This window comes from Phyllostomus discolor, chromosome 7 (assembly GCF_004126475.2).
Source record: "Phyllostomus discolor isolate MPI-MPIP mPhyDis1 chromosome 7, mPhyDis1.pri.v3, whole genome shotgun sequence".
Taxonomy (NCBI): domain Eukaryota; kingdom Metazoa; phylum Chordata; class Mammalia; order Chiroptera; family Phyllostomidae; genus Phyllostomus; species Phyllostomus discolor.
Window position 1 is genome coordinate 27,318,781 of NC_040909.2, and position 72,089 is coordinate 27,390,869.

The 72,089-nt window shown below is 42.6% G+C and overlaps 2 long non-coding RNA genes across 2 annotated transcripts; both read right to left on the reverse strand.

Moving 5' to 3' along the window:
* Positions 1 to 35,904: 35,904 nt before the first annotated feature.
* On the reverse strand, positions 35,905 to 37,995 carry LOC118501589. The gene is made up of 2 exons (XR_004904212.1): positions 37,618 to 37,995; positions 35,905 to 36,191 (listed from the first exon to the last, which is right to left on the reverse strand). It is a non-coding gene; the product is annotated as an uncharacterized LOC118501589 (long non-coding RNA).
* A 13,147-nt stretch (positions 37,996 to 51,142) lies between these two features.
* LOC118501851 lies at positions 51,143 to 58,480 on the reverse strand. Its single transcript, XR_004904514.1, has 3 exons — positions 58,283 to 58,480; positions 54,007 to 54,113; positions 51,143 to 51,861 (listed from the first exon to the last, which is right to left on the reverse strand). It is a non-coding gene; the product is annotated as an uncharacterized LOC118501851 (long non-coding RNA).
* Between the last annotated feature and the right edge of the window lie 13,609 nt (positions 58,481 to 72,089).

The following is a 72,089-nucleotide window of genomic DNA, read 5'->3' on the forward strand; positions in this document are numbered from 1 at the left end:
GGAGGCATGTAAGAGGCAACTGATAAATGTATCTCCCGAACATTGATGCTTCTCTCCCTACTTTCCCTTCTCTCTAAAAAAAGTAAATAAATAAAATCTTTAAAAAATGGAACAGAAACTATTCCCCAAATAAAGGCAAAGCTAAGATCATTTTGCTTGCCTTTAATGAACAATACTGGGTACTTTCCACTCACATCCAAGGGCAATCAAGGTGAGTCAAGTAATTTCCACTCACTGGAAATATTTGAGGATTTTCTCTCCCTCAACAGCCTCCCACCCACCCTCCCACCTGCCCTCCCACCACCACAAACATACATTTTTAAGGTAATGCTTATAAATATGTTTTGGATTTGCAGATGATATGCCAAAGCTGTGTGCATGTTTTTCTGAGTCTGGTCCTCCAAGCAAACATTCAGTGTCCAGGGCATTTTAGCCAGTGGCTCCTGAAGGCAGAGCATCTGAGGCCACAGCTTTTGAATGCCTCCTAAAATGCCTGAGGTTTGAAGAAAATGGTATTGTCTGTCAAACAGAATAAATATGATTCAATAAATGTTTAAGTGCATGCCGAATGTTACATGACATCTGCCTGCTCATTGCACTGCATTCATGTACTTCCCAGAGGAATGAGGGGTGGAAGTACTCTATGATATCTTTGGGGTGCTGGGGAGTCTATCAAAGTTACTGTGCCAAGCACTGCTGAACATCTTACAATGGATCTCGTACTATTTACTGTCCCTAAGCTAGGACCAATAGGACCTCATCTACAAATGAATTCATCTGTATGTGAAACCTTGTCACAATGGCAAGGTCTAGAGAAGGAAACATGCACTTGGTTTTTGAGTTAGAGCTTGCTGTGTGATCTGTGACTAAGATCCCCAATTCCCTGGGACAGGACCAGTCTCAAGGACACTGCATCCCATTTTTCTCAAAAGCACATTTGTCCTCGACAGATCCCATGTCCTTGCTTCAGTTCAGAAAACATGGCTAAGCACAGAGAACACAGGTCTAAGGGTTTGACAGGGGGAAGAAAGAGGGAACTGAAGGAGGTCTCAGGGTCAAGGTTCCCCTGACGGCCTCCCCAGGCTGCCTCTCATGCCACTCTCCCACCTCTGGGTATTCCAGCTAAAGCAGCAGAGATTAAGGACCCATCAAGAGGTGCTTCTGGAAGTCAGCAGGAAGGAGGCGAGGAAGTGAGGAAGGAGACTGGGGAAAGGATGCTGAGGTTACAAACTCCCTTGTACAATTAGTGGAGGTGGGAGGTTACCTACTGGGAAATTCCTCAGAGGTGGGTTTTGAACCCCCATTTGTGGGGCTCCAATTTTCTTTACAAAGTTATCGGTCCCTGTCGAGTACTAATTTCCTTCCTTCACATTGGAGCTCCAGTATCCGAATTTGTTACAAAGCATTTTCAATATGTATTTAATATCATGCAGATGCAGGCAATCGAAGAATGTGGGGATTTGTAACAAATCTAAAACAGCTTAAAATCAAAGGTTGGCATAAATAAAGAGCGTTGTGGTTGTCATGTTTTCAGTGTTTCTTTTTATAGGCTGTCATTCCAGACCATTCCAGAGGAAAGAGAAGTCATCCTATTTTTAAAGACCTCCAAAGTAGATTCCGTCTTCCTTCACAGACTCTTCTGGTATCTACGAGTTCTCAATCTTGGCAAGTGCTCCTTGGGATCTGGCTAAATTCTGCCTGCAGAAGCTCAGGCCACCCAGATGCAGGAGCAGCCACAGGAGCCCGAGGAACCATCCACCATCTTTGATAGGATCTTCCTCCGGCCTTCAGATTGGTCAGTGAGCTTTTGGAGCCCTGACAATCCTAAGTTCCAAAGCCTCCTTCGGGGCTTGGAAAAATCTGTTGCTCTAGAAGCTTAGGGTTGATCGAATTTCCCCCTCACCGAAGAGGTCTCTTCATTCACTAGAGAGAAGGAAAGCTGTCTCCAAGTAGCACCGCAAGCTGACCTTAATTTCGAGGGTGAGTGGGTGAGTGGGTGACTGGTGCCCATGCCCACACAGGCCTGCCTGTCCACACTGTGGACTGCTCTCCAAGAACTCTGCTCTCCAAGTCAAAGGACTTACCCTCCTATGCCCACCACCAAGAGTGTCCTCTGGCCTTCAAAAACTAGAGGCCAGAAATGTCAAGGAAGCATGGCCTCACCTAAGAGGAAAAGGAAGCTCAAAAGCTAGGTCAGAGGGTGAGGTGCTCTGGGGACATAGGATACATCTGCTGTTAACATTTCGGAGGAATGAAGGGAGGAAAGGAAATTAGTCCCTGGCGGCCTTCTGAAGGCAGTTTACCCTCTGAGATTTCCCCCACATGCCTCTGATTGCTCAGACAGAAGCTAAAAACAGTCTTGAGGATCTCTTCCAGTTTATGTCTTGATGCCAATACAAGGGCCACACAAGAAAAAAAATGGAGACAGTAAATGGAAGTGTTGCTATGCCACTCAACTCCATGGGATACTCTCCGCTCAAGAAGGCAGGACACTGAAAAATGAAGATTTGTGGGTAAGAGCTGTATGCAAGTAGACTGCCTGTATTGGGAGAGTGTCCCTATACCTATGCACAGTTTAGGAGCTCATGGACTCCCCAAGGCTTGAGTGCAGGATGTCCTTCAGAATGAAGGTGATACCGCCTTGGCTGGTGTGGCTCAGCTGGTTGGAGCATAGTTCCATAGACTACAGCCACAGGTTCGGTTCCCCGTCAGGGCACATATCCAGTTGCTGGTTTGATCCCCAGTAGGGGTGCGTACGGGAGAGCAACCAATCATCTCTTTCTCTCCCCGCCTTGCCTCCTTCCTCTCTTTCTAAAAGCAATGAAAATAAAAGAATGAAAGTGATGATGACATGCACAGTTGTGGGTGAAAAGAGCATTGGTGTTGACGTGAGAAGCCTGGTTTCTCGCCCAGGCTCCAGGGAGCCACTGGACAATCAGGGTAGGGAGGGCGAGCTCTCAGGGTTTCTGGGCTACATTAGTCATTTCTGCTGAGGCCTCCTAATCTGTCAAAAATTTCACAAACCTCCACTTCTTCCATGAGAAAATCCCGTAAATTACCCACAAACACAGAGATACACTTGTTCTCAGGGTCATTTGTAATATCAGAGACCCGCTGGAGGGAAGCAGTCACATCCGCCAACCCACGGGCACTCCCCATTGAGAGGAACAGCAGCCAAACTGCCAACGTTATTCAGTGCTGGTGGGCTTAATTTTTGTGTTGCTGTCTGTGAGGTGGCTTGCTAAGCACCTATTGTCAAATTTGCACAGGATTAGCGTGCACATGACACAACTCTCTCCTAAGTGTGTTTTTAAATATTTATTGATTTAAAAAACTACATTATGATAAATGCCACTAGCAACTCACGGAAATTTTTATGTGAATTTGAGTCTTATTTATTGCAACAGCATCTTGCACAATTACAAACAAAAATTATAAGACTGTGCTTGCATGGAGAGATCTGTGAATTATGCAGGTACAGGTGATGCCAGGTGCAGACAGGCCAGCTGGCCCCTGCAACATGACTGAGATAGGCAAGCGGGAGCCAAGTGAACGAGGTGGTCTAAACAACCCACAGCTTGAAATCTCGACACAATCGATGCTCTCTGGTGAAGTCCGTGATGCCTGACCCAGAAAGACACCTGGGCTTTCAACCACATTTCAAAAACTAATTTTAAATAAGGGCAGTTTGGATTTATTTTTATTTAGTCCCTTGATTCTAATTACACAGCATAAATTGCATTGTCACTTTTAGGGTATTTATGAGCATTATTACCTGTGGTCTCAGAACACTTGTCATGTTTGGAAACTAAGGCTGCAGAATCCAAGGATCTTTCTGAGACCTAAAAACTAAATAAATGTTAGAACTGGAACCACAATCTAAGTAGTTGTTGTTGTTGTTGTTGTTGTTTTAATTTAAAGACTGTCAAGGTTCCAAAAAGTTAAAATAAAATACAAACTTTATCAGTGTGCTTACCTGGAAGAGTTATTAATTCATGTCAAACGGAGGAATGACCTGTGTGACCATTGAACTCCCAGCCCCAGAATAATTCTTTAATTTCTCAGCCTAAAATCTTCCAGATGGGTGCTCTTCACTGGACCCTGTTCGTCTGCCCCCCTCTGGTGGCCGTTACAACAAATAACAGGCCATAGAGCAACTAGGACAGTAGTTGCTTTCCCTTTCATCAATCATTCATTCACTCAGGCAAACACCACCTACCAGTTGGCAGGCTCTGCACTAGGTGCTGGGCATCCAGATATAAACAAGATAGAGCACTGCCCTCATCAGTGTGGACAAACAAGTGAATAGATGATTACAAAATAGTAGTTTGCAGAAAATGGAGAAGTTTGCAGAAAATGTTGGGCAGTGCAAAGGGCACCTGGGCTGGCCTTGCAGGGGGAAGGGCAGATAATTAGGAAAAGGAAGATAGTGCCTGAGCTGAGTTCCAAAAGCCACCTAGGAATAGGAGCTGGGGGAGGCATTAGAAGTTCAAGGAGCTGCCAGGGTCTAGTTCAAGCTGGAGCAATTCTCAGCCAGGTCGCAATGGAGAATGAGAGGTGGGTCAGAGATGTGGGCGAGGGTCAGATTATGAAATCCTTTTATATCACAGTAGCATTTGAGCTTATATGCCCTAGGTCTCTAAACTTTTTAGATCATGTTTGCCATTGATAAAATATTTGAGTATACGTCCCAACATATGAGTATTTATTCATTCGCACATTTTAATACCCAAGCAGTGCAGGGTACAGAGTAAGAGCATAGAGTCTGGAGCCAAACTGACTAGATCTTGGCCTTGCTTATTAGTGTGTGACCTTGAGCAAATAACCTCGATGTGCTTCAGCATCCTCATGGGTAAATTGAAGATAATAGCAGACTCACCTTGCAGGGCTGTGGGGAGGATTAAATGTATTAATTCAAGAGGAGAATTTAGCATAGTGCCTGGCACATACAGGGTGGGAAAAATGTAGGTTTATAGTTTTGAGCACACACACACAGTTTATTCTTTATTATTATGTATTAATTATTGTATTTCTTTGTATTACAACTGTAAACCTACTTTTGCCCACCCCTGTAGTACATCTTATATTAGGTAGTATTATTATATACAGTTACAATTTGGTGCTTTTATAAAAATGGAGTTAAGATTTACACCAAGGAGGGGCTCTATCTACTTCCAGAAAGTCTGTTTTTAACATAAACTACTTTGAAATGTCAAAAATTATTCTAGTTTTCAAAATCTCCAATCTGAAGACATACCACTCTGGACCCCTGCACACACCTGCCTACCTAAGACCAAAGTAGCTCTGTTGTCCTTGCTCCTACTTATGTCAAAACTCATGGATGCAGGTGATCCCTCCATTTAACTCAGAGCAATGATGGGGGAAGGGGCAGGACCTCAGAGTCTGCATGTCCAGCAAGCTCCCAGGTGATGCTGATGCTGCTGGTCTGAGTACCACCCTGTGGAATTTTTCAAAAGGAAATTTAAACATCAAATAAATTTGCATTTAAAATTTTTATTCTAATTAGTAGGATACAGCATATTTTGCTCTTACTAAAAAAGGATGTTTCAGCAAAGGTAAAATATGCTTGATTTTTCTGACAATCTGGGTTAGCCATTTGAGATCTAGTTCTAAATTCACATAGTTCCAGTACTACTGGTCTTGAAATATTTAAAAGGAGCTTCAGCAACATGCATATATGTATACCAAACAGAAGAGGTGCTTTATGGGCTATGCCTAGTAAGTAGTGAGATCATTTCCAGCCTCATCCACTAGCTATGCAAAGGTATTTGTTGAAATTCTAAAGTCAGTTCGTTGTTCTTGGAAAATAATTGCAAGATTTTACCTTTTTACATTGTACAAATCAGGTTTATTTAGAAGAGTTATATCTAAGGTTAGAATATCCTGATTCCATGTTTTTAAAGTAAGCCAATATGTGAGCTTTTATGTGTGGTCCACTATATATTTTTAGACTCAAAATCACATAACTCTGGAGAAATTTCCACTATCCATTTCAGTATAAACTCATGCTCTCCAAAGCATGAGTTTATTTTGAAAAGCTATTACTCTCTGACTTGTTACAACGTAACCTTTGCCTCCAAAAGACAAGTGTATTTATTTTTTTCAAATATCTTTTAGGTACATTTTACTTATACCATTTTCACCATGGAAAAGGTCAGCAGATTTAGAACATCATATATTTATAAAAGAAACATTCATACCATGTTCCAGTGCGGTATCTCTTTTCAGTATGTTGCCACAAGGAAACCCTTCTTACCTCATCTAGTACTGACTGTAAGACAGGCTATATTCCTCATCCCACTTATTCAGCCATCTGAAAAGAAGAAAAGACTCTGATTTGTAGGATCTGCCAACTTCCATGGTTAAATATGCTCACCATGGTCAATGTCAAACTACCACCATGCTGTCCACGAGCTGGGAAGAGAGGTGCAACACAGACCATTATGTACCACGTCCATCATCCAGACACTAGAGATTCAAATGACCACGAGAACACAGAATAGCAAAACACACTAAAATGATTAGGAAGTGATGAGTATATTTAAGTATGTATTACTTTTGTTTTTAAAATAATTCATTTAATTATAAGTTTGTGCATTTTGATTTTTAACAGTGGCTGGGGTCACCAACCAGCTCGCAGAACTCCTGAAAATTAATAGTATGCTCTTATGACCCACGATAAGCCCGTTCCACACATCACTTTGACCTCATTATGTTACAAGAGCAGAGTTCTCTCTGTGTGTCTGTGTGTGCGTGTGTGTAAGAATGCATTCTAAACTATAAGTGGTACTTACTTCTGAAGGAAACATTTCACATGACATATTTATGATATTTTTATATCATGAGGTTTGAAATTAAATATTTTAAAAAAGAGTAATTTTGTCAAGTTTGGATAAAAATATTAACATGTTTGGAATTTATATTATGTTTATAGATAGGTTTGAGAAAATAAGCATCTTTGCAATGCTGACTTATATAACTGAGCTTTTCTCTCCATTTGTTCAAGTCTTCCCTTTGTCTCTTAATATGTTTTGAAGTTTTTCTCCTGCTGGTCCTTTTTAAGTGTGCTACTTAAGTCTGGTCGCCATGGTTAATATTAATAGAATGCATTTGTTTCCCTGATATTTCCAAATTGATTATTGATATTATATATAAAAACCACTCATATTGTATATAAAAGCTGTTGCTTTTTATGTATTTAATATATAAGCAGAGTTTTTAATTGAAAAATAGCATTGGAAAAAAACTTCTGGCCAAGATTGGAGGCATAGATAGATATGTTTTGCTTCCTCACACAACCAAAACAAGGGCACTGCAAATTTAAAAAACAAAAAACAACCAGAACTGCCAGGAATAGAAGCGTATAGAAGCCTGACAACCAAGGAGTTAGAAGAGGAACATGTATCCAGACTTGTAGAAGGAGGCAGAGACAGGCATCTGGGGCAGAGAGGATGTGGCAAGGCGCAGCTGGTGGACCAGGCAGTCCCGCATTTGCATGCTATAAACCAGGAGGAACAACTAGGAGCAGACAGACTGAGCAACCCAGGGTTCCAGCGTGGGGAAACTAAAGCCTCAAAGCCTCTGACTGTAAAAACCTTTCAAGTTGCGGCAGCAGGAGAAATTCCCAACCTCACAGGAGAGTTTGTTGAGACACCCATGGAGTCCTAGAATTACACAAAACCACCCACCTGGGAATCAGCACCAGAAAGGCCCAGTTTGCTTGTGGGTTGCAGAGGGAAGTGACTGGAAACCAGCAGAGAGCTGAGCAAGCAGCATTGTTTCCCTCTCTGGCCCCTCCCCCACATACAGCACCACAATCCAGGAATGTGGATTACCCTGCCTTGGTGAATACCTAAGTCTCCTCTCCTTACTATGTAACAGCTGTGCCAAAACAAAGAAATATGGCCCAAATGACAGAACAGATCAAAACGCCAGAAAAAGAACTAAGTACCAAGGAGACAGCCAACCTATCAGATGCAGAGTTCAAAACACTGGTATCAGGATGCTCACAGAAATGACTGAGCATGCACACAAAATAGAGGAAGAAGTGAAGGCTATACAAAGTGAAATAAAGAAAAATATACAGGAACCAACAGTGAAGGGAAGGAAACAGGGACTCAAATCAACAACTTGGAACAAAAGGAAGAAATAAGCATTCAACCGGAAGAGATGAGAAACAAGAATTTTAAAAAATGAGAAAAAGGTTAGGAACCTCCAGGATGACTTTAAACATTCCAACATCTGAATCATAGGGGGTGCCAGAAGGAGATAGGAAGAGCAAGAAATTGAAAACTTATTGAAAAAATAATGAAGGACAAACTTCCCCAGTCTGGTGAAGGAATTAAATAGACTTCTAGGAAGTCCAGGAAGCTCAGAAATCCCAAAGAAGTTGGACCCAAAGAAGCACACACCAAGACACATCGTAATTATATTACTCAAGATTAAAGATAAGGAGAGAATCTTAAAAGCAGCAAGAGAAAAGGAGACAGTTAACCTACAAGTAGTTCCCCAAAGACTGTCACTGAATTTCTCAAAAGAACCTTGCCGGTGACAAGGGGCTGAAAAAAAGTGTTCCAAGTCATAAAGGCAAGGACCTACATCCAAGATTACTCTATCCAGCAAGCTAATCATTTAGAATGGAAAAGGGCATGAAAAATACCTTCCCAAATAAGGTCAATTTAAAGGAGTTCATCATCACCAAACCCTTATTACATGAAATGCTAAAGGGTCTTATCTAAGAAAAAGAAGATCAAAACTATGAACAGTAAATGACAACAAACTCACAACTAGCAAACAACTGAGCCTAAAAACAAAAACAAAAAACAAACTAAGCAAACAACTAGAACAGGAATACAGCACAGAAATGGGGATCACATGGAGGGAGGGTTATCAGTGGGGAGGGGGAGGGGAAGAATGGGGGGGCAGTACAGGGAATAAAAAGCATAACTGGTAGTTACAAAATAGACAGGAGAAGGTAAAGAATAATACAGGAAGTGGAGAGACCAAAGAACTTAAAATATATATGACCCATGGATGGGAACTAAGTGGGGGCAGGGAGTACTGGGGGGAGGGAGTGTAGGGTGGAGAGTGATAAAGGGGGGAAAAGAAAGGGGACAATTATAATAGCACAATCAATAAAGTATACTTTAAAAATAAAAAAAGGAAAATTAGAAAAATGTATTTGACTTTTAAACAGTGTGTAGGAGGGCTCCAGAATCAATGAGCAAATCTCAAGCAGGCTCCAAATCAGATGGTTCCATTTGGAATCCACTCGCTGCTTACCACCTACTACATTTTTCTAGAACTTTATTTCCTTGTCTGTAAAATATGTACAACAATAAATGTGCCTCATAAGGTTCTTGTGAGAATTAAATGAATAATGTAAGTAAAAGCACTTAGCAGAGGGCCTTGCAGGCTGGAAGCACTTGGCCTATGCAAATTATTTTTATTCTTGAGCCTCTTGGATTTGCCATGTGGATTATCACGCCTATAAATAGAAATACTTTTACATTCCTTCTTAACAACATTGACATCCTTCTTCTCTGTCTCTTTTAAACTAAATGATTGGGCTTTTACATTTTTCCTACTGAATTGAATTTGTTACAATTTTGAAAATGTTAAATAATTATTTATTGGCCTCCCAAGTCTTATTTTGACTTTGCTAAGTATGCTTTAACCTTTCACTATTAAGTATAATGATGGCCATCAGTGTAAGACAATCTTGACCTTATTTGTTTAAAGTTTTCTTCTGTTTTGTCATTTACTAAGTTGTTTTTAAGATTTATTTATTTATTTTAGAGAGACAGGAAGGGAGGGAGAGAGAAACACCAATGTGTGAGAGACACATCTGTCAGTTGCCTCTCACACGCCCCCAACCAGGGACCTGGCCCACAACCCGGCATGTGCCCTGACAGGGAACCAAACCAGTGACCTTTCGGTTCAGACAGCAGGCCAGCGCTCAATCCACTGAGCCACACCAGCCAGGGCTACTAAATTGTTTTTAAAAGAGGTAAGTAGAGTGTAGTTTTCTGTTTTGGCTATTAGTGAGATTAATTGCTACAAAATATTTATGTGATTTTTATTATTTTAGTTACTCAAGTATATCTGATCATATATTCATTGTAAAAATGTTAAATCATACAGAACCATACAGAAAAGACAGTAACAGCTCCATCCCTTTGGCCCCTACGTGTGTCTCCGTTGGCCCATTCTCCTCTCCTGACTCATCTTCTGCAGAAAAATCTCTATAGTAATTTACATGTATAGTAGTAGATACAGAAATAGTTTTCCTTTTTTAATATTAATAGGGTCATTCTATAATACGATTTAGCCTACAAAGTTTTTTTTGTTTTGCTCGATTTGTTTAATGTGTAAAAGATTTTCCTGCACCTGAATATATGGAGTAACAAATCTTTTCTAAACAGCTGCCTCGTAGTCTTTAACATGGGAGGAACACTGATTTAGTCATTCCCTCACTGATGAACACTTAGGTTATTTCTCTCTCTCTTTTTTATGTATTTACAACAACAACAATAAAACCCCAACTGCAGCAAACAATTCTCATGGACACCCCGTACTTATATGAGAATCTTTCTTTAGACACAGATAATTGTAAGGGGTATTAGAAGTTATAGAGACCTTCGTAATTTAATATATTCCACCAAGTTACCCTTCCAAGAAACTGTATCAGTTTATCCCCTCCCCCAACATGTCTGAGATTTTCTGTTACTGAACTTCTGCCTGCATTCTTAGACAAAAGTTACTCGTGGTACATTATTCTTTTGATGTACTACTGAATTTGATTTGTTAGCATTTAGTTAGGATTCTTGGAACTATATTCCTGAGGTTGTAGTAGATTTCTGTAACAGGCCTTTGATATAATGCTAGTTTCGTAACATTAAGTGAAACATGCTCCATCTTTTCAATCCTCGAAGAGTCAAAATCACATGGCAATTATGTGCTCCTTGGAGTTCCAATGGAATTGGCTTGTAAAGTCCAAACACATTTTGGGAGTCCTTTGACAAGTTTTAAATTTATATGATGATGAGTATATTTATGTTTTCTTCAACTTTAATAAATTTTTATCATTTACCCAGGTTTCACAACTCTAAACATGGAATTTAACGTAATAATCTGCATAATAAAACCTGTAAATCTCTTCTTTACCTATAACTATACAGTATTCCTTTCTTCATTCCATATTTATTTATTTTTCCTATTTTTTTCTTGATTAGCTTTGCCAAAGTTTTCTCTCTTGTCTTGTGTTTTAATAAACATCTTTTTGATTTCTCAGCAAAATTACTAATTTTATTTTTTCTAACCACAATTTTATTTTTCTAAACCACTGTCCTGTTTTAATCTTTATTACCCTTCTTCCTTCCACTTTTTCTTAGTCATGTTCTCTTCACTCTCTTTTTAACTTTCAGTTTGAACAGTTTTATTTATTTCTTTTTCTTATTAATTACAAAAGTTTCTAAAGCTTTAGTCATTCTGTGTACATGGCCTTGGCCTTTTCATTTACGTAATGTTCTTATTATTGCTATTTTCTAAATAATCTGTAATTGCCATTTTGATTTCTTTTTGATCTAAAGTTATGTAGGAGGGTAGTAATTTTTTAAGTTTGGGAATTAATGTGTAATTTTCTCTGCATTGTGGTTTAAGATTATGGTTGTGTGGTTCCTTCCTTGGAATATTTAAAACTTTTTCTGTGGCCTAATAGCAGAACACTGTCACCCAAAGTAAAACAGAGGACAGATTCTCTGCAAAGAAAGAAGTATGACATTTATTTTTGATACAACCTGATTCGAGTAACTCAACTGAATTGCCGATTGGAATTTTTTAACCTACAGCAAATAAAGTTGTGGGGGTTTTTGTTTTTATTGCAAGATCCAGGGCTTTTGTTTGAGATTTTATAAGAAGGAGAAGGAGGACGATGAGAAGCAGGAGGAGGAGAGGAAGAAAGGAAGTGGGTAAGTTAGTTTTTCAGATTCCAGAAACTAGGGTTTAAATATCAAAAGCCAGTTTGGGATTGGACGTAGTGCTATACTATAGAGGTTTATAATATGACCCTAGACTTGAGAAGACACAGAAACTTATACATAATCAATTTTCTATACTTAAGAGATAAGTACTGTATGACTAGGAAAGGAGAGGATTGGAGAGAATACAAAGGAAAATTCAATACAGGGCAGTGTTCTCTGCGAGTTGGGGCTCTGGTCGCGGTGGTGGTGGGTGCCCTCCTAATGATTTGAAACCTGGAAGAGAGGAAGGTGGGGCCTTAGGTTTGAAGATCTGAAGAAAGTCCTGCTTTCCTCTGGAGCCCTAGGAGGAAGGAACTCCCCAAGTGTTCAATGCCAACATGGTGTGACCACCATGGAGTAGAATGGTGGCGGGTTGGCCTAGACAAAGAGAAGACCCGTGGGTCTCAGATAACAGCTGGGAGCACTGGCAGGAGAGTTCAGCAGGGCAAGGGGTGCAGGGACTTACATTAGAGGGCCAAAGGCTGAATGCTCCAAAGTCACAGACAGACCTCAGGAGACCTGCTAGGACTGAGGTAAGGCCCAGGACTCCAAGGGGACCCTGGGCACAGGGTGGTTCATGAAGATGGAGAATCTGGGATTTAAGGAGCAACTTCTCTGGCAAGTCAGACTGGTTCCAAGCAGAAGTAGTGCCTATTCAGAGTTGGAGGTGAAGAAATTCCTAAAGTGAGTGCTTGACTGAGGTGGGGACATTTATAAACAATGGAGATACATAAACAGTTTGGGTTCTCGTACTCTCAAAGTTCCTTGAATCTTTTATTAAGAAGAGAAGGGGTACACAGCACAGGAGAAGGTGGAGGCTGATTGCCTGTATTGGTTTTGTGGAGGATAAATACAATCACAAATTCATTGCCACTCCTCCCATGAGAGATAGAGTCCCTGCCCCTTGAAAATAGGCAGGCTCTGTGTCCTGTTTTAACCAATAGAAATGGTCAAGATGCCACTACTGTGCAACTTGAGGGCTAAACCTTAAGATCACCAGTCTGTGAGGGACCTGTGTCTCCGGAGAAAAGCATCTGGGTGAGCGCCAAGACAATAGAGATGTGCATGAAGCCCAGCTTAGAGCTGAGCCCAGCCCGAACATACTCTGCGAGAGGAATGATCCCAGCTGACATGACCTGGAGCAAGAAGACCACACAGCTGACCCCTGCCTGAATTCCTAAGCCACAGAATCACCAGCAAATTCAACGGTTGCTGTTTTAACTACGTTTCAGAATAGTTCATTATGCAGTAATAGGTAACTACAACAGAGTACCCCAGTGTTTAGTGATAGAGGACTTTCTGGAAACTGTAATCTCTGTGGTGACTCATAAACCCTTTTAGTCCGGATTAGAAATGAAATATCAGCAGTCTGAGTGAGAAGAAGTGGAGGGAATTCAGAGACCATGACTCAGTAAATCTGCCTCTTTAAAGGAAAGGAACTGTCTATTTGGTTTCCCAGGGCTCTCTGTCATGAAGGAGACACTGGCTTTATTATTAGAGGCGGCTCACATGATGAAGCTAATGTTTCTATATTCCTCCTCCTCAACCCACACCTCCCTCTCTCCACCTCCACCATCACCACCACCAAAAAACTCCTTGCTTCAGGCTTATTCTGCAAGTATATAAAATCATCCAAATAAAAGAACATTTTCAAGAAAATGGATTTAATTGAAAAACCATGGTTTAGAATTTTTCCATGGCTTTCTTGATCTTGATGGACAAGCTAATGCAGCACACCCCAAGGGCACCTGTCTACTCAGCTCTATAGAGAATTCCTGGAAATTTTTCCCCTGAACCCAGTGCTCAGTAAAAGGAAATCCAGGATTAGATGGTGGATGTGGGCTCTAGGATGGGAGAAACTGATTTCTACTCCCAGTTGCCTAATAATGACTGTGACTTTGAATAGGACTTAGATTGCTCATATTTAAAATGAAGAGTAATGCATTCGACAATATTTATTGGGTTCCTGCTATGTGCCATGCACTGTTCTAGACATTTGAGATACATTGATGTACAAAGTAGACAAAAAGGACAAATCCCCATTCTCTTGCATCTTACATTCAATTGGAGAGACTGATAATAAACAATCAGTATGTTAATTATACGATATGACAGAAGGTGTTAAATTCCACTGGAAAAAGAGAACATGATGAGAAGGACCAGGATTACAAGAGCAGGGGGGCACTTTGCAGTACTAAATAGTACCATACGCATTAAGGTAGACCTCATCGAACAGGTGACCTTTGCACAAAGACTTGAGGGAGGAAGCCAAATGGATATTTGAAGGAAGAGTGTTCCAGGCAGAAGAAACAATGAAAGCAAAGGTCCCAAGGTGGGAGTATGCCTGGTGAGTTTGAGGAACAGCAAGATTATTGTGGCTGCTAAGGAGTGAAAGAGAAAGTGACTAGTAGGAAATCAAGTACCTAGGAGTTGGGGGGTTAGGTGTTTGATCAGGTAGAGCCTCTAGCCATTGTAAGTTTTGGCTTTACCTCTGGTTGATGTGGGACCATTGAGGAGTTCTGAAAAAAGAATGATATATTGTGATGTTCCTTTTACCAGGACCCCTCTCAATGGGCCTCTAAATTGAGAATAGACATGTAGGGAGCTAGGAAAGAATCCAGGGGAGAGATAAGAATCCACACCCTATTTCATTTGCCTATTGTGGGGCTCTGTTGAATGGAGCACAAGACTATGCGAAGAAGAGATGGAACATAAATGAGTTTTCTTGTTCTCTTGGATGTGCCTACTTGGCACTGAACTATATCTTGAGGCTGGTCAGGTCCAAGCTAACCTTCCCTGGGAGTTATGACAAATATGATGGAGATAGTGAGAGAGAAGGGAGACTGTCCTCCCAAGTTTTGTTGGCAACTGTTCATCTTAGAGGAGTGGCTGGCAGGTCTGGAGAAATCTGATCCTGGCTGGATGTGTATTTTGGGGAACTGAGTGCTTGTGCACTCTGAGCAGGAAATGCAGCCAACCAGTCAATAATGGCTGGGTTTTAGACCGAAAATAACTCTCAACCAAGAATGCTGGCATCCAGATCCCTTCCCAAAAGGTGGTGGGAGGAGCTTGCCGCCAAAATGCAGCAGAACATGTGGGCTGGGAGGAGAGTTAAGTTTTGCTGGGCTTTTGATGTTCTATTGTCATTTCCTTTTACATGTGATTCATGGAAAAATCCAGTGCCTGCCACATTCATGGAACTGTGCACTAAATGTTATATAGAAAACTATCTAGAAAGATTTGGCCACTGGGCTGAATTCACCCAAGACATCCATCAGATGCCTGGAGTGAGCTGATTCCCTTGTGACTCATCCCATTTCTCTAAACACATGATCATCCCCAAACACATTTACTTTATTGAGGGTTCTTCTTAGTTGTGGTTTGGTCAATCAAAGTTTGCTGCAGTTCATACAGACTTTTAGGAACCCTAAGAAAAAGGTGATCTGTAGTAGTCCCCAATTGTCCTTTTTCTACATATGTAACCTCCTTTTTTCTTTCTGCTCACCTCACCACCTAAGACTTTGCTGTTTATTTAACCAACACCTTTTGGGTACCTCCTTTGTACCAAGCACTGAGCTCAGCTCTAGAGGTTCGGAGCTGAATACTTCAAGGTCCTTGCCCTTCAACTGTATTTGTTTTAGAATATAGAGGAACCTGCACAGAATCCTAATGCACTGAATGTGGACTGCAACAAAGGACCCCCCAAAAGGACTATATTAGCCTCTGCACTGGGTCTTGGAGATGAGATAGAAAAGTAGTATATTCATAGCAGAGGATATTATACATAATAATTACAACTGGTTCTCCAAAATAAATATGTTTCTATACATATAAATGTATTATACATTTCACTGGTAGAAAGGATGTATAGCATAAAACCTATAAATAATAAAATTATGTACTTATTATTATAAATTCACTTTAGTCAATTAATTCTCTTAAAATACTTTTATTAACTTTTGCTGAACTGTTATATTTATAGCCAACTTATTGTCACAGCTGACATTGGTTGATACTTTTGTTTACATTCATGAGTAAGATAAAAAGTGAGGTAATAATGCATATCTCAGCTTCACTCATTGGCCTATGACATGAGCAACTTCTTTGCTGAATTGGATAATAGTGTCAAAAACTAGAAGGCTATTTCTTCAGTTTTGGGTATTAGTCATACTATAACAGCTACAGACATAACAACTTTTTAAAGTTTAATTTGTGTTATTAAGATCCCTCCATCATTATCTTATGTCTAGGCAATCAACAAAACAACAAATAAAGCCTTGATCTGTAGCATTTGCTGATTTCTGTGGTGTAAATACTCCCACCAGGGCCAATTTCAAGCCACCAATGTGATGAATAGAGGCACAGAAGCCAGCTGTCATACAGTGTTTCCAAAAATCTGATATAATAATAGATGCAAATAACCTAAAGAGCATAAGTAACAGAAAATAGTAAAAATATATAGTGAAATGTATAGAAAGTGATAAGTGTTGAGTATTTCTTTGTTTTTAATATATTTAAGTATAAGTTAGTTTAATTTTTAATAATGGCTATGTTTAACAACTGTCTTACAAAATTTCTAGAAATTGAACATTGGTTCTCATAAACCTATCGAGCCATCTCCAGCATGCTACCAGTCCTAGTACACACAGTCGAAATTGAATAACTAACAGTTAACAACCCTTTGTTAAGGAACAAAAATAGAAATGGGTTAGCCAAGGAGGGTAAAAGAATGACTGGCAGGAGTCTGTGGAGAAGGGGTTTCCAGAAGCATCAGGAAGTGTGCTCCTCCTTTGTCTGAGTGCTTTCAGGGTCACTTTCTTTGGGAAGGGTCCACTCTGCTCTGCTCCATGCAGGAGAAAAGACCCCCAGAATGGCCCATATGTGTCGGTCTTCTTCCCGAGCAAGCTGAGCATGATGGGCCTCCCCACAGGACACATAATGCTCCAGCTTTGTGTCCAGACAAGGGTGCTCACCCCTGTCTGACCTCACACACTGTGTCAGTGACATGGATAGACTGCCTCTGGTGGCTCAGGCATCCCATTCCCAGCAAGACCTGGAAATATTTGCAACTGTGCCACAATGTGCTCTCCTAGTGTGTCAATCAAGAACTTCATCCTTCTGAAATTCATGTGACAGAACCCACGGAGAGTAAGCTGCTAATGTGGAAATAGCAAAATCCTTATGTTCCCTGACAGCAGCTTCTAAAACACACCTCACACCTCTGGGAGCTGGTGCATAGCAATTCCTTCAAGACACCTCCATCCAGCAGCAGTGGGCTTGCTCTCAGGATAGCAAAGGACCAGTGTTCTAAGGTGACAGCACCTTTCACCTGGAACCCTCAGCAAGCCTGCCATTACTTATAGGCTGGAGAGTAGGGACAGGTAAAGAGAAAGAGGACTCAGAGGAAGGCATGTCCACATGTTCAGTGGAGCAATGGTCAAGCTGTCAACCAACTCCCACTTCCCTGGAGGCGTGTTCAGGGAGGCCTGCTTGATCTTCTTTCCCAGCAGCCATAACACATCACAAGAGGACCAGCCACGCTGCACATTTATTAATATGTCCTACCACTGTCTCTGGATATGGCCTTTCCATTTTCTAAGAACCATGCCACATGGTTTCCATAGAACAGTGGAATTCAACCCACGCACCAGGAAAAAGTACAGTATAGTTGTTAGGGCTCAGAAATGAAAATGACTGGGTTTGAGTTTGGACCATGCCTCTCACTTGCTCAGTGACCTTGGGCAACCTACTTAAACCTTCTCTGATTTTGGCTTTCTCATTTAGAACATGGAGATGATAACAGCTACTTTGGGAGGATTAAAATCAATGATGACTATAAGTGCAAAGTGAGAATAAATAATGTATGTTATTGTTTATGGCTTGTTGCTCTCAGCCCTCTGACATGTCTCCCTCGGGCAGACTCTCTCCAGTGCAGCGCTCTGGGCTGGAGCCCTCTTTCATCATCAATGAGACCTTGGAAACAGCAGCAGCTCTTCCTTCTGGTCTTCCCGGGGTGGCCGGGACTTTTCTTTTTTTTCAGATAACATTGACCTTCCTCACTGGATGGATGAGGCTGCATGGAGGAAGTCAGTGCAGAGGGACAGGGCAAAGTGAAACAGAGAAGGAGAGTCTCTGGTCGAGCATGTGTGAGTAAGCAGGCAACCACCATGGACAATGGGAGCTTAATCCTAGGGAGAAATCCAGGAAATACTGTAGACCACATGTCTCAGAGTTATCCCCTGGAGGGGTGGAGGAGCAAGGTATTTATACACATCAAATCCTGTTGGTCCTGGCTGAGCACCACTCCGGAGAAAGGGTAGCATTAACCTCCTGACACTTCTGGCCTGTAGTGCGGACAGACACGCGGTCCTCCTGCAGATTCAAAGAAAGCTCACAGAGTTAAGATTCTGGCCCTTGGAACTCAACCTGAGGCACAAAAAAGGCCTTAAGGATATGGTAGTGGCACTTCTGTAGATTTTTATCCTTGTCTGAGCCATCGTCCTTGAGGAAGCTACGTTGAGCTTGAGCAGCACATGATATAGGGACCAATATCACAAGAGCCACCAAATTAAAAACTAGAAAGCACTCATCTCTCATGAACAGGAGCATTGCTGCCATGAAGGAAAATTCATTATCTGAATGGCCCAGGGAGCTCCATATGGGATTAGAATCATTAATATTAATAAATCTGGTACCAAAAAGCAAATGCCAGTAAGTCCAGGGTGACAGCCTCTTACTCTCTGAAGGCAAATTTAGAGCTTGGTATTAAGTCTGGGTGATTAAGGGGACTAATTATAGGTAGGTAGCCTTCTTTATCGTTTCCTGCATCCAAGGGCACTCTCTACTCACACAACTTTTGGACTTATGTTTGGGACCCTTTTTAAAATCATTGCAGTGCCTTTTCATCTGCCCATGGCCAGGTCAAGCTCACCACTCCCTGCTCATCAACCTGCTGAGGGCCCTCCATCTGGGCATTTGCTTAGAACACCTGTCATCTCTGGCAGGTAATGTCAACATGACACAGTGCAGCCAGCAAGAATCCAACTGAGACACACATTTCTTCACACCAGCACTCCTTGAAACGAGGGTAGGTGACCTGAAAATGCCAAAGTCCCAGTCTCCTTGCAGCAGCATGGATGGACCTAGGAGATTATTCTGCTAAGTGAAATAAGCCAGTCGGTGAAAGGCAAATACAATATGACTCATTTATATGTGGAATCTAATGAACAAAATAAACTGATGAACAAAATGGAAACAGAGGCATGGATACATGGAACAGACTGACAGCTGTCAGAGGGGAGGGGGCAGGGGGAGGGGGGATGAAAGAAGGTACAGGGAGGAGACGACTGTACTTGAATAACAATAAAAAATAAATAAAATTGATTAGACAAAAAAATAATAACCCCCCCAAAGTGATTATGGACAAAAAAAAAAGAAGGTGAAGGGATTAGATAAGGAATGTATATGTATAACTCATACACAGAGACAGCAGTGTGGTAATGGCAGGGTTTTGGGGGGAGGGCAGTGGAGATATTTGTAATCATGTAAACAATAAAAATACAGTAAATAAATAAAATAATGGCTCATGAAAAATAAAAATAAAATAAAACATCTGCTCTGTCACGTATTTTATTATTGTCTCACAACTTTTCTTAACTCTCCTTACTATTATTCAAAGATCCCTGCATATGTTCTGTCTCTACAAAGCCATCATTAATTCTCTGAAAGCAGAGAGCACTAATTCTGTGGTTTGGGGTACCCTAATGGCTAGTCCCCCTTTTTCTTATCAACAGAGGTCTAATTTTGCTCAGGTGGCGCCATGTCCAATTTTGGACAGTGAGACGTACAGTTAAGTCTGTTGTGAGAGTTTCTGGGAATACTTTTGACCTCAGTAAAAAGAGGGAGACATAGTGTTGTTCCCCTTTTCAATTTTTGTTTTGTTTTCTTTTGTTCTGTTTTACCTTCAATAGAGATATGATGGCTGGAGCTGAAACCATGGGGAAGATCGAAAGGATCGCGCAGATGCTGCTCCTGACATTGTCCAACTGGTGAGCCAACCCAGTGACTGCCTACAACCCAACTTCCTGTTATGGGAGGAAAATGAGCCCCTATTTGCTGAAGTCACTGTAGACAGGTTTTCTACTTCCTGCAGCTTCACAGCCGCGCTTGCCAGAAGAAAGAGTTGAAGCAGTAGGAGCACAGCGTTCACTTCTGCTACCAAAGTCCCACACAGGTGCCTCCACTTGGCAAAACTTGTGTCTCGTGTAAAACTTAAACTATAAATGGATATCTGGGGAAAAAGGAAATGTCTTTAGCTTTCTACTATTTAGCTTGCGCACTACAAGGGGGTTAGAATGGAGTTGAGTGAGCCCCTCTGAAATACCTGGCATACATCCATGATAAGTAGGAAAACGGGGACCCCCAGGAAGCACCTCTAAGCAATGCCTGTTGTATTAAAGTAACACACCAGTTACTGTAACAAAAGCAACCCCCCCAATCTCAATGGCTTAGCCCAATAGAAGTTTATCACTTAATCCTTCGAGATACCCAGTGGGTCTCAGTAATCGTGGAAGGGGTATGAGAGTTCCCTGTACTATACAGTCATTCTGGGACCCAGGCTGACTTCTTCAAGATTCAGCTGGGAGACAGGGGAAGGAAGAAAGGGAGGAAAGTCCATCTACTTCTTCTTAAGAGTCTTGACCCAGAAGAGACACATCACTTCAACTCACATTCCACTAATGAAAACACCATGCCCCTTTCTGCCTTGAAAAATAGAAAGGACATAGGGTCCCTGACTTTGTAGCAACTTCTGCACAGCAACTCTGCTCTGTGGACAAAAGCACAAACCTTTGGTAGACAGCTAGCTCCCTGCCACCAGCTAAATTTGATGGAATTGCTATGGATAGTTTCATTCCTAATATGGTGCACTGGGGCTCAGTAAGTCCTTAATAGATCAATGGATGAGGGAATGAACGCTTGCATTTCAAACCAATTATTAAATTTAAACTGACATTAAAATCTCTTTTTTAATTGTTGTTCAAGTACATTTGTCTCCATTTTCACCCCACCATGCCCCACCCCTGCCTGACCCATCCCTGCCTCCCACCCTCGAACCCACCCCCTTTGGCTTTGTCCACGTGAGCTTCATATGTTCCTTGATGCCCCTCCCATTATCCCCTATTGTCCAAAAGAATTTTTTTCCCTAAAAATCCTTTAAATTTGTGCTGTTTAGGTCTTCTGAAGTAAGGGAAATATTTATTAGTGACTTTGAATATATTTTTTAAATTCGGTTTATGCCATTGGAGTTCTTAACCCAGGCACTTTAAAAATGAATTCAAGAAGTTTATAAACTTAGGGAAAAAGCTCTATCTTTATTTTCACTAAACTGTAACTGAAATTTCACATTTCCTTCAATTCTGGCTGTAGGTAACCCACTATAGGAATGCCAGATGCACCTGTGACTGTCACTAAGCAAAATCACAGACATTTTTATATTACATGACAGTCACTGTAACTATTTAAAAATATTAATTATGCTTACCATTGCTTTAAAGCTACTGTAGTCAGTGGATCTGATGTTGCATCTTGATATTTCATATGTTAGTCAAGCACATATTATATTTTAAATGTTTTGATAATTGTACTGTAATATAATACTATATGGTATATTTTATACATTTAGAATTTTTTCTGCAAAGGGGTCCAGAGACTTTACTCGACTGCCAAAAGGATACACAAATCAGGTGATATTAAGACCCCTGCTCTAGAGTGTGCAAAACTGTTAGTGCCAACAGCTACCCACAATCATTTTAAGTAATATTTCCTTTTCTTTTTTGCTCTGCCCCCAGCCTAGCCCCTTTCTGCCAGTTTTTTGGGGGTCTTCAGTTGTCCTGGGCTCCTCTCAGAGGTTGGCAGTGGGACTGTGGCTGTACACTCAGAACTCATTCGGCCCTGGATGAGTCAGTGCCCTGGGGAAGGGGCAGCAGAGACACTCGCTTCTGTCTGATCCTCCATCCCACACCACATCACTCCTAGGCCTGAGCGGTGTGGATACTCGTCCAGATGACCTGAGGGCACCAGCGCAGCCTCTCAGTCTCAGCCTCATTCTTCCTTCCCAGCAAGCCCAGGGTTTTTTCGCCTGATCAGACAAGCTTTTGCAATGAGGCGCACAAGAGTTGCTTTCCTCCCTGAAAAAAATTCACAGCCTCTCCTTGCACAGTTCCAGGAGATGTTAATAAGTGCTAATAATTGGGGCCTGATTTGCATACCTTATGGATTATTAGCGTTTGGTAGCTAATGGGGATGAAAGCTTGTGCCTACAACCCCACCCCACCCACCCCTTCACTGCCCTGGATTACCCCAATCTGCTTTTCCATGCTTGGTGAGAACAAGGGAATACCATGCTCCAGCCAGGACACCCCTGGAAATGGAATTGACACCCTCCCCCAACTCCTGCAGGACACAAAGGAAACCCTTCCACTGTGTGTGCCTGGGAGGATGGTTGCAGGACCTTAGGGTGCTGAGCAATCTTATCTGTGGTAGGAGATTTATGCTGGCCCCCTGCCCCCAAACCATGCAATCACAGGCATGCTGGCATTAGAACTCTGAAAAGGTTTTTTGTTTTGTTTCGGATTGTTTTCCCTTTAAATCAGATCCTTTACAATACATGCTCTTTGTGTTTATAAATTGTCCTAAACTCTGGGATGGCCCCATTGGCATCACTGTGCAGGCGCCCACCCCCTTGCTAGCCCAAGTGCTGTTAATTAGCCCTGCACAGATCTGCAAGCCTGATTGGCAGCAGTTTTTGCAAAAGGCTCCCAGCCCTCTCGGCAACAAAGGAAAACCTTCTGAGCCTCTGGCATTATAGCTGTCACCCGAATTCTTTGCTTTTTCACTCTGCTGAGGATTTCATGAATGCACCTTATTTATTTTGAAATGTTAGCACCAATGTTTTGGTAAAAATATGTAAATCTTGCATTTGAGAAATAACCGCCATGTTTGAGATTTGTCACAACTCTGAGGGATAGCAGGGGGGCAGGAAAATTCATTTTTAGATTAAGAACAGGGCTAACAGTTTGGAAAACTGCCTGGCAGTATCACTAAAGCTTTAACAGAGACACACCCTGGGATCCAGCAATTCCACTCCCAGATAATTCCCACGGAAATGTGGCACATGTTTCTCCCAAAATGTACTAAGATATGCCTAGCTACACTATCATAATAGCCTCAAACTGGAAGCTGCCCAATGGCCATCAACAAATAAATAGAATGACTTTTTAAATTGTGGCAGCTCGCACAATGGAACACCATGCAGCAACGGGAATACAAACTGCCCTTCCACACAGCACCTGTGGCTGGATCTCAGACATGTAACGTTGAACGAAGGAAGCTGGACACAAAAGAGAATACAGTATATCATTCCATTTATATCAAGAGAAAAAGCAGTAAAAACAAATCTATGGTATTCATCCAAAGAGTAGTTCACTTTGGGAAGAGGGGGCTGTGGTGACCAGCAGGGTTTCCTGGGTGCTGGTAATGTTCTAGTCCTTGATCTGTCTGTGGGTTAGTTATAAGACTGCGTTCAGTGTATGAAAATGTATTGAGTTGTGAACTTGTAAGTGTACATATTGTACTTCAGTAAATAGAAAAAGGAGGGCTAGAAAAAGGTTTGAGGTTGACCTGATCAGTTAGTAACTGGAGTAGACAGGGTTGATTTGGCCTCCCTGGCCAGCCAAACCTGGCCTGGGATGTGGTACCCTTAACACCTAGGGCTGCTGTGAGGACAGGGTCCCTTGGCCACACACTGTGGATCTGAATGCCTGGGAGTCATCCTACCTCCTAGCAGCATCTCAGGGAAAAGCTCACATAAAAACCAGGTGGACGATCTGAAGAACTGGAACCAGGGGGAGAGAGTCAGGGATTGGAGCCAAAGGGAAATGACTACACGCAAATTTACCAAGCTCATCCCCAGGCACTCGAGGCTGGTGCCAAGGGCCTGCGAGTGCCTCAGAGTCCTATGAAAACATGTGAGGGCTTAAAGAGATCTGTAATGACTCCAAACTGCAAAACAGAAAATTAGAGTATAATCAAAATCAATGAATGTTTAATTAAATGTCTGCAACGCGCAACATATGTCAAGTAACTCAGTGTTTCTCAAATATCAGGGAGCACACAAGACATCTGGGGATTTTGTGTGAACACAGATGCTGATCCTGTAGGGCCGGGGTGGGGCCTGGGATTCTGCATTTGAAACGAGTTCCCAGGTGAGGGCCACGCTTCTAGTCCACGGACCACACTTTGGACAGAAAAGAGATAGTTAACTGCAGCTCAACTCAACTCTTACATAGTTGTAAATGTAATAGATGCCAAAAACATAAAATGGATATTATTTTTACAAAACTCAAAATAATCTTTTATTGTGGTAAAATGCACATAACATAAAATTTACCATTTTAACCATTTTTAAGTGTACACTTTGGTGGCATTAAGTATATTTATATTATTGTGCAATCCTCATCACTACCCATCTCCAGAACATTTTCATCTTTCCCAACTGAAACTTCAGATCCTTTAAACAACAACTCTCCATTCCCTCCTCTTCCCAGCCTCTAATAAGCACTATTCTTTCTGTCTCCTTGAATTTGACTATTTTAAGTGCCTCAGATGAGTGGAATCATACAGTATTTGTCCTTTGGGGAGTCTGGCTTGTTTCACTTAGCATAATGTCTTCAAGGTTCATTCATGTTGGAGCACGTATCAGGATTTCACGTTTCCTTTAGACTGAATAATATCCCAATGTATGGAGATACCATATCTTGTTTATCTGTTCATCCATCAATGTACATCTGGCTTGTTCCCACTTTTTGGCTATGGTGAATAATGCTGCTGGATTTACCAATCCTCATTCAAATAATAAATGTGGATTTACAAATATCATTCAAGTCCCTGCCTTCAATTCTTCTGGTTATATACCCAGAAGCGGAATGGCTGGGTCATAAGGTATTTCTGTGTTTAATTGTATTGAGGTACCAACATAATAATTATATTAAAACTTGCAGCAGGCTGTCATTCTGATGACCCAGTATTTACGCCCTTGTGTAATTCCTGCCCACGTTAAGGGTGGGTCAGGCCTGTCACTGTTTTGCTTCGACAAACAAAATGTAGAGAAAACAATGTGACGCCAATTCTGAGACTAGACTTTAATTGTTCCCTCTTGGAATGCTTACCCTTGGAACAGTTCTTCTTGGTATTCAGCCACCATGCTATGTGGCAGTTCAAGTAGCCACTGTAGAGGCCCACGTGGAGAAGATCAAGGCCCCCAGCTGTCAGCCTCAACCGAATGTCCAGTCAAGCTCCATCTGACTCCAGACGCCCAGGTATTCCAGACATATCCACCTCAGCTGAGCTCCTGGTCAAGCTTTCATATGACTGCCGTCACCCACTGAACCAGCTAACCCTACTTGGAGCAGAAGAAACATTCCATGAAAGATAATATATCATTGTTTTAAGCCCCAAGATTTGAGATCATTTGTTACACAGTATTAACAGACCGAAACAAAACCCTTTCAAATGTTTTAGAGCAAGAACAAAATACATTAGATTTAATGTGGGACTTGGGTAGAATTTAAGATATTTGATACAGAATGAAATTGGCCCAGAGTCTTCAAAGACCTGAAATGTCCCAGGTCCTAACAAAACAAAAGATGCAAAATAGCTGGTGGGAGATGAGCTCACGAACAACCGCAGTCCCCAGAACCAAGAGCTGTGGTAGGACTTTTGTGGCTGTTGCAGTTGTCGTTGTGTTGTTAAGTTAAAGGCCTAGTTGGCCCAGAGCAGCATTCCAGCTAGCTGCCATTATCCATATACCAAAGACAGCAGCTGGGGATTTTTTCCACATATGTGGCTTGGCATATGGCTGCTGGGGGATTTGAACTCTTAATTAGAAGCTTCCTTTTGCCCAGAAATTATTGTGCAGCTGAGTGATAAGAATAAATCCAGCCAAGTCTGATCTCGGATTCCCATAAGCACTGAAAATAAGCAGCCCGAACATGAAGCCCTGAAAGCAGCGGCTGAGATGTGATGCTCACTCACCCAGTCCCTGAGTCCCTCAGCTCTCTCTTGCTGCCAGACACTGAGGCAATCAGCTCCATGTTCCTGCCTCACCCCACTCTGTTCAGCTGGGGTCTTCTGGCCCACACCTTAGGCAAGAAGAATGGTGGGCAGTGGTTCACTCATTGTTCAGTAATATACGTATATTGAGCATGTACTATGTGCCAGTCAGATGCTATGCTAAGCACTGGGCATAGGTGGGTAAATAGAATAGATGTGGTGCCTCCTGTCATGGAAGTTGCAACTCAGTGGAGGACATAAACAGGTAAACACACAAATACAATACCAATACCATACCTGTTCCTGCCTTGAGAGCCCTCGGCATGATTCTCTCTTGAAGTTGCTCTTTGTTCTAACATTTATGTCTTTGAAGTGTCAGCTTAAACATAATCTTTGCAAAGGCTTTCCCTGTTGCCCAGTTGCTCTAGTATACCCCTCTGACTTGGTTCTCTGAGTAGCACTTACTATTGTCAGACATTTTCTTATATATTTATTAGTGTGTTTACTATCTCTTTCTTGTCATAGAAAGTAAACTCCAGGCAGGCAGGATCTTGTCCATTCTGTTCACTGCTGTGTCTGGAGCCCCTGAAGCAGTGTTCAGCATGTAGTAGGTGCCTAAGAAATTTAATGAATAATGGCATAAAATTTGCACCTCACCATTTCACCACCCAAAATGTATATATTTTTTATTAAGTGCAACTTAACTAGTGATTTTACTTACTCTTCCCCATTAAAAAACTGCACTTGATAATTTGCACATTTTCTTAAAAGGACAAGTATATAGTAACAGCCAATTACTTGTATATCTTCTGTTCCTCATGAAAAAAAAAGTGGGGTCATCAGAGAGGGTTGACTATTCCAGCCAGGAATAGTTGGAGGGTGTGTTTCTTAACCTGGGTGACTATGTCATATCCAGTGGGCACTGGACACAGGCCCACATTATGATTGCTGCCATCTCCAGGAGGCCATGGTTGACCTGAGGAACTGCAGCCAACATGATAGAACTCATTATCAAATATCTCAAAGTCATTGTCCATCCAGCCACCCACTGAGCTCCTACCTGCTTGAGGTCTCTGACCTCAGAGTGTTTAGATACTGTGGAGGAAGAGACTGAGACCCAAACCAAAAAAATATTATATATATTGTGATTCACACAGTGGCAGGACACCTAACATAACCTGGGCAGGTCAGGGTGGGGGGCTGCCAGGAAGAGACATTCCCCATATTGAATATTAGTGGATAGGGAAATGGAATGGGGATGGCTGGGCAGAAGACATGGCAAGGGTGTGGGCCCAGAGAGGAGAAACAGCTTGAATACTCAGAGAACAATGAGCAGCTCAGGTTGCCGGGGCAGGGAAGGAGAAGACGAGGTGAAGGATGGAGTTACCCTGGCAGCAATAGCCTATCCTGTTCGATACAATACTGGACCCCAGTTCTGATGATTAGAGCCTATCTTGTTCCTTCTTCCTGTATTAGCATCCTACCTGGGACCCAGCAACCTGTCACGTGAGAGCCAGCACCATGATTTATGAGGAATGGCATAGGCACTTTTGTAATTGTTGTCCATCTCTTGAGGAAGAAGTTTTTGCCTACACTGGAATTAGAAGGTAAGCACTTTTCTCTTGTATTTTTTTTTTACCTCTAGTAATAGTTAGATCTTAAAAAGTCACCCTATGTCCATCAAATTTGAAAAACTGCAGCAAAGAATCCAGGAAATTTCCATTGTTCAGACAACTGACAACAAGGACAGGTTACTCCTTGAATCAGGCAACAGTTCCACCCACATTGCAGTCAGAGAGAAGGGTGGAGAGCAAACCAGAGAGGTTTAACATTTAATGAAACCTGTTTCTTTTTCTGATTTATTAGAAACCCTGAAGATCCAAGTTTGGTTTTCCCCTTTCACATGAAAGTGTATTTCTGTGATTTCACCTGCTTTGTTAACCAAAAAAAAAAAGTGGTTACGAAAATAAGATTCATGATACTGTAAAACCTGAAAGAGCAAATTTGGGAGAAGCCCTACAGGAGTAGATTTGCAGCTACCCTTCCCAGCTGCTCACCAAGGGGCACACCAAATCCCTTTTAAAATGAACCGCTCAGCAAAACTGTTTTGCCCACATTTAAAGCCATACCGTGAGTTCCTTTTTGTCTTAAAATCTGTCTGTCACACTGGATTTACACACACTCACATCGTGGGCACTTAGAGCCTCAGAGGCAGGCAGGGCACTGCAGAAAGCCAAGTGGGAGCTAAGTGCCATGGAGCACACTGCAGAGAGAGGAGCAGGGAGACCTCGGGTGAATGAATGGGGCACCTCCACGCAGCTGCCTGAGGCTGATAGCACAGTGGCTTTGGGGCCTGGGGCCCTGGGGGCAGGGGGCTGAGGACAGCAGGAGAGGCAGCATTAAAGCCAGAATCAAGGCGACCAGAAAGAGCACGAAGCCCCTTCGGCCCCACAGCAACTCGACCCTCACACATGATGACAAGTTCTGGGACAAAAGGGAAGTGTAACAGATTAATCTTCTCATAGGGTTGCCAGATTTAGCAAATAAAAATACAGGCCTCTCAGTTACATCTGAATTTGACATTAAAAGCAAGTGATTTGTAGTATAAGTATGTCCCAAGTATTACATGGGATATACATACACTAGAAACTGATTTTGTAGTTTATCTGGAATTTTGATTCAACTGGGATGTCCTCTAAGTTACCTGGCAAGGCTTCTTTGTAGGTCTCAAGCTCTGCAGTTTGTCCGCCCGTCCCACCTCAGCCCTGCCCCCGGTGTTTCTTTCCCCTTTTCTCCTCTCTGGCTTTCCTTCCTCATTCTGCAATTTAAGAAAGGTTCTGACGACATGTCCCAAATAAGCGAAGCTCATTCAACACCAGTATGTTCTCTTGCCTCAGTTTGGATGCTTACTTTTTTAAGGTTGTCCAAAGTTTAAAGAATTTATTCCCTGCTAAAAGTACCCCCAAGCAATTTGCAACTGATGGGAGGAGATGTAGGGGCAACCCGCTTTAATAACTCAAGTGGACCATTTGGAAGTGGACAGTGTGAACTGTTCGCACCAGGCCATCTGCTACGTCAGCATCTCCCTGCAGAAATCCATTTCCTGGGCTCTGGATCCCATTGTTGCAGTCTAAGCCTATTGCTGCTCCGGAGTTTTTGTTTGGGGAACAGGGAGAAATGGCAAACACTGGGAAGAAGGAGGCAGAAGAGGGGAGGGAGGCTGGAAGGCTAGGTCAAAAAAGGTGAAGGAATTAAGAAGTACAAATTGGCAGTTACAAAATAGTCACGGGGATGTAAAGTACAGCATGGGGAATGTAGTCAGTAATATTATAATAACTATGTACGGTGCCAGGTGGGTACTTGAAATAACAGAAGGAACACTTTGTAAGTATATTATTGTCTAACTACTATGCTGTACACCTGAAATTAATATAAAATAATATTAAATGTAAACTATAATTGAAAGATAAAATTTAAATTTAAAAAAAAGGAGGCAGAGACAAAGCACCCAGCTATTGCAGGGTACTGTCTGGGATCTCTGCTGCTCAGTGTGTGTGAGCGTCAGCTCTGGCACGTGGGGTGATAATTAAGTGGTAGGTGGGATCGGGGTAAAACCTATCAACATGGAGGCCGATGATGGATACTAGCGACCTAAACAAATAAGAAAAGTTAGGGTTTGGCTGTGCAGAAGAAATACTAATTACAGTCATTTCAGGGAGCTTTCTACCACGGATGCCTAATTACCATATGGTGCCATAATACTTATGTGTATCATTATATATGCCTTAAATTAACTTTGTTATAAAGGGTAATTGGATTAGAACTGGAGACTCAACAAGGACTGAGCCTTCACAGTATATTACTCATGCAGAATAGATATCTGCTGCTCATAAAAATGTGCTGTGACGATGGCCTGAGTGTGGCAAGAAGCCCCCTCCGCAATGGCTCCCGATGACCCTCCACTTCCGATATTCATGCCTCCTCCCCCCTGGTATACACTGGACCTAGTGACTCAATTCTAATAGAATACAATGGACATCATGGGATGTCACTTCCAAGGTCAGGTTAAAAATGCTTGTGACCTCTATACTTCTTGCCATCTCATGCTCTTGCTCCCTTGCCTGTTTGCTCTGGGAAGAGCAAGCTGCCTTGTTGTGAGTCACCCTATGAGGAGGCCCATGTGTGGCCAACAGCCAGGGAGAAGCTGAGACTTGCCACCAGCCACACAAGGCCCATTGGGCCTTGGGATGCAGGCAGCCCTGGTGGACACCTTACCACAACCATGTTAAAAGCTCTGAGTCCAAGGCAAACTGGCCCACAGACATGGCAAGAATACACCACTATTATTATTAACTTGCTAATAATAAATGTTGGTTTATTTATGCTGCTAAAATTTGTGGTAATTTGTTCTGCAACAGACAAGAAATTCACACTCATTCAGGACCAGACTTCTGCAGTTTGTCGTTGAGAGAGGTGCTGAAGGTCTAACCATTGTGTTCTGCAGTGTGGACAGAGCAACAAAGGAGGAGGCCACAGTGTGCGTGGCAGGGTGGCAGGTGGACGGAGCCTGGACCAAAGGAAAGTCACGGAAACTTGTGGTTTACTGCATCAGATTTCCAAGTTCTCAGTAGCTCTAGCAATGTTCTTGGCCCGTCACCGAACATTCCTGAAATCCTGCTCACATACCTGTGATTGCGGTTTGCAAACTGAATATCCAACCACCCGCTGGGCTCACAGAATTGTTGTCTTGCTTCTCCCTCTGACTTTTGTTCTTCGGTCTGCCCATGCTGGTCAGGTCACAGGCCGCTTCTTTCTGAGACTCTGTGGACGTGTGCTCTTTGGGAAGGTATGCCAGTTATTCAAGCTCTTGTCTCTTGACTCTAAACCTACTCTTCTATACTCAGCTTTGTGACTCTGGAGCTGGGTATGTCCCGAAACGAAATTCCAGCTTTGTCAGGGGCTCCCTGCCAGACACTGCCAACAGGGGGCACTAGAGAGTGGCTGTAAGGTTGGAGGAAGCAGGGACCCTGGGCCGCAGCTGAATCCAGTTTGCAGTTTCTTCAACACAGCGGCTTCGTGGGGCCCCTCAGTGACACCAACACCAGCCCAGTAGCACCCACTCCTCAGAGGCTTGGGTCCCAGCCCCAGAACCCTCTATTGTGTTTCGAAGTTTTAATAATTTCAATCTCTCTTTTTCTTTAGTTCCTCCAGCCCTAAAAGTAGTGGCTGCTTTCTGTATCTGCTGCCTCCATGCATGCCTTATAGTTCTCATTTGCCTTTTCAGTTACCTAATGACCAATCATGTCTATTAAATCCTCTCTGTTACAAAACAAACTGGTGTGATCTCTGTCTTCTGAGTGCACCCTGGCTGACACGGGGGTCACCCCTGTACTCCTGCCTCTGGCCAGGCTCAACGCCAGCTTCCCATCTTATTCCATGGAGAGCTGCCCACTGTGCACATGCAAAGCCAGTGCTACAAGGGAACCCTCCTGAGATTGTGGGTCCCATGTTCCTGCCTGGGCTCACCCGAGTCCCAGCCCTGCCCTGAGCAGAGAGCCAGGCAGTGGGGGACCAAAGGTACCAGCCAACCTCAGAGCCAGACACAGTGACGATGGGGGAGGAAGACGAAGGTCAGTGCAAAGAAGCCAGAGCCCAATCAGGGACCACTGGTGCTGATCCAAGCTCAGCGGGAGTCACACAGGTGACAGCCAGGCACAGGTGGTGGTGAGGGGCAGCACCAGGCCACCGTCTGGGCATGGTGGGCGGTCACAGTTCACCTGCTGCTTGCTGGCTTCATTGTACTTGCCTATGACACACCTCCATGATTGTCTCTGCCTTGTCTTTCAAACAGTCCCATGTCACAAGCCTCCAACTGACAGGTGGCCCTGAAGCCAAGAAAAGGATGATTTTTTAATATGTTTGTGTGAGTTAGGGGGCTCTTTATAACACAATTGCTTAGGATGGGAGGTCAGAATATAAATTTAAGTTTATACATAAAACTCAGCACATCAGGCAGAGTCTAAGCAGGAAAACAGAAACCCTTTAGGCATATAAGCAGGCGGCAATGTATGGCAGTGAGTTGATTACATGGGTGATGCAAAACTGGATCATCTAAATGGGCTACAGTGAGGCCATCCAGATATTAGCAGGAGCCACTGGCCATCAAGGCAGAAAGGACAGTGGAAGGAAATGGCGGCACAGGTTGGGTTCTCCAGAAGCACAACCTTAAGGATGGTTTGGGTGCAAGATGTCTGTTAGGGTCAACCCAGGGAGGGAAAGGAGAAGCAGGACGGCAGAGGGAGAAGCCACACTGTGATGCAGGCCGAACGCCACCTCAGTCATGTCTGGAGTGTTGCCCACTGGAGTGTCCTGCATTAAAGCCAGATGGCAGGGCACTTGCTACCCCATCCCCCACAGTCACAGGACTTTGGCTGCCTGGTGGAAGGACCATGACCTCCAGCAAGGCTGACCCTACAGGAGCTGCAGCTGGAGGCTGGCTGCTGGCTGCACGTCCTGCCACAGGGCAGCAAGTTCCCCCTTACAGGGGACCTGAGCACAGTGGTGTTACCAGAACCTGGAAGCCAAGGCTCCCTGGTGGAGGCCAGAACCACACTGGGCCTAGGCACGGGAGTTAGAGCTGGAGGAGACACAGTAGTTGCTAATGGAGGTCCCACCCAAGGCAGAGAGTAAAGAAAAATACCTGACCTTTCCTTTTCCTCTTGCTTATAATGTTTGATTAGTGCTCCTACTGGCCAAACCTGATCAGAAACAGCTGACAGGGAGCTTGCGACATGCAGCCTGCAGGTATCAGCACCCTTGAGCAGAGCCGGGGAAGAGGAAGCACCCTGCAAGCCCATAGGCCCAGGAAACCCTCTCAGCAACTTTTCCTCTTGTTTTCTCTCCCACGCCACAGGCTTAGAACCAGGGCCTACTGGTGGGCAGCCCCCAGCCTGTCATGCTTCTCTCCCAACCGGCCACCTTGTCTCCCTGTAAATGACTCTGTGCTGGCCCACCAGCAACCCCTTCAGGAAAGGGGAACTCAGCCCACCACCCGCTGGGAGAGCAGGCAGATAGCCCTCAGCCATGACCCTCTTGGGTGGTGGTGATGGCTAAGCAGAGCCACTCTGCCCAAGGCTGTAGCCCTTCCTGTGGAAGCCAATATCTGGTGACTGACTGGGGTGAGGCATGAAGGCCCAGACCCCTCAACCCTGCTCGGGACCACTCTAAAGGGTTATCAGCTTCAGAGCACCCCGAGGCTAGACAGACACCCTCCTCTGAGATGCATGGCAGCTCAGCTTTTCCGCTGCTCAGGCTTGCTGCCTGCAAGCGCTCTCTCATAAACCTCCTACACACTAACCTTCATCTTGGAGCCTTCTTCCTGGGAACACAAGCTGTGACATTCATGTTAAGCTCGGTAATCAAGTCAACTTTGTTTTCATGCTTTTGGCCTTTAGGGAATCCTCCTTTCATACCAGAGGGTAGGAAGACCTCTACTCGCCTGCATTTGGTCCCTCATACCTGCACGCCTAGAACATTCTTCCCCAGGCAATCAGCAGCCTCAATCCTTGACCTCATTTCTCTCTTTGCTGAAATGTTACCCGCCTGTGATCATTAGCTTTCTCTAGCCCTGCACTCTGCCATGATGTTCTTTATAGCACTTACTGTCGATTTATTTTGTGTCTCTGCCCACTCCAGGAGAGAGTTTGGTTTTGTTCATGCCGTATATGCACAGTGCCAGGGTTTAGCACACAGTGTGAGTTCCATTAAATGTGCCCATTCATTCACTTACTGAGTGCCAGCCTGGTGCCAGACACTAATGATGCCTTTGGAAATTTCTGACCTAGTGGGGAAACTAGACAGGTAGGAAAATAATGATAACACAATGGGGCAAGTGCTGTTCCTGAGGCATCGGGGTCAAACGATGTGAGCAACTTATGCTGCCAGGGCAAAACTTCAGAGAGCAGATGACTAGGGATTGGCTCTCCCAGGGGGAGTGGGGCAGACAGCCCCTGGAAAGGGTGAACCACAGGATGGACTGAGCAGGCAGGCAGGTGTCAGTAGAGGTCTCTGGAACATCAAGGTCAGGAGGACAGTGAGACAGAGGGAGACCAGGCGTGCCCTGAGATCCAGCACTACCTCGTCTAGCAACTTGTCCCTCAGAATATTAGGGTGAATGTGCAAAGATTCATGTACAAGGAGGATCACTACCACATTGATCACAACAGCAGAAAATGGGGACCAACAGAAATGTTGTTCAGGAGGGAAACAGCTGAATAAGTTAAAGAACTTTCATACTTTGGAGTAATGAAGTTATTAAGGAGTTATATCAGTCTGCCCTGACTGGTGTGGCTCAGTGGATTGAGTGTTGGTCTGTGAAGAGTCACCAGTTCGATTCCCAGTCCAGGGCACATGCCTAGGTTGCAGGCTGGGTCCCGAGTAGTGGGCACGCAAGAGGCAACCACACATTGACGTTTCTCTCCCTCTCTTTCTCCCTCCCGTCCCCTCTCTAAAAATAAATCAAATCTTTAAAAAAAAGTTACTGTATTTTTCAGACTATAAGACACACATTTTTACCACATTTTTTGCTTCAAAATTTTTTGCCTATTTTCCTCCTCTAAAACCTAGGTGTGTCTTGTGGCGCAGACCCCAGACACACCTAGGTTTTAAAGGAGGAAAATAGGGGGGGAAATTTTGAAGTGAAAAATGTGGTAAAAAAGTGTGTCTTATAGTCCAAAAAATATGGTATACCAGTCTGTCTATATGAACTTAGAAACATGATATCCTATTAAATGGGAAGGAAGATTACAAAACTGTATCAATGTACAGGGTGGGGCAAAAGTAGGTTTACAGTGGTAAGTATGTGAAACAGAGTTTACTCTTGTATTACTATTTATTAATTATTGTATTATTTTCCACACGAACAACTGTAAACCTACTTTTGCCCCGCCCTGCATTCCTACCAATTTTGTTCAAACCCGCACTCATGTGTGTTTATATAAACACAGGAAATCAGCTGCAAGGAAACAACTGTTTACAGTAGGACTGTGGAATTGGAATAGACAAGGGGAGACTTTTGTTTTGGGATATTATTATCTGAGTTTGTTGAAACTTTCAAATTACGTAAAAGGAAAGAAAGAGAGAAAAGAAACTCCAAGTTGCTTATGGTCAGCAGACATCAGTGACAAAGTGAAGATCCTCGAGGACAAATAGGTCACGATAATTGATCAAAGCAGATCAGAGCAGTTAAAGCAGATCAGAGACAGGAGTCAGGAAGGTGAGCTAATTCACCAGGTCATGGCAGGGTGGTGGGGAAGGGCGGGGACATAGGTGACCAGACCAGGAGAGGCATTGCTGATGCTCTGATGTCAAGGCCACTACCTACAGGCCGTATGTGTGTGCAGTAGGCTTTGGCAGTCAGAAGGATCCAGCTGCAGGTACATTGTGACTCTGGTGGGGGCAGAAATAGCAGAGCTCAGATGATGAGAAGGTTTCCTAAGGCAGCCCAAGCCTCTGGCTTTCTCTAAGCCACGCCTCCTCCCTCCACAGATCCCCAAGGAAAGAGAAAATAGGGATTCTCAGCCTTTTCCCACCAGCTCCTTTCACCAAAAGAAGTCTTTTTCTTTGCTCCTTGTAGAATCTCTCACAGCCTTTAGCAAGCTTATTGTTTGCATTGGGAATGTCTAAGAGGGGATGCTGTGTGCATTTCCAAAACAGCATTTGGCCACAGAGCAGCTCCTTCATTAGGTGATATATTTTAGTTGCATCATGTTTTAATCACACAGTTACAGTTTTTCCTCGTGAAGAACTCCAGGCTATCCTGCTGGAGGGAAAGGACACTTGGGGAAAAAAAGGACAAGAAGGATGGGATACCACACAGAGAGAGAAAGATGTGGAAAATGTTTGAGGTGTCCAGCCTTGAGGATGAGGACATCTTGACTCTCCAGTTCAGCCCAGCTTGAATGCAGCCACATGAGTGATTCGGTTGATTCTATGTGGACCAGAGACAAGCCAGCTCTGCTGACCCCTCCCTGAAGGCTTGACCTAGAGAATCATAAGCAACAACTGGAGTGTTTGTTATGCAGAAATAGATAACTGATACATTCTCCCATCCCACCCTCAATATCTTCCTCCTCCTCAACCAAGAAAATGGTATATTGAAATTTTTTAAATCATTGCTTTTTTAAATAGTTCTATCAAGTATGACTGTATTTTTGCCATCTATTTATAGTTTTGAGCTGTTTTTGAGTTTTATAAATATAGATGCATGCTACATGTATTGTAGGGAGAATGAAATTGTGAAATACTCACCCAATGAAATATTATTACAGCAGTGAAAATGAACATTGCCACTCACAGCATCATGGATGTATAAAACTTAGAGGCATAGTATAGTATGAAAAAGAGCACGTTGAAGAAGACAGCAATATAGATCATTCATCTTTTTTTTTAAAGATTTTATTTATTTATTTTTAGAGAGGGAAGAGAGGGAGAAAGAGAGAGAGAGAAACATCAATGTGTGGTTGCTGGGGGCCGTGGCCTTCAACCCAGGTATGTGGCCTGACTGGGAATCGAACCTGCGACACTTTGGTTCGCAGCCCGTGCTCAATCCACTGAGCTAGCCAGCCAGGGCTAGATCATTCATCTTTTTATATGATTATTGGCTGCGTCTTCTTTGAGTTTCTCATTCATATCTTTTATCTGTTTTTCTTTTAGATTATTTTTTCTTACTAATTTTTAGAGTTCTTTATAAATTTTAAAAGTGTCCCTAAGATTCAAGTAATTTCTATTAATTACTTGAATGACCTAGAAACATTTCCAAGAATAGAATTTAAAATTACCAAACCAACCAACAAAAGAAGATATTGAAAAAAATGAATAAAATTAACAACAAATTACACAGGTTCTTTGACTTCTTGGCTGAAAATTCCAAGGATCAAAGACCCAACAGGACTTTAAGCTCTGTTTTCAGGTATGAGGCTATTTACATAAAGCCACAGTGCACAGAGGTTCTATTCATATTTTCTTTGCTACCAATAGGAAATGCATCATTTAACTCAAGATATGGCCCCCGCCTTTCAACAGTTCCTAGGCTAGCCCAATGAATTACTGTTCTTCCCAGCAGTGAATTTACATCGCACTAAGGAAAAATAGACTCCTTTAACCCCTGAAGAGTCACATTTCTTTCACTTAGGTCACTTGATAGGGCCATTATAGACTCAGATAAGACATGTGGGACTCTGTTTAATATCGGGCAATTTTCTCGTGCCTCTTCATTTATTAAAAGAAATGTATCCATTAGCAGTCATTAGTACATTCTGTCAAGATGCAGGCTAACTTATCCTCAATGGCTTAAGAGAAAATGCTTTTTCAAGAGAAATAATGGCATTAATCACCCGGTGGAATAGATAGGGCTTTCTTTGTCATAACCTCTCCCTCCTCCCCCCAGGTGGAATCGGACACTGCTTACCTCTGTCAAAGATCCAGGCCACTTTCTCCCTACCCTGTGAGTCAGCTCCTTGCTCCAGCCTGTGGCCTCTCTGGTGGCAGGCCACTATCCACAGGGAATGAAGGGAGCTCCTCACCCATCACAGCGAGGAGCCTCAGAAGGCTTCCTCTTGCTCTCTAATGCGTCCAAGGGAGGAAAAGGAAGGAGCCGCCTCACTTAGCAAACAGTCTCATTTGAAGGGACTCTGTTTCAGCAACAGGAAGCAAAACACATTTGAGGAATAATCTGCCTCTTGGAGCTCCACACTGAAACTGATCTCCTTTCTGACCTTTCCTTTGAGACATACACTCTGGAAAATGTAGTTCAAGGAGGGAGGTGCAGGTGTGTGTGTGTGCATGTTATAACCAGATCGCCATTAAAACAAGTTTTCTGTGTAGCTTTCTAATTAAAAACCTCCAGGTTTAATTAGTGAAAAGTTTTCACCTCTTAAATATGGGTATATCTCCAGGCTCTGCCTTTTTCTTACTTCCTCCCCCTGAGGTCACATCCCTTCCCGTAGGCATTAATAATTACAGCCATAGCGATTAAGATATCTTCAGGTGAAAGTAATAAAATAGCAACTAACAGTGACGTAAATTACAAAGACGTTTAATAAACTCACAAAGAACAGGAAATCTGGAGGTAGGCAATTCCAGACTTTGCTCTGCAGCTCAGCAAAGGCACGGGAGACCAAAGGTCCTTACCACCTTTCTGCTCTGCCACCCTCAGCCGCCTCTCTCAAGACTTTCAGTCTCTCTGACAGGGCCACAAGCAGGAAGGAAGGAAATGGAAACAAAATGGGCCTTCTCCTCAAGGAAGTCTCTTTTATCAGGAAGGAAAGTCCTTCCCAGAAACCCCTGAGTCTCACTGGCCAAAACCCCTTGAGCAATCAAAAGAAAACGAGTACCATACCCTGACTTAGGCCAATCCTGACTTATCCTCCGTATATGGGCAGTTGCAACCCCAACACAGGTGGGAACAGCCATTAAGGAGGCAACAGCTCCCAGATCCTTATTTTCAACCCTGACCATTTTCACCTCCAGTTACGTCTTCCCAACTGCCTGTTGGGCAGCCACTGCTTTATTGTCCTGTCCCCTCAAACTCAGACTGTCAGGGGACAAATTTCTTATGTCCTCATCCTGGCTCCCTTATCTGCATTTCCTGACTTGTCCAGTGGTAGGTTCATTCACCCATCACAGAGGCTGTGAATCTCAGACTCATTTTGATGGCCTCTGTGTCTGGACTTCCTTATCCAGTTTGGTCCCCAAGAGCCGTCAGTTCTTTGCCTCTCAAGTGTCACCCACACGGGCTCCTCATTTCCACTCTTCTTGCCGCTCAGTCCTCCAGTCCTGTCGGCCCAGCTGCACACGGACCACTTCATTTCATCTGGAATGGGCCCCAGACTTCCAGGGGCATCCACTCTGCCCCCAGGTTCACCGTATTAAAGCCTGCAGTCCTCGTCTGTCCCTTGTCTAGGACAAGGCTCCCATATGCCCACCCGAGGAAAACCAAACTTATTAGTTTGGGTTTTAAGATTTTTCCACATTACCTTTTGAAAAAGATTCCCCATTGTTCTCTCCTCCAGCCAAACTGGTCAATTTATTGTTTGCTAAAATATGCTTTATACGTTTCCACCACCACACATTGTCCACAGCATTCCCTCCAATAAGGATACCTTCCTGCTTTCCCTCTCCTACCTGAATCCTACCTGGCCAGCTGCTGAAATCTTCTTAAATCTCCTAGGCTAAGATGAGGGTTTTCTCTTCTGAAATCTTACATGCTGGTAGAATTACGAGTTGATTTTTAAAAAGAAACTTTAGGGTTAAGTAATTAGGTAATGTGGCTCTGATGTGGCCATATGACCAGGGCTTGTGCCACAATATTTCCTGCATAGTAACATACTGACATAATACTCATTGCTGCACACTGAGAAAAGTTTTTCAAATATTTCATTCTGATTCTTGAACTTCAAAAAGTCCAGAGCCCTTTTTAAAAGATAAAGATAGTAGCACTCTCCAACAGGGCTGCAACAGATTTTTCAAAGGGTACCAGTGAATCTGTACAATTCGATGTCATCTAGCAGGGAAGAAACCATTCATTCATTAACTTGTAGCCAAGAGGTTGCAATTTTATTGCCTGACAACTGCCACCAGAATTCTTGGCAGGTGAACTCTCTATATTTAGAAAAATGTCTTGACAAACTGCACGGGGATAGTGAGCGACACTCAGACAGAATTTGACTACACTGTTTGTAGTCAAGGTGGCATGCTTGTGCCTAGGTAAGCGGAAGACATCTTCTTAGACATTTCCTCATAAAGAAACACCAAACCACTTGAAAAAAATGGCAAAGTTATCAAGACAGAACCTGGAGCACAAAACCAGAAGACACACAGAATCATTTTCTGTTCATATATTTTATAAAAATTAAAGCAAAAGAGTAGGAGGCCTTGGTCTTAGCTGTTAAGACCAGGTGAAGGTAGGTCTGGCACACAGTTGCCCATATGGCTTCTCTGAAGGAAATTGTCAACATATAATTTTTGTTGCTGTCTACAGTTTATAAGCCCACCAGAAATTCTGGCTTTGCCACTTGGAAGCTTTATCAAAACTCTGAATTTGTTTATTCATTTGGAAGATAAAAGAGGAAGGCCTATTCTGTATCCATGCCTGCTCTGTACTTTATTTTCTATATGTACATATACATTTGCATTTATCTTTCATACAACTGAGTTCTCATTTTTTGATTCACATTTTGTTGGTAAAATTGTACCGGTAGTGACACTTTTGGCTGTAAGTAACAGAAAATTCCATTTCAATGGACTCATTCCCTAAAGGAGATTTATTGGTTCGTGTAACTGAAAAAGCTCCTGTGCTGGGTAGCTAGCTAGCTATCAGGTGCAGTGCCATCAGCCTCCAAATCTGCCTCCGTATGAAGTGCTTATTGCCTTCCTTTTGTGGGTTGGCAAAACACTCAGGCTGGCCACGTGGTGACTGGCGTATTTCCTGGTCTTATAGTCTGGCGATAGCAATGTTCACAAGAAGTGGCACCATCTATCTGGTCAATAACACTATTCTCAAAAGCAGGAACCCTCTATTTCTATCAAACTTTCAGTCTTATCTCATGGGCCAAAATTTGGTCACATGCCCACTTTGGAACCAATCCCCTCGGCCTGAGGAATGCCACACACTGATATCTAAGGTTTAGATTCCTAAACCACTCTCTGTGATAGGGGGGCAGGGTTACTAATAGACCAGTCAAACCCACACTGCAACTAGAGGCAGATTCGGCTTCCTTAAGCCTCGTGCCTGCATGGGGGAAGAGGTATCCCCAAGCAAAAATCAGGGTGTGGCCAGAAATGGGCAAAAGGAAGTAGATGCTGGTCAGGCATCTTCCAAGTTTGTTCTTTTCAAAATGATAGAATACCTGTCTCCTCCCGGAGACCACTGAACAGGATACAGCCGTGTCCGATAACCAAAGGCTATGATGTTCACAGAGTTCAAGTCTGCCAGATCTTTATCTAACGAAGTCTAAAATTTTCCACAAGGAAATGAGAAACATGTAAACAATTACAGCTCTGTGGGTAATTATACATCAGCATACATGAAACCAATTGTTTCCACTCCATATGCGATACTAATCAGCTTAATTACATGGGGAAAAAAAAACAAAACAAAGAACCAAAACTGTGCTAGTATTTCATCAGAGCAAAACAAAAGAAGCTGAAAAATATACTTTCTTCAAACAGAAAAATAGATAAGATATTGAAAAGGATCAATCAGAAGAGAAATGGCCATTAATTGCTTTTTAAAAAATTTTTTACCGGAGGAACATTTTAAAAGTTGGAAAATACACTCTCTTCAGATAGAAAAATAGATATAATGTTGGAAAAGATCAATCAGGGACTGAGCAGTTTTTAATTGTCAATCTTTAATGTCCATTTGTGTTCTGCCACCAAGGTTACACTCACAATTTACTTAATGCTTTCAAAATACTATGTTTATCAATTTTGTGGGTGTGGCAGGCAGCCTGTCAATCCCTCCTTGTTTGGGGCTCAGATCAGCTGCGGAGTATAGTCGATCCATTCTTCCCACAAAACGTCTATTGAGGGCCTTTGAAGTGCCAGGCCGCCCGGTGCCTGTGGCATGGTCACACGGTCAGCAGGCCGTCTTTCTTCCCTTTCAGAGGAAGAGGGTGCCTTGGGGACCATCATCCAATGTCCCCAGGGACATTAGATCCTTCTTCTGAGCAGCCTTGATCCTTTCTCTGATGTCTTCTCAGAATGGTCGCTGATTTATTAAACTCCCACCACCATGAAATGCTGTGTAGGAAGATAAGAGAAAAATCATTAACAGAGCTTGAGCTCTCGAGAACCTCACAATTTTCCTGGATATACAGCACCACCAGGAAAGGAGGAAGAGCACATACATATCAAAAAGTTGATGCACTGAGACCCAACGTATAGGTAGTGCAAGAATGAAGTATGTCTTCCAGTTCCCAGGTTAACATGGTAAGTGGGCAGGATGGGAAGGGAGACTGGCATGAAAGGGACTCAGTGGGAATGAATGGGGAGAGAAAAGGCTAACCAGTGGAAGGCCTTGGATATCAAAGATAAGATTAGACCCCAGGGAGCTAAGGAAAAGGGAAATAGTCCACATCTCAAAAGCTTCTTCCCCACCCCTCAAAAAGGCATGTCTACTGATGCGGCCAATGTCATGTAGTGGAAAGAGTAAATAAAGCCTTTGGTGTCCAACCGACCTGGAGTTGAATCCTGGCTCAACCACTGAGCCATGTGACCTTAGGAAAGCTACTTAACCTCTCTGAACCTCAGTTTTCTCATGTAAATAAGAAAATGAATTCTATACTCTAAAGTTGTGCTGTCCAGTGTGAAAGCCATCCGCAGCTTGGCATGCAGCTAGTCCAAAGTCATATGCACTGTTAAGTATGATGTACATACCCAGGTGTGGAAAGTGGATATGAAAAAAGAAAAGAAAAAGACCTCATAATCCTTTATGATTATGTGCTAAAATAACATTGGCTATATTGGGTTAAATAAAATGCATTAAGAAAATTAATTTTATATGTTTCTTTTTACTTTTCTTAGTGTAGCTAGTAGAAAAAATTAGAATGACCCAGTCATAATGTTAGGCAAGGTAGGGAACAATATTTTTCTCTAATGGAAACTGGAAGAAGGATTTTATTCCCTTAATTGTCTTAAAAATGAGTGAGTATGGTCATTTGTAAGCATGACCACAATTTCTACCCATGCCCTTTGGTCTGGACTTGTTACTTGCTTTGCCAATGGGACTTTAGCAAATATGATGCAAGTAGAGGCTGCCAAACCACTTATGCATCAGGGCTAACTCTCTTGCTGCTCTTGGGAACCTGGCAGCCAACACTAAATGCATAAGGCAAGATAGCCTGCTGGATGATGATACATGGCCAAGTTTTCCATTTCCCACACTAACAGGGAGTCAATCACTACACTCAGAATTGAGGCCATTTCTAGGCTCTCCAGCCCTACCTGTGCTGGTCCAGCTGACCCACGCATACAATCATAAGACACAATAAATGTTTATTGTTTTAACAAAAGTTTTTTGGGAAGTCTGGTACAGCAAAAGTTGACTGGTGGAGTATGGATGGGTTTATGACAACCATGAGATCAGTAGAATCTTCACCAGAGTCTGGGGAAATATGGAGGCTGGTAAAGTCCAGTTAATCTGGTCTCTGATGGGGGTGAGCTTTACAACTTTATACACGTGCACACATGTACACACAGATACACAGACACATACCACACATGTGCACACACTATACACACGTAGACAACTCAGCAAAAATTGGAAATGTTGGTCCAGAATGATCGAAGATCTCACCCAGGGTTTTCTAACCCTTTTTGACATAAAGACCTCTTTCTCTGATGGCAAAATACCTGGACACCTGTACTGCTCTGGTAATTGTTTGTTAATATCTGTTGATGGAAAACAGATATAATGCTCACAGTAAGTACCTTTTGGTACTTACATGACTTAGCTAAAGGAGGGCTTTCTAGATGGATCAGTTAGAAAATGGTGCCACTTCTTAGGGCTGGCTCAGCCTCGGAGTATGACAAATGGCTCATGGAAAGGATTTGGAGCTGGTTTTCAGCCCTTGTGTGAGTCCCCTCAGCTGGGTGCCCTTGGGCAGAAGAAAATTGTTCCAATTATAGGGAGCCCCTGATGATCCAAAGACACTATGGATTCAGGAAGGCTTTGAAATCAAATTGTGTTTGCTCCATAACAACGGTGCATGGATGAATCTGAAAAACAGTCATCCTTTATTCTGCAGACAAAGCTCTGGGAGTTGAAAGCGATCCAGGAATTTCTCACCATAGCTTTACTCCTCCCCAAGCGTCTGTAGTCCACAGCCGGCTTAAGACCACTCAAGACTGTGTCTAACAGCCACCAGGGGACAATTCCAGGACTGGACATTGACTCTCTTTGGCCCTAAAACTCAGTTCACAACTGCAGGTCAAGTGTGAGAATTGGGAAAAGAGGTATGGTGACGCCTTGCCACTCTGTCCGCACAAATAAATCACATGACTTGGTGCTAAATAAACATTTTGTTCACACATTTTCTGTGCAGAAAAAAAATCTTACAAATGAATAATCTTAACATAAAATGTTGAGTTATTAATAACCCTTAGTTTCAGCCTTGAGTTCATTTAGCCACTCAGGTATTCCAGCATAACCAAAATGCACCACCTCACAAGCTGCCTCAGTGCTATCAAGTTCTTCCTTTAAAAGGGCAAATTTCCACAGGTGGGCATTGAAACACTCTCCTCACTCCTCACATCCAGCCAGACACTGAGGTAAAGAAAATAGCAAAATATGTCTTCATGTCTGTTCACTGTTCTCTTGAGACTGCGTGATCCTTTGTAACAACGCCCTGTGTTTACATAAGGTAGTCACTTTTGTAAAGCCCTTTCATTAAACCACAGATATTAAACCACAGAACAATTTATTATTATTTTTTATTGATTTCAGAGAGAAAGAAAAAGAAGGAGAGAGAGAGAGAAAGAGAGAGAGAGAGAATTTCTTGTTCCACTCATTTATGCATTCATCGTTTGACTCCTTTATGTGCCCTGACCGGGGATTGAACCCACAACCTTAATGTGTAGGGACGATGCTCTAACCAACTGAGCCACCCAGCCAGGGAAGAAATACCATACTTTTTTAACTTTTTGGTTAACCCATGCCAGTGGCGTACTAATAAATGTTTAACTCTGGATCTCCAGGTGAAGAGCTCCATGGTTTTCATGTGATGTCACTGAGTTCAGGCCCAGAAGACGTGTCCAGCGGCACAGCACTGTTTCCTGTTCTTGCCCTTCAGATGCAATGGATGCAACCTCAAGGACATGATCATAGAAAAATGAGTAGGAAGTTAATAATTTTGAGCATGTATTCCCTTTGTTTTTAAATATAATTTATTTAATTGTAAATGTATATAATTTAATTTTTAACGGTGGTTGTATTTAGTAAACAGTTCACCAAATTCCTGAAAATTTAACCATTGGTTTCTCCCATCAATAGGAGCCAACTCCTTTCAAGTTATTTGAAATTTAAAATAAAATAAGCATCACCCCTAGGGAACATAGCTTATAACCGCCCTAACACCACTGTGCCCAACCAATACAAACGTCTTGAGAATTTTTTTCTATTGCACAACTGAATGAATAGCAATTTGTGAATGGCCTAAAACTCAAAGTGAAGGACTAGAGCCGTGGGCTGAGGACTACTGATATAATTAAGGTACAAGGTGACTGAGCATTGTTCATACAACCTTCCTGAAATACAGAACAAAGAAAATCCACCCTCCTCTTGCAAAAAAAGAGAGTACTTTTGGTCTGAATTATTCGGTTTGGCTATTGGTCAAACTCAACAGGATAATTATGCAAATCTGACTTTGCCTGGTCCTGTGTTGGCCTGAGTTTTAGGTTTGTGAAATAAGATGTTAGCACTGGAGAAAACAGTAAGCAGTCAGGCCCGTGCCATCACTTTATAGATGAGGAAACTAAGCAGAACCGGGACTAGAGTAAGGTGAATGAGACACCGAAGGCACAACATTTAAGAAGGCACGCATTCTCAGGATTGAGTAAACAGTCAGTCCTTGCAGTGTCTTCTTCAATTATGTGCCCTAGGAGCCTCATCTGCCTCCCCCTTGTTCTGGTCCTGCAACAAATGGCCAAAGAGGCCAAGTTTACCTGACTAGTTGGCATCAAAGCTGAAGTAACACTGGTCCCTTCTAACCCCAAGTCTGGCATCTTCCCCCTACTGCTGGCTGCCTTCAGCTATGCCTACTACCCTTTCCAAGGAAAGGCCTTCAAAACTAAGCAGGAAGTTTCATGCACACTAGCTATCCTGAGGGAGTTTTAAGCATTTTAATACCTGGGTCCCACTCTCAATTTTTCTGGGATGGGCCCTGGAATCATTTTTGGGTGTTTGCTTTTAAAGCACCTCTACAATTGTTAGCTGTAGCCAAGGTTGAGAACCATTGCATGTTAACAACAATAATAATAATAACTGTGCTAGTAAGAAACCACGTTAGGGAAAGAAGAGCAGGTTTCATTTATGCCAGGGTGTTGAACATCAGTGCTTGTGTCCTTTTTCATTGTTTTTATTACATCTGTGTATTCTTTGCATCCATAAAGAATTATCCTGAGTATAAATAAATAAATAAATAAACAAACAAAATTCTCAGGGAGCCCCTTAGCCTGGATAAGGACCCTGGGCCTGATTTGCTCATGGCACAGCGACCATAAGAGCACGGCAAGACCCCAAGCACCGCAGGGTAGTAATCACAGTGCTCCAGCAGGCTGGACTTCTGCACTCTCCATGGGAAAAATGCTTGTAAGGTAAATCAATATGCAAACAAGGGAATGTTTATCACTCTTAAAACAGAAAACCAACAATCTATTTGTAACTCCTTACAAAATTATTTTGAATAAAGCCATTAGACCAAATGATAATTTTGCTAATTTACAAATCACTCCTCCTATTGATTGAAACAAAGAAATTGTAGGCATAGTGTGAATGTACCGTTTTTACATCAGTGTTTGTCAGGGGTTTGAGAGTAAGAGGTCTGCATTATTCTACACCCTGGCTGGGCGGTTCAGTTGGTTGGAGTGTCGTCCCATACATCAAAAGGTGTGAGTTTGATCCCCAGTCAGGGTGCGTGTGGGAGACAGCCAATCAATATTTCTCTCTTACACCCATGTTTCTCTCTCTCTTTCCCTTCCTTTCCCTCTAAAATCCATAAAAACATATCCTTAGTGAGATTTTAAGAAATTTTTAATATTCTAAAATATAGGCTTTTCAATACACAGGCACAGGCATACCCAGAAATCTCTATTTTCTCAAGAGAAATGACAACTCCATCAGTCAAGCTGTGGTGGTGCTTACCTGATTGTATATGTTTGTCAAAACTCAGAACTGTACACTAAAAACGGGGAATTTCACTGTAAGTAACTTACATCTCAATTTTTAAAAAATGAATGCAGGGAAGGGCACAGATATTGAATAAATGTTTGCTAAGTAAAAAAAAAAACACAGGGAAACTTTTTCATTCTGCTAAATTGGAAGGTTTTCACTCTCTAAATAAAACGACTTGATTAGTCTCAGTTATTAAAATAGCTCCTCTGAGGCGTTGTTTGTATTGCAGCCCAGCATCCCCTTTGCTCTGAAACTTCAGGCCTGCTCAGCTGTCTGCACAATCGTGGATGCCCTGTTCTCAGCACAAGCTATTTGTCTTCAAGGACCAACGGAATCTGGTATTAGAAATCATGGTATCACACAGTGTAATATATAATAGCCTGTGAATTTAAATGCAATAATGATAGTTAATAAAAGTTGAATATCTGCCATGTGCCAGACACTGTATGTAATACACACAAGAATTCTTTGAAGTAAATGAAATGATCTTTTTTTTTTTGACTCTGGCTGCTCCATTGAAAACAGACTGCAGGGGATGGGGACAAGGTGTAGGGGTGAATGAGTGTGGCAACGGGGAGATGTATTAGGAAGCTATTGCAATATCTAGGAGAGAGGCGATGATGGCTGGATCCATAGGGAAGGTGCTGGCTGTGGTAAGACGTGGTTGCATTTTGGATGTTTTGAGGATAAAGTCCATGGTCTTTGCCAATGGGTTGGATTTGGGGTGTTAGAAAGAAGGACAAGTCAAGACTGCCTTATAGGTTCTGAGCCTCTGAACAACTAAAAGGATAGAGTTGTCACATCCTGGGATGGAGAAGATGACGGAGGATAAGATTTCAGAGGACAGAAGGTCAAGGGTTCAGCCTGCTAAATGTGGGGTGTCAACTAGCCATCCAGTAGGGTTTTCAAATGGGCAATTGGATAGATGAGTCTGGAACTCAGAGGAGGGGTCAGACTTGGAAGTGCAACTCTGCCGATAGGACACTGAATATATCACCATTGGATGAGGGAGGTGGGAAAGAGAGGAGCTGAAGGGCTGGAATCTGGGACACTACAACTTTGGGAGGTCAAGGAGGGAGGGAGGAATCAGCCAAAGAGAGCTGAGAAGGAGCAACCAACAATGTCAGAGGAAAACCAGGAGGGAGTGGTGCCCTAGAAGCTGAGGGAAGAGAGTGTATCAATAAGGGAAATATCTACTGGGTCAAGAAAATACCAGAGGTCAAACCTGTAGTGAAGCAGCCAGAGGACTGAGTGGCCAGGAGGCCTCCCTGGGCCCTAGTCCAAGAGGCCATTCTTCCTTCCCCCCTGTCACCTTGCCCGTTTCCACCTCTATCACATAGTACATTCCCCTGTAATCAGTTCCCTTGTCTATCTGGAGCTCTCTCGGTCATTTCAGTATTTCCAGTGCCCAACAAATGCTCAATAAATGTTTGTTGAATAGATAAAAGATGAATGAGTAAGTGCTTAGTGATGAAGGCTGAACCTGGGAGAAGCTTAAATGTCTCCCATCCCCAGTACCCAAGGAAAAGGTATTCTTTTGTCTTCAAGTGCCACAGGGTCTGGGGTGAGCTGGGATCACTTGTATTGGCTCACACGAACTGATTGTTGTATTTTCAGGAATTCTGAGAGCTGGCTATCAAACATAGCCACAATTAAAAATCAAATTATAGAAACTTACATGTAAATAAATACAGTACATTAAAAACAAACGGAAAATCCTCAAACTTCTTCACTTTCCAATTATTTTACTACATTTTCTATGCTCCTGAGTTTCTTTACATCTACTATATCTGGACAGTGGAAACAGGATACAATGGTGTGCTACTTACTGCACAGCCCTTCCCAATATCACAGTCAGTGATGTCATATTGGTAGCTTGAAATAGACAATGATGAGAGTATTTATACCATCAAAAGGAGCAGTTTCTGCAAATCAGGACTTCTGTGTACCCCACCCCTGGCCCAGTTTGTTGTGAAGCATTTACCATCTCACCACAGGTTATACTACATTTTCCCCCAAATCTCCAGCAAGCAATCTTTCTCAAGCAGAGGGAAGAAATTACTAAATTCTCTCAAAAGCAGCATTTTCTTCTCTCATTTTCCATCTTCCACTTGTGTGGATTCCAGGTGGATGCCAGGTGGACAATACAACCAGTGGATTAACTGAATTTTTCTTTTCCTCCCACCAGTGGTTGGATGGTGCACCACCAGCCTGTGTTTTGTGCCATCGATCACCCTGCAGCCTCTTCCACTGGGTTCTCCTGAAAAAAAAAGTTTAGAATTATGAAAATCACTAATTGCTATTTAACTGCATCAGCAGCAAAGCTGGTTATGAAACATGTGTCTGGATCAGAAATGGTGGAATAAACTGCCAAACTTTAAAGAACTTTTTTAGAAAGTATCTAGTAAATGTGGAGAAAAGTAGGATTATTCCCTTTGAAAGCTATGACTCGAGCCTGATTCCTCTCCAGGTCCCTTTCCAGCTCTTTGATGACGCAATTTATCTCCCCACTGGAATGCATTATGTTCTCTTTAAAGACCCAGAGTTAATGGAATGCTGAGAAAATCAATCCCTTCTTATTATGCAGTCTTGCTGTTTGGTAAATGGAAAGCATATTCTTTCCCTTTCTAAGTAGGCAGAAATAAGCCCTAGGAGACACCTTGATTATAACCCACACTTGTCCTGAATGAGAGTCCACACACTGGATCTGTGCTTAACATACATTTAATTCAAAAAGTCCAGATGCATACCCACTTATAACTCAATGAGGAGATCTCTCTCTCTGTATATATATATATACATATATACATACACACACATGTACATATACGAGGTTTGCCTGGAAAAAGTCCAGCCATTGCTAGTATAACAAGAACAGTTTGCATGACATTGATGTAACCTGGCAGCCAAGGAGAACAGACTGGAATGAGCAAGTGTGGACAATGGCAACTTCACTGTGCTAGTCAGTGGGGTAGTAGATGCCATTGAGCAAGCATGTGTACTATATGGCCATTACATTCAAAACGATTGAACAAGTAGAGCAACAAATCTGCGTCAAATTTTGTATTAAGCTTGAACATTCCTCCGTGGAAACTATTCAGATGATTTAGAAGGCCATGGCTGTGGGCAACTGGTGATTGGCAGCTCCATCATGACAATGTGCTCCCTCATGCATCATGTCTCTTACAGGGTTTTTTGGTGAAACGTAAAATTACCCAGGTGACTCAGCCCTGCTACAGCCCAGATTTGTCTCCCTGCAACTTCTGGCTTTTCCCAAAACTAAATAACCTTTGAAAGGGAGGAGATTTCAGGCCTTCAGTGAGATTTAGGAAAATACAATGGGGCAGCTGATGGCAATTGGGAGAACTGTGTGAGGTCCCAAGGTACATACTTTGAAGGGGACTGAGACATCATTGTCCTATGTTTGTTGCTTGCATCTTGTATCTTCTTCAATAAATGTCTCTATATTTCACATTACATGGCTGGATACCTTCTGGACAGGCCTTGTATATCTTTCTTGTTCTCTCCTTTGAAGACAGCACATGTCATAATGTAAGGCTTTTTGATATATAACATCCATAATATTATGTATCATTTATTAAGCACTTACCATCTGCCAGGTATCATGCTCTAAACATATTTTTCAACAACCACCCCATAAGGTAGTTTATACATTGTTGTCCCCATTTTACAGTGGAGCAAACTAGCTGAAATAAATATACTGAGTTCACTATAAGGAGCAGAGTCTGGATTTCAATCTAGTTCTGTTTCATTCCAAAATCAGGCCACCAAACACTGAGTTCCATGCTAATGATCATGTCTCAGAATTAGAACCAAATGAAAGCTATGGGCAGTTTCAGGCTAACAGTGAGAAAATATAGCCATGCAATAAGATAATGAGCTCCCTGATGTTGGAGATATCCGAGGAGAGATTGAAAGAATACTTCCCAGTGAAGACTTCCCAATACAGCAGGCTTCTTGTTCTGGGAAGAATGGTTGATCAAATCTGTTGCTTCCGAAAGCTGATTGTTCACCAGGGAAACAGAGAACATATTTTTGGTAAGAAAGCAGATGTGTTCTGCAAAACCAGATGAGAAATGAGGACCAGAAATGGGCCATCATGAGGAAGGACTGCTTTTAATTCCATGCAGTAGGCCGGGCTTCTCTGAAAATAATGGCCTTCTCTCCATGAGGCTATTATGGAAAAGCTGATGACTACACATAGTTCTTTTTGCCTCTACCCTTGTTCAGGATTTCATTATCTCCCACTTGGAGTTTTACCCCAGTTTCCTAACTGATCCCTCCTCCAGTCTCTCCCAAACCTAGCCCATCCTCACACTGATCTGAGTTATCACCACCACCACCCAAGCTGATCTTTTCATTCTCTTGCTTAAAGACCTCTTAGCTCACACTGGCAGGTTGCTTCCAGGTTGCTTCCCTAGGAAGCAGAACGAAACAGAGAGTAGTATGTCTGATATTTATAAGAAGAGCTCTTGAATCAGCCCTTGTGGAAGAGAGGGAAGGAGGCAGGGTTGGCCACATGGAGAATTCATGGCAACAAGGCTGAAGCTAATCAATGGGGAGTTCTGAAGCTGGGACGGCCCTTCAGGGTTCTGAAATGGAGTGAGATTGACGGAGTTATTATCCTCCTGTGTAGACCAGTCATTGGTTTTAGGCTGCCTAGGAAGCTGGCATGAAGGTGTCTATCATCAGAAAAGAGAGTGGAAGAGGGATGGGAGTAAGGGCCATCTGCTAGCAGCACTAAAACCAAGAGAATAAGCTCTTCAGACCTGATAGAAGGGATCTGGGTGTCCTGACCCCATTCACTGCACTCTCCTACACCAACAGAAAACGACTCATCTCCTTTGCATGCCCTGCAAGGCCCTTCACAGTCAGGCCCCTGCTACCTCTCCAACCCTATCTTTCTCCATTTCCTATTGTCTAACCCAGGTACATTACACTTCTCAGGGGATTCTTGAATGTGTCACCACTTCCCTGATTTCCACAAACTATCCCTTTTTGCTAGGATGTCCTTACAAATTGCCACAAACTTGGTGGCTTTAAACAACACATATTTATTCTATTACAGTTATGGGGGTCAGAAGTCCAGCATGAGTTTCACTAAGTCGAATCAAGGTGTCAGCAAGGCTATGCTCCCTCAGAAATCTCTGGGGAAGAATCAGCTTTCTTGTCTTTTGCAACCTCTAGAGCCGCATTCTTTGTATCCCTTGGTTGATGGTTCCTCTCTCCATCTTCAAAGCCAGTAGCAAAGTAACTTGCCTCATTGTCCCCTTGACTTAGGCTACTGCTAAAATCTACCTTTATCTCCCTCTTATACAGCTACTGTGATTGCATTTGGGGTCCACCTGGATGATACAGGATAATCTCCCCTCAAGACACTCAAGCACACCTGTAATTCCCTTTTGTCATATAAGGTAATAGTCACAAGCTCCAGAGAGTAAGATCTGGATATCTTTGGGGGCCATTATTTAGCCTACTATATCTGCCTTGATCCATGTGTCTCTCTTTCCAGTTCCACCTCTTCCATGAAACTTGCCCTGACACTCTCAGATAGAGTGAATTGGCACCCCCTTTTTATTCCTCTGCACTTTGTCCATGTCTTTATTCTGTCAGTTACCCTGTTTTGCTATGATTCTCTCATGAAACAATGAATTCATTCATTCCTTGGGCATCTTCTACTCACCAGGCACTGGTCTTAATTCTTGGGGTTAAAACAGTGAACAAATGGAGCAAAAAGCCCTGCCCTTGTCTAGCTTCTATTGCAACAAAGGTAGACAAACCATTTTAAAAATTAAAATAAATACTGTATGAAAAAGAAACAAGTTAATAAGGCAAAAAATAGACAAGGCATAAGAGATTGGGAATGCAGTAGGGGAAGATAGAAATAATTGCCATTTTAAATGGGTGGGGTCAAGGAAGTCCTCATTGAAATGGTGACATTTTGAGTAAAACCTGGAGGGAAATTTGGATGGCTATCTGGCTGAAGACCTCTCTCAGTAGAGGGAAGAGCAGATGCAAAGGTTCTTAGGCTAGAGCATGGCTCATATGTTCAGGGAACAGAGAGAGGAGTTCCTGGAGATTTTTGAGAAGAGTGATGTGATCTGACTTTGTTGGGATAAGTGATCCCAGGGCTGTCACATACTGCCACACAGGGTGCACATTCCACAGCACAATCTAGGGGGCTCTTTTTACATTCAGTCCATTCACATAGACTGTATTATGTAACATAGCAACTCTAATGACCACTGCCTGTGGTGAAATGGAGACGTGGAAGCCAGGGTGGGAGCAGGAAAACCAGTTAAAAGACCCTATAGTAATCCAGGCAAGTTATCTACTTCCAGGCCTGTTGCATCCCCAAAACCTATCCAGTGCATGGAGAATAGTAGGCTTGCAAAGAGTAAATGACTATGTTTTGCACCACAGTGTAAATCTTCTTTGTTTTCCCAGGGCACTCACTGGCTACTTCCTGGATTCATAGTTCTTGAATAAAGGGGTAGACCAGATGATTTTTCAAATCTAAAATTCTGTCAACCCAACTGCCACCTGGACTTCCCCACTAGGATGCTCCACTGCCATCTCCAATTCTATGAACATCTCCAATGTTCAAACTGAATTTGTCCCTTTTCTCTCCTCCCCACCTGAAACTTTTTCCTGGCTTTCCCCACCTAGGTTTGAAATCTGTTATCTTCCCCAGTCTGGTCTAGGTCCAGGTCCTGAGACAACTTCTCTTTAAATTTCGCTGCCCAATCCTGCCCTCACATCTTCCCAAGAGCCCACAACAGCGTCTCACTCTCCCCTCAATCTCTATCTGCTACCAAGTTTCTGCATCTTTCCATCCCTTCCCACACCGGGATGCTTTCATGTCCTTTACTCCACCTTCAGGACCTACCTCCAAGACCAAGTTCTTTGTAAGTCTTTACTGGCCCCATGTCTCCATGGTCTCATACTCCTCAGAATTCCTCTGTCCTTTATGATCCAGCATTTGGCAATATCTAGAGAGGAGGTGATGGATTGTGGGAGAAATGTAAGCTTCGGAGGCAGAGAGGTAAAACTCAAACCCAGCTCAGCCACTTCTAGTGTGTGATGTTGGGAATTTATTCATCCTCTCTGAGCCTCAGTTTCTTTACATTAAAACTTTTTTTAAAGATTAAAAATTTTAAAGTCTACTTCATAGACCTGTGTGAACATCCAAAGATAGTGTTGACAAAGCTCCAAGTATGCATTAGGCACTCAATAAATGCTGATTCCTTCTTCCCTGTCTGCTTGTCCCTCACTCACAGTTCCACTGCCTGAAGCTGGCACTTTGATTCCTTTCCCTACTGCCTTATTATATTTAGTTATAATTTTATTCATAAATGTGTATTAGTAATACACGTATTCCAGGCCATGGCAGCCCAGGTTAGAATGCAAGATTATGGGAAGCCCTTTCTCAGTAATTATCTATTGGATGTTCATAAATATTACCTGTACAATTGTTCATGTCAATTTTTTAAAACTTATCTGAATATTTATGACCTATTCTACAGTAGTAGAAAATAGTATAATTAACTTCCATGTGCCTGTTACTCAGCTCCAATAATTGTCAATTCTTAGCCAGTTGTGTTTCATCTATCCCCTACTCTCAATTTTTATTTCTGGAATATTTTAAAGCAAATCTCAGATATCGTTTTATTCTACTCATAAATAATTCAGTAGTTGTCTCTACTATGTAAGGATTTGTCTTAGTTTGCTAGGGCTGCCATAACAAGACACCATAGACTCAGTAGCTTTAACACTATCTAGTTTCTAATAGTTGTGGGGTCTAGAAGTTCTAGAAGTCCAAGATCAAGGTGTCAGCAGGTTTAGTTTCTCCCAAGGCCTCTCTCTTTGGCTTGCAGATGACCACCTTTTCTCTGTGCCCATGTATTCATGAGCATCTCTTCCTCTTCTTATGAGAACAGCAGTTCTGTTGAATTAGGACCCCACCCTTCCTCATGATTCCATTTAACTTTAATTATCTCTTTAAAGAAAGGTCCCATCTCCAAATACAGTCACATTGGTGGTTAGGACTTCAACATATGAATTCTGGAGAAACGTAATTCAGTTTATAACAGCATTTTTTAACAAACATGATTGTAAATCATTATTATGCCTAAAAATAATAATAACTACTTATCTAATATTTTGTTCATGTCCAAAATTTCTCAGTTGCTGCCAAGACATTTTTTAACGGTTTGTTTAAATTAAGGATCAAAAGGTGGAGCATTCTTTTAGAAATACAGATTCCTAGGCCCACCCTAGAGTTGTGATTTAGCTCCAGCCTTGCTGCCTCTTCAGCAGGCAGCCTCTGGGTTCATATTTTTTAACTACTGTTTTAATCCAGTGGACCTTTGGCCATAACATTTCCATCAGAACCATGTCAACACTGATAGATTTCCATCCAGAAAGGAACTTCTAAAACATGTCATTAAGTAATGAAATTCATTGATCAGTTTTCCCTAGAACACAATTTGTTTCCAGTTTCTACCATTTTATTATAGTTTATTGAAATTCTTTCTATTGCCATCAAATCTCATCAAAATTGTTTAAATTTTACAGTGAAATTTGATTCATTATCGGGTTTTCCCCTGTGTCAATTTCTCCAATGATAACACCTGCCTTTGTGAGTTTCACTTGGTGGCCATTATTTCTACCAAATCCAATTTTTCCCAATCAAATGTAGATATCAACATTTTGTCAAGATTTGATTCTTCAGGCAGTTTTTAGTCAATAACTTTTTTTCCTGCATGCAGTTTTAGCTGTTGTTAATCTTAGTTTATGTTGATTATTTCTATCAGTAATATTCATTATTACTTTGATAAAATGTTGAGAGCTTAGAATCATTTCTTTACTTATCCTTGGGGGAAAAAATGCTATGTAGCCAAGAGATAGCAAAAGAGATCAAGTGTGGGAGTCAGAAAATGACAAAAGACACACAGGCAGAGGGTGACGGAGACAGACTGAGAACGGAGCTGCAGCTGTCTTGGGAGACTGTTTGCTCAGCTCTCTGAGGGGTCCGAATGTCTTGGGGGTCAAAACAGCAAGATTGAAACCGTATTGGGGCTGCAATATCGTTAGTGAGCACGGGGGAGACCAATGGTATCAGGACTTTAAATCCTAGGAAGTTGAACACACACTTGTCATCTTGCCACCCCCACCTCCTCCCTCTTTTATGGCTCTTTTTTCTTTCTGTCCCTGCCTACTGGGCAACTGCATTTCAGCCCTCTGCTCTTCGTGAACTTCAGACTGACTACTGCCCCCTGCCAACCTGTCTTCCTTTCCTTCCATTGGCCATAAAGTACCTTTAGCAGAGGTGACCTCCCTCTTGGTTTTATCAGCACTTGGCACAGTGCCCTGCATGCAACGAGTGTTCAGAAACTATCTGTTGACTGGTTTATCTTAAAGTATCACCCTTATGATTTAAACTCCCATAAGCTGGGCCACTGTTAACAACTCAAATGACATCTAACCCAACCTACCACTTCCTGGGGGGTAAGTGGGTGGATGGAACCAGATTCGGCAATTCTGAACTGTTGGGAGGCCTCTCAATCTGTCTACAGAATTGAAGCTTGAAAAGTTTTATTTTTTGCCAACGTTCCCTAGCAAATGCCTGCTGCACGCCCACACACTTAGCCAGCAAGAGAAAAAGAAGAGCTGCTGCAAGAATTATTCCCTCTGGGACCAATAACCACAGGAGCAGCCCTCCTGAAGCTTCCCATCCATCCTGGACTCCCATTCCCTCTAGTCCAGCCCCACAGCTTTCACAGGCTGAGCTTTCAAGAAGAGGGAGGCTCTGAGGGGAGGTGCAGGGAAGGACCAAGAATAGGACCCCCCCTCCCGAAGAGTGAGGCCCTGTGGGGGTGACTTTGTGTAGACCGGTAGGTGAAGAGAGAAAAGTAGATGAGGAGGCTACAAGGCTGTTTTCGCTAATATCTTAAATGGTTTCTGGGTATAGTTAAAGCCTGAGCATTAGTGCCCTGGCCAGGTAGGTCAGTTGGTTGGAGTGTCATCCCCATGGGCCAAGGCTGCAGGTTTCACCCCTGCTGGGGCTCATGCAAGAGTCAACCAATGTATGTATGGGTAGAACAATAAGTTGATGATTCTCTCTCTTTCTCCCCACCCACTTCTTCTCTCTCTAGGGACTATGAAAAAGAAAAAGAGAAAAACCCTAAGCATTAGCAAAAAGAAAACCAGGGGATTAAGACAAGGATTCTGGTCTTTAAGAGAATAGGATAACAAGAGAGAGAAAGGCTAGACTCAGTGTTCTCAGACTTGAACGTGGTTGGAATCATCTAGGGAGCTTTAAAGAGACAGGGGGTTGGGCTCCACCCCCACAGACTGAGTTAATCAGTCTAGGGATGGGTTCTGGGCATTCAGATTTTTAAAAACCTCCCCGGGGGCTTCTAATGTGCAGCCAGTTGATATCAACTAGGCTAGATTGAAGATGGAAAAGGAAATATGATCCCCCTGTGTGTTTTGTAGCCCAGCAATGCAAGAGAGAAGGACCTTGGGCCTCACCCCCCTTTGGTGTCTTATAGCAGGCTGTGTGGCTCAGTGGAAAGAGCCAAGCGTGTGCACCTCAAGGTCTGGTTCTGATTTTGGGTTAATCACTAGCCAACATGTGACCCTGGACAACGAGGGTGCTGGCCAGAGGAGTTCACGGATTCACTGTTTGCCAGGCTGGTCACTTCGTCTCCCCACCTTCAGCTCCTTCTCGTAATCTCCAGCCCTAAAATATTCCATACCTCTACTTTCATTAAAATAGCCCAGTCACTTCTAGTTGAACAGATTTTTTTCCCCATGAATTATTCAAACTTGGGAGTTGAATGTTGAAAATAACACGCTCGAGTTGTCCTCATTAGGAACTTTTAGCTGTGAATCTCCTGTCTTCCACTATCTTTACAAAGCCTGCTCTCTGCAGAGCTTTGGGGAGGAGCACAGTCAATCACCTACAAAGTCTCTTGAGAATACCATGTGGAAATAAAGGCAATAATACACACCCCCACAATAAACAGGCAGTGTCATAAAGGGAGCAATGGGGAGCAGCCATGGACACTGAGAAGAGCCCCACAGCCTTCAACAAGTCTCAGTCTTGCTGGGCTTCGGTTTCGGTCATATTCATGAACACCTATTTCATGCCTACCTGGTAGACAGGTAATTAAACAGATGGCACTTGCCCTTGAAGAGCTCCAATGTGAGGGAGTGAGACGAACAAATAAACAGGCAATGATAAGAGATAAATTAGAGGCAGAATGTGGTACAGGCTTTTGACTTCTGGCTTTCTCCTTTACTTTTAATCATGAAACAGAAAATTTAGAATAAGCAGGAGGTAGGACCGAGTGATGACACCCCTCAGAGGGGCCCCGAGGCTCTGCCTCTGGGACACCACACCCTCAAGATGTTGCCACATTCCAGACAACGCGCACGGCTTCCCTGGAATTGCATTTAGAGAGGGGATTGTTCACATGTGGAAATGAAAACCTAGTGATTTATATCATTTGTAATAAAGTTATAAATATGTCATAACTGCAGAGGAAAGGGATTTCTGGAGAACAGAAGTGAGATCAGATTCATTTGCTTAATTTTTAAAGTCATTCTTCTCGTTACTGCTTCATGATTAAACAAATTCCATCCAAGGCCGAGGAGGAAGGTGGATCTGGTGACAGAGCTCAAGCATATCTCTGCCAGAATCAGCAGACAGTCCCGTCTGGGAATTTTCACAGTGTATGTCCAGGAGGTGAGGAATTTAAAATGCTGAGACATTTATAATGTTATTTTGCTTTGCGTTGGAAAAGATGGTTGTAAGCTGTTATAATGTTAATCGGTAATTCTCTACCCCTTCTATGCATCTGGATCACAGGTAAGATTTGCTTAACACTGATTGCTGGTCCCACCCCCAGGGTTTCTGATGTTGGAGGTCTGGGCTTGGGGGCAGAAAATGTGCTTTTCTAACAAGTTCCCAGAGGATACTGATGCTGCTGATTAGGGACCCCACTTTGAGAACCCCTGATATGAAGACATAATTTCACTACTTGAAAATACTGCTCCAAGCAGCAAATAAAGTGCATTTGAGGATTTTCAGTGTCACCCCACCCCCTTCTGCTCACTGTATTATCCTCTGCTGGTCTATTCATGTTTTGACTTGTTCCCCAAACCTGTAGTACTGATCTGTGGCCAGTCGGCTGTGGAAAAACATGCCCCTTCTTAGCCACCGTCATCTCAATTATTGTTAGCATATAGATGCTATTGGGCACCTATCAATCTAGGTGCCCAATAGGCTCAATGGTGCAGATTATTTTTCCCTCCATTTTCTTCAAGAACACAGGAGATGATGCTTAGGAACTTGGCCCAGTCTAAGATCCCATGATCTTATGAAGCAATGATTTTAAGAAGCACTATCCATTGTTTTGGAGGGAGGAGGAAAATCACTTTTACAGAGTATGCATTTACCCATTGATGTACTAATGAAGCTGAAGGTCCTGATGGCTTTGATTAAACTTAGTTTTATTTCCTAGCTTTAGAAATTATGTCTCACCCTTCCAAATTCCTCAGAGACCTGGCCTTTTGCCCAGATAATCAGCAGCCCCCGAGGCAGCAGAGGACACTGCCTTCCCACCTGGAGAATAGTGATAAGATCTGCCCCTCTGGCAGGTTAAAGATAACATCTTGACCTAAGTTAGGTTTCAGCCCCTGACCTCTAAGGTAGAACAACCCCCCTGGCTACTTTCCCATGAGATCAGACAGAAAGACGCTGGAGCAGACCTCAGAATTGTCCTCAAGACCAATAAATGATTTATTACCCTTGCCTCACTTCCAACCAATCAGCTCCCAGCACAACCCGGAAGCCCCTAACCCTTGGTGTCTTGTGATTTTGCCCTATATGTTCTATAACTGAGTCATCAGGAAGTCAACTTTTGGGCATTAGCTTTCTGCCTCTGGATTGGCAGAATAATAGTTTATTTCAAAATTAAACTATTATTCTTTCTATACTGCAAACTTCCGCTTGTGCCTTTTTTGGGGCCAGGGCTCACAAGCAGACAGATTTTTCCAAAAAGGAAAAAAAAACAAAACCCTAACATTGAGGTCCTAGTAACAGTGTCTCATTTTATTCTCCAGCAGCCACTTCGATGGACATTTTAGAGATAGAGACACAGAGTTCAACGTGTTTAGGTAACTTGCCCAGCTCGTGGGTGACAGAGCAAGGTTTGAACTCTCAGCTGTCCTTGCTCTGTCGCCTACCACAGGCTTTCCTGCTGCAGGGGCAAAGTCAGAACAATGTCAAGGAAATGCTTCCTCCCACAGACTGCCGTGCTGCTCCCAGACACCACTGACACTGGGGTGTCTGCACCCAAGAGGGAGGCTTTGGCGCCAGGCCCTGTTGTTTATAGATCTGGAGTCCCACACACACGAAAAGTGCACGCAGAGCCAAGAGGGAGGGTGGAGGGCTAGGCCAGGCTTGGGTGGCACAACTGGCAACACAGCAAAAATGCAGGGAATGGCGAAAACATTTCAAAAATACCATAGCCATTCTCTTCTTGCTACAGCCAGTCACTCTGACCGACTAGTTGTATAGGCTTTTATTTAAAAACAAAAACAAACAAAAAAAAGCCCTGTTCTATTTGTGGTTCTCTTAATGACAAGGTTGCAATGTTCACGGGGCTGATAGGAGGAAACCTCTCTGTGATGCAGGTGGGGCTTGCCAGTGTTAACATCCCATGATTCCCAGGCTGCAGTGACACTCAGAGAGGAAAATGGACCTCGTACCCAAATCTGATAGTAGTGAGAAGGAAGTGAGAACCATCAGCTACCATTTACCAAGGGTCCCTTAAGGACCATCTAATTTTGTGTAGGCCGTCTTCAAATTATTTGCAGAGTCACAAAGCCAAGCTCAGTCAGTCTCATAGCGTGCTGAAAACTGAACCAGGTGACTTCATGGAGAACTGAAGCCAGAAGCATGATTTTCTGCACTGGGAAGGAACAGCCAATGTGCAAACTATAAGGTTTGGGGGAGGGGGGAGTGGCAGTGGCCTAGTCCAGCATTTCTCAAACTTTCATGTGTTTGAGACTCACCTTGAGATTCTGTAAGATGCATGTCCTGATTCATTAGGTCTGGAGTGGACCTGAGATTCTGCATTTCCAATAAGCTCCCAGGTAATGCCAATGTTGCTGGTCCACAGACCACACTCCAAGTACCAAGGGTCTGAAGAACTTTCCATTGCAGAGTGTTGAGTAGTTAAAAGCAAATTAATTTCCAGATTCTCAAAGCTCATATTTACTCATTTCTAAAATCTACCTAAGAAAGAGTAAGGTCAAAACCGGAAGCTCCCCTTTTACAATGGACTCCTTCCCATTTTATTTAACAAAAGCCCTCTCCTTTTTGTTAAAAAGATTTTATGTATCTATTTTTAGAGAGAGCAGAAGGGAGACAGAAAGAGAGGTAGGGAAACATTGTATGCGAGAGAAACATCAGTGGGTTGCCTCTCCCAACGAGGAACCTGGCCCGCAACCCAGGCATGGGTCCTGACTGGGAATCGAATGGGTGATCTTTTGGTTCACAGCCCGCGCTCAATCCCCTGAGCCGCACCAGCCAGGGCAGCCTTCCTCTTTTCATCTCAAAACTTACAATGATGCCCTGCCTCAGGGTACAAAATCTGCCAGTCCCAAGCAAAGCAACCATTCAAAGTACTAGAGTTTTTGTTGAGAAAGTACGTAACTCTAATCACTGGTTACAAATATTTTCACAAGTCAAATGGTATTGATTCATGGTTGAAGGAGATGTGAATTATGCACTGACAGTTATTTAAAAATAATTTTGAGGAAAAATTTTTAAAATTTAAAGAATTAAATGAGCCCTGACCAGCATGGCTCAGTAGGTAGGGCACTGTCCTTCAGAGCAAAGGGTCGCTGGTTTGGTTCCTGGTCAGGGTACATGGCTGGGTGCAGGCTGGGTGCCTGGCTGAGGGTGTGTGGGAGGCGACCAATCGATGTTTCTTTCACTTTCTCCCTCCCTCCCTTCCCCTCTCTCTAAAAGTGAATGGGTAAAATCTTAAAAAAAAAAGAATTAAGTGACATTTCTATTACAAAACTTCCAATTCCACTGCTTAAATTTCCCAGCACTTACATCTATAATAAAATAAAACATAGGTTGAGTACTGATGTTGGGTCAATACTTATTGGTTTAGTATCAATACTATTGAATCAGCATCAATACTATTGAGTATTACTTGTTTGCTAAATAAATAATAGTAAACATGAATGTTACTCAATTGTTTTTAAAAAGTAAAGAAAAAAGCTATCCATCTCATGAAAAGATCCACTTCCAACAAAAATTTTGTTTAATAATACTAATAACCAAAACATATATTTATGTCTTATTTATCCATCACATACCAATAATTATTGTTAAGAAATGTTTTAACACTGAACAGCTTATGGGCTCTGAGTTTATATACATTTTTCTTATAGAAAAATATGAGACAGTATACTTCATAGGGATGAAGTTCTGTAAGGTGAACAAAAACATAAATAAAGAGAAGAAAGAATGATGCAACATTTAAGAAAAGTTTGTTCCACTATTTCTAAAAGGGTGACGATGTCAAATCTCTGTGGTATTGTAATAAAAGAAAAGTTTTCCTGTATCCGTCTAGGTTCTTCTGGCTGGTCTAATAGTTAAATTGACATAAGATAGATTTCCAGGAGATAAACTAATTTTGTACCTATCAAAGCCTCCCATAGACATGAGAGCTCCCCAGTAGTCAGGCAGTTGAGGTTTATAAGCAACCTGAGCTGAGAAGAAGGAGAGGAGGTCCAGGGCTTCGAGGGGAAAAAGACACTGCAAAGGAAGATGGGAAGAGCAAATGTTTGGTAAACAAATCTTTGCCAGGCCACACAGAGACAATGGGACAGAGAGGACATGGAACAAACAGGCCCTGCCCAGCTACCCGCAGCTGACCACACCCAGCCCGTACTCTTCGTAGTTAACACTGGTAATAATTCTCTTTCTGAAGCAGCCCTTCTATCTAAACTCCTTCGGGCAGTAAAGGGGAAGGTAAACAGCTCTTTCTGAGTCTTTTGGGCCTTTACTGCCTTCGGCTCAAAATACTCCACATGCCAAAGAGGTACATTTTGGGGGCAACCTATTCTGCTCCCCTTCAGTATATAGATTCCATTGGAAGCATTTTAAAAAGTTATATAAAAGTCTTGTTTTAAATGTTAGTATTCTAAGGAGCCCTTGTTCTTATATATTTTTAATAGATGATTGTATATCAATTTACTATAGTATAGCCCTGGCCTGGTGGCTCAGTTGGTTGGAGCATCATCCTGTACAAAATGTTGTGGGCTCAGTTCCTGGTCAGGGCACATACCTAGGTTTCAGGTTCCATCCCTGGTCAGAGTGCATACCGGCGGCAACCAATTGATGTTTCTTCTCACACTGCTGTTTCTCTCTCTCGCTCCCCCTGCTCTCCACCCCCTTCCCCTTTCTCTAAAATCAATAAACATATCCTCAGATGAGGATTTTAAAAAATTACTATAGTATATAGATTCCATTGGAAGCATTTAAAAATTATATATAAGGCCTGTTTTAAAATACCAGTATTTATAATAAACAGGAAATTACATTCTTTATAAATACTTAAACTTAGGATAAAAAATTTTAGATGTAAACATAAAAATTATGAGGTATACATAGCTTTTCACATTTTCTTTAAGAAGATCAAAGCAAAAAAACAGTTTAAAGAGCACATGTCTGAAGCTTTTCCTCTGTCCTTCCAGGCATATCAAGACAGTTATCGCATCTGTATGAAACCCTCTTGACCTCTTGGGCTGGCAAAGCAAGTCACTTGTGCTCCCAGCTCTTCTCAAGTCCCGGCTCCAACCATACAACATCGTCCTGCAGCGTGATTAGCTCTACCATCTCCAGCATCATCTCTAGCATCTGCTTAGCCCTGGCATAAAGAAAGAACTCAATAAATTCTGGAGGACAGATAAAGGATAGATGGATTCTACACTATGTGGCCAGGCATTGTGGATGATTCTGAACAAAATCATTTACTCTAAGGGTTAAAAAACAACAGCTCTTCAAGACCCTGATTCCAAGGTGTCTCTCTGTATAATTGCATTTCACCAGATTATCACCACCGCATGCTCCTATCATAGAGTACAGGGTACACCTGGCCACAGAGAATCGATGTCTTGGCGGAACATTTTTCTCAGACTTTCGGAAGACATCTTTGGTGTCTTTGTTTTACCAATCAGTTTTTTTATTTGGTTTGCTTTTTAAATAACTGATTTTATTCAAATTATGAGTTATTCATTTATTTAGTTTTTGTTTTCTTCTTGTCAGAGGAAGGTAGAAGGGACCAGGAAGCTTAATAGAGAAGATAAAAAAAAAAGCTCAGGAGTCAGGATTCTTATCAGTACGTGTTCTTCTAGAAGGAAATGCACATGGATGGCTAGATTGTAGATCGAGAATGTCTTGGTGAAGAGAAAATCAGAACAAAGGGAATGTTAAACAGTGCCAATGGCCAGTGACATTGATCTACAATGAGCTCAGACAACCACAACCATACCCTTCACTCAAAGAGAATTTGAAAAGGCAGTTATTTGAGGAGTTATTTATAAGGAAAGGCAGTTTTTCTGCTCCTTTCTCTAAGGGAAAACCATGGAGAACACCATCAACTTTTCGTTCTCCTTGCCTCTTCTTTACTCTTCTTTGTTTGGGCTTCCTGTAGATCACAGGTGGCAAACACAAGGCCTGCAGGATGAACCTGGCCCTGCACCTATTTTATCTGGCTCAGCACCTTGTTTCTACTTGGCAGCAGCACTGAGCTCCTTGCACCTAGTTAAGGAGTAGTTACATTATACAGCCCTAAAATTACATATGGCCCTTTAAAGGCAACCTTAAGGCTGACGTGGTTCCTGATGAAAATGAGTTTGACACCCCTGATGTAGATGTAGTTCAGAACAAGACCTTTTATCTAATAAAATTGAGTAAAGTAGTTCGTTAGTAGAATATTTTTAAAGTTCATTGAAAAAAATTAGGATATCCTAAAGAAAATAATGCATTTAACATTTTATTCTAAAACCTTTAAATGTACCTGTCCAGAAAGTGTACAGCTATGAACTATGAAAAATAGAAACATTTAATGAAAGAGACACAAGATACAAGACACATTGTACATAGGACAATGATGCCTCAAGTCCCATTTAAGGTAGGCATTTTGAGACTTCACACAGTTCTCCTAGTAGTCATTAGCTGCCCCATATTATTTTCCTGAATTTCATTGATGGTCTGAAATCTCCTCCTTTTCAAAGGTGATTTTAGTTTTGGAAAAAGCCAGAAGTTGCAGAGCACCAAATATGGGCTGTAGGAGGGCTGAGTCACCTGGGTGATTTGACATTTTTCAAAAAAACTCTGTGTAAGACATGATGCATGAGCGGGCATATTGTTGTGATGGAGCTGCCAATCAACAGTTGCCCATAGCTGCAGACTTCTGAATCATCCCAATAGTTCCCATGGAGGAATGTTCAAGCTTAATACAAAATTTGAGGCAGATTTGTTGCTCTCCTTGCTCAGTCATTTTGAATGCAATAGACATGCTCATTGCATGCTACACATGCTCACTCAGTGGTGTCTACTGCCCTCACTGAAGTACAGTGAAGTCATCATTGTTCACACATGCGCACTCCAGTCCACTCTCCTTGGCTGCCAAGTTACATCAGCATGGCACAAAGTGTTCTCATTATAATAATAATGGCTGGACTTTTTCTGGACAGACCTCATATGTGCCAATTTTCTGATATAGCTCCAAGTTTGGAACTTACTTTGCCATAGCTGCTATGTGTTATTTTCATGACTTGCTATAAGGGTCAAATGAAACGATATCTATGAAAACACTTTGTAACTCAAAAGCCCCAATCTAAGTACTAAGTCATTCATTTTGTGTGTATTCATCATGCCATCTTAATAGATCATGGTTTTCCTGAGGACAGAAATAAAATCATAACTGCATTCTGTACAAAGCCAGCATAGTATAGAGCATATACTGAGGACCACAGTAGGGAATGATTCTGTATAGACATCTTCCTCATTGTTCTTATCTGCCAGGTACAAGCATACATTGGACAGAAGATTCATCAGTTCTGCCTGTCCCATAAGTCCTGGGGCATTGTCAGTGACCAGGAAAATAATGAATTTTATAGAATCTTACACTGCAGAAGGAATTAATTGGTAGCAGCTCCAGGGAGTTACTGAGGATGACAATGGGAATTGACAAGGAGGATAAGCAGGTGGTTTTGTCTGGAAGTAGTGGCAGTTTCACATAAAACCACAACTCAATGTTCTTTTTACATTTCTCTTTGCTCTTTTCCTGTTCTATAGAAAGTCTGTTTTTGAGCTCATTGAATGTATTTTTTTACAGGCAAAGTTTCTGGTTTGTTTGTTTTTTTTTTCAGGAAAGAAAACAACTTGACATTACTGGTTAATTCTTTCTTGGCCACTGGTTTATGGTGTTTTCTTTTCTTTTTTCTCTTTAATCACAGCACTGCCTGAGTGCAATAACAGAGCCTTGCCCTGGGTGAATCACCTTTGTGATCATAGTATCTCCCCGCCATGTAAATGTTCTCTTTTCTTTTTTCTTTGACAAAGGGGGTGGGTAGTGATAGAATATTATAAGAATGTATATGTTATAAATTTAAAAATATGTGAGCTCTTGAGGTCATGAAGAAAGCCAGAGCAAGTCTTCGAGGCTCAGATATCCAACAACAGTGGTTTTCAAACTTTAACCTGCATCAGAATTTCCTGGAGGGCTTATTAACACATGGATTACTGGACTCCACCCCCAGAGTTTCTGAATTAGTAGGTCTAGGGTGAGGCCCCAAGAATTTGCATCTCCAACAAGTCTATAGCTAATGCTGATGATTCAAGTCCAGAGACCATACTTTGATTCTCAAAGTACACTGCTAAATGCTACAAAGTAGCCCTAAAATGCCACTACAGCAGCCACACACTGAGCACCCACAATGTGCTAGACTCAGAGCTAAGAGACACCAAGATGGGTGAAACTCATGCCCTCGAAGAGTTCATAGTCAAAGTAGGGCAACAGACACAGCATGAATTCATCTATTCACTGAGCGCTGATAAGGGAATATCATGTCACTATTCTCGGAGCCTCAGTTTCCCTCCCACATCCCAGGACTCTGGTCATAACATCCTTTTCAACATTAGCTCTTTCCTTCTCTGATTTGGTGACCAGAATGCAGAGCCATTCCCAGAAGGTGACAGTTGAAAAGGAGCCATGGCTTCCTCAGGGGTGGGTGGAAAAGCCTGAGGCCAATTTCTTTTTGTTAACATGCCAGGGCAGCTCCCTTCTCAGCCAGGGAAGTGTGAGGAAAGACCCACAGAGGTCTGTGCACAGGTCAGGAGCACTTTGATGGGAAGGCAGAGTAGGTAGGTCAGGAATTACCTCCTCACCCAGTCTCTATCCCCTAAATCCTTATCTCTTCATGTCCAAATGTCAGCCTTAACTTAAAGCCTGGCACAGAGATGCTACCATTTATGTTAAGCCTTTCTATACCTTCTACCTTATCCTGTCCCCACTGAGATCTCATCTTTGAACAGTTCAGCCTTTCATTCTTGCCTCTTCTGTGGCAACTGTTTCTCCCTACTTCATAGGATAGTCTAATCTTAAAACTTTTGCAGACTATGAATTTCATCTTTTTTCAGAATTCTCCATCCCACGTAGCATTATACATAAGACAGCACTCAAAACTCATCAGTGAATTAAGGAATGAACAGAGCATTCAAGCTATAGAAATCACTTCCATCTTCAAACCCACAATGTGAAAGAAAAGAAAGCAGAAGGAAAGTTAGGATAGAAGAAAACCGGAAATGGAGCAGGCCAGTTGGCCAGTTCCACAATTTAGAGGGAAGGTTGATTGAAATGATTCCAGGCACTGGCATGGATTACAATTAGCTAGTGCAAGATCACAGAACTTCCAGGATTCATTCATTCATTCATTCATTCATTCATTTCATTTGATTAGTTGTTCTTTTGTTCTTTAGTATTCCTGTTGTGGCCAGGCTCCCTTGGGCAATATGTGTTCTCCACCTGAATCCTCATAAGTCAGCATTTGATGGATCCCTCAAAACAGATCCACAATGCACTAACAGAAGAAATCATTTACTGAAGCTTTTGTTGGAGGGAAGGGAGAGAGGACCGATTTCACACACCACAAAGCAAAAGCACCTCTAATTTCTTATTGGATCAGGTCTTGGGCTCCATCAGAACCCTCTCCTGGTCAGCCTCCTCACCTCTCCCTTTTGTTTTCCCCAAGTGGCCTTGAAAGCCCTATTTGCTGCCCCAAGTATGTCAGCTGTTCTCGGATGCATTACTCCACTCTGCAAAATGGAAACAGAAGAGTTGGCTAACCGTGATCTCCTATGGCTGCCCTGAGCAAGTCCTTTGGGGGTTCCAGAGCCTCCCTCCCCCACCTTCAGTCACATGGTGGGGGTAGGGCTTCAGTATATGAAGTGATGGAACATGCAGGGGGACACAGTTCAGTTCATATAGCCTACATTCTGGATTTTATTGATTGTATCTCCATGATGTCACTTAACATGTCCTTACGTGCTCTGTGTCTTTTGTATCTTGGTGGTTAGGTCTAGAAACTTGATCAGATTCAAATTTAATCTTTTGATGAGATAATTTCATAGTAGTACTGTATATTTCCATCTATAATACTAATTTATATAAATAAGTTTCCTAATTATTACCAGGCTTATGGTTTAATTAATTAGATTCCAAAAGTGGAATCTAATTCTTCAAAGCAGTCAAAAAAAATAGAAAGTAGATTTTTTGTATAACTGTCAAATTTTTCAAAGGTGAAATCATAGGCACAATGATAAGAGCCCACATTTAATGAGCACCATGCGCCAGACACTCTGTGTTATTCTTCAGAAAAATCTTGTCACGCAGGAATATCGTTTCCTAATTTTTCCAATGGAGAAAACAAGATTTTAGAAAATTTTCTTAATCTGGCTTCCAAAAACACCTCAAATATTTAGTCAAACACCAAGTGAATTGATTTCTCTTTTGAAAAATCTTCAGTTGGGAACTGGGCAGGGCATTAAGTCATGAGAGATTCTCCCTGGGAGAGCTAGAGCAGGTTGTCCGTAAATACTCACTGATTTAATGATACCAAGTTTCACCAAATGAGTTTGATTTATGGTGAGACTGTAGATAAACTCCCCTTCAACCTGATTATATTTCCTAGTATTTATTTGAGTTCCTACAACCCGTCTGTGTTTCCTTCTACTTTTACACATTTTCACTGACTTTTGTTTTTAAAAAATTTTTCATTTGGTGGGACACTCTCCCTGTAGGGTTTTCAAATTTTGTTTTTACATGGTGATTATTATATATAGGGTTCTAAAATGCACTTTGTGATTTAACTCAATTAGTTCTCACAACAATCATGTCACATAGGAACTATTATCACACCCATTTTGGAGATGAGAAAAATGAGGGTCAGAGGAGTGGAAGAACTTGCCCAAGCTCACCCAGCCAGTGAGAGGTGGTGTCTGGGTTTGAATTCAAACAACCTGGCTCCAGAGTCTGTTCTCACAATGTCAAAGGCTTCACTTCACATACTTAGAACCTCCTCTGACATTCAGATGCCCAAGGGGTGGACCTCACGAACTGTTGTTCTCCAGGGAACCATGGTGCCACAGCCATCACAACACAACCTGTGCTTCATCACTGCCTCTCTCAGTCTGTAACATCTCGTCCTTAGCGAGCCAGGTGTGACTCACACTCAGCTTCACGCTGGACCAATGCAAAATCCAGAAAACCAGCTTTATCACAATTATTATTATCACAATTTAAAAAAACTATCAGAGGCCCCTAAGGAGTGTTTCAATAAGCCTTTGCCCCAATGTCTATAAGGGAGGAAATGTAATAATAAGGCCCATGAGAAAGGTATTAGATAAAGAACAAACCATTAAAAAAAAATAAAGGTCAAAAGATCTTCTGAGAGGTTGGTTTGGTTTCACTCTAAGGCTAAGAACTTAAAAATAGCTACTGAAAATTAATTTCTACCACAATGTATCCTATATATTATATTATCCAAATTAACTGATCACTAAGCCAGTGAACAATGGCTAAGACACACTGGATCAGATGCACTGAAATGAGTAGTTGCTCCAGGAGAACTGTCAGACCTGCCCCTCCACAGACCCCTGAAGCAGCCAGAGAGGGCCACTCCCATCTTGAAGTCAGCACACTTCCTGGCCTGCAATTGCCCACACCCAGGATGGCAGACAGCCAAGGTTCAGGGTTCATGGCCAAGACTGTGTTTGGAGGACTAGACTCTACAACTGGACTACTTTTGTTTTCCTGCCCTTCATTATCTACCCTTCTTCCTTCATAATAATAAAGTATTGACTTTGTGGTCAGGGTTTTAACCTTTTGATACTCAAAGTACGGTCTGTGGACTCGCAGCATCAGCATGGCCGGTCACTTGATAGAAACATACGATCTTGGGCCCCACCCAGAGTGTTGAATCAGAACCTGCACTTTCACATGATCTCAGGTAGTTCATATGCTCATTAAAGTTTGAGAAGCACTGTTTTAATCTTCCTGGACCTCATACTTATCTCGCAAGGTTATTGCGAAAATTAAATGTGTTCAAAGTGCCTGGCAAGTGCTAGTTGCTAAATCTGCTATCATCTTCCTTCACCTGGCACCTGGCACTGCTGTGCTTCAGTGCCCAGTCTCCACCTGCCTGAGCCCTTTTCCCTGGCCTGGGCTTCTGAATGCTGACCTTCACTTGCTTAGTCAGACCCTGCCCTTTGGCTGGTGCCCCAGGCTGAACTCAGCTCTCTCCTTGGAGTCCCTGGCAGGCTGGCAGGGGCCTGTTGCTATACTTTTCAGCACTCCTCACTGACCTAGACTTTCCCCAAGCCCCACCTCTCTTGGCCTGTCCATTCTGTGGACACCCAAAACCCTACAGCAGCACTTATTTTAGTCATGTTGCCATTGCTCAAAATGGCCTTGGAACTGTTCTTGGGATTTGCCTTCACAGACTTGCATAGTACCTGGCCCGACGTAGGCACTCAACTAAATATGTATCAGGGGAATTAGTGAAGAACAAAGATTTGCTTCATACTGAGCCACAGTAGTAGGGTTTATATATCCTTTCGAGTATTCAGTCTCTTTGCTTTTCCTCATTTTCTTTGCCACCTGAAAAGTGTGATGCAGAAGGCTGAGATTTAATGTCACCCCAAAACAGGTCAGGCCAAGGAAAATGCCTGACCTGTTAGGATTGCATACCTCAAGCCTTTATGCAAGGGAGTCTTGAGGTCCGCACAGTCCAGCCTGTTCTCTCTGATTCCACACTGAGGCTTAAGGCCAAACTGCCAGCAGATAACAAAGTATTCTGGTCCTGGCCCATTCTTCTCTACTGAGGTCACTGCCCAGACCTCCTTCACTAGCCAATGCACTCGTCTCCCAACTGCTGCAAGTCCTCTGGCTGCACGCTTCCACCCATGATCATCTTTGGACAATTGCTGCTGGAGGAGCTGTCTAGAAACTTGGGGGATGTGTCACCCCCACTTTCACCCGAAGCAGCCAATGACTGATGGATACAGAGGCACAAAAGCCCAGTCCCCTGGCCTCAAGGTGGGACAACTCTGCAGTGCAATTTACAGTTCAGAGTCTCCATCAATGAGGCCAAGGTTAGAATTTAGCTGAGCTCCATCCGGGCTCCACTCACTCCCTGGCCTACCTGACTTCTCTCACTCGCTTCATGTTTCCTTTCCAGGGCATCCCTCCATAAATTGTGTGCACCTGAAAGAGTGTCTCCGGCTCTGCTTCCAGGGCATCTGAACTAAGACAGTGCTCTTGGGATTCAGTGGGTAAGTAGCAGGACAAAGTTCCTGTGTTCAGGAT